The sequence below is a fragment of the Oryctolagus cuniculus genome, chromosome 15 (assembly GCF_964237555.1).
Source record: "Oryctolagus cuniculus chromosome 15, mOryCun1.1, whole genome shotgun sequence".
NCBI lineage: Eukaryota > Metazoa > Chordata > Mammalia > Lagomorpha > Leporidae > Oryctolagus > Oryctolagus cuniculus.
This window is the reverse complement of record NC_091446.1, coordinates 354,890-414,425: the sequence shown is the minus strand read 5'-3', so window position 1 is coordinate 414,425 and position 59,536 is coordinate 354,890. Positions and strand designations below refer to the sequence as shown.

Below are 59,536 nucleotides of genomic sequence, written 5' to 3'. Positions count from 1 at the left end.
GCCAGAAATTTTCTGGGACGGCTTGCAAAGCTTGGGGAGACGCCTGCCAATGCCCAGGTGCCAGTGGGGACCAGCAGTTGGTGCAGAGAGGACCTGTGGGCAGGAGCTTCTGTGCCCGGAAGTCCGGCCGCACCAGCCCCTGGCACAGGCTGCGTCAGACACAGGCTTCACCACGCACCTCCGCTGATGACACCCCAGCTCCAGGTCCTCGCCCCTGGGGGTGCTGGGGCGGGGCGAGAGCTCCCGCTTGGGCTCCTGACTCCGTCTTTCTGGAACCAGCCCCACTTGGAAAGCGGCTCCTGCCCTCCGAGGAATTCCAGGGGGTGGGAGCTGCGTCAGGAGCCAGGTCGGAGACCCACAGGCCCGCTTCTCACCGTGCCACGCCAACCTGCCACACAGAGGGGCTCCCGGGCGCAGGCTCCTGGTGCCAGAACCCAAGATCTACAGCACGCCGGCAGGTGTCCAGGAGCCAGCACTGCGCGTGCCTGCAGGGCCGGGGCTGTGCGCGCGTGTGCTCAATGTGATGCGAGTGTGCATACACGTGGCCGGGGAGCAAGGGACAACATCTCTTACCCGCGACCTCACTGCCACTGCGCAGGGCCAGGCCCGGGACTCAGCAGGGAAGGAGGGGGCTGGAGGGAGGGGGCGGGACCAAGACCACACAGCTAAGTGCGGAGTCCAGGGAAGGGGGTACTGTGGGGGGGGGAGGGGTGGCGGGACCAAGGCCGCGCGGCCCTGGCGCTGTCGGGAGGGTAGCTGGACCCTGGAGAGGAGGCGGCCCGAGGAGGGAGCGACCCTGGCGCGGGGAGCGGGTGGGTCCCTGCAGCTGCCCAGGGCCACGTGAGGGCGGTGTGCCGCCGCCGGCAAGGCCAGGCTTCCCCGCGCCCCGGCGCCCGCACCCGCCCACCGCAGGCCGCGCCTCCCGCGTGTCCCCAGCGCCTCCCTGACCGCCGCTTTCTGTGCCCCGTCGCCCCCACCTCCTCCTCGGCCGTCAGGAAGCCCCGCAGGACCCCCGCTGCCCCAGCCCAGGCCTGGGCGCCTCCGTGTGTGGAGGCAGGACGCCAGAGTGTGGGGGCACTGTGGGGAATACTGAGAAGCTTATTATGTTTCTAGAATTTAGATTTTGCTGGGCGTCCTGTGTATTTGTTTAGTAAAGCTGCAGCCCTTATCCGACGCTGCGCACCCCTCCTCCCTCTGCCGCGGCTCCCTTTGCTTCTCGCGTGGGGGTGAAGCCTCCGTCTGCGATGCCGGCAGCCCGTATGGCCTCTGGTTTGATTCCCGGCCGCTCCACTTGCAATCCAGTTCCCTGCTAATGCACTAGAGAAGCAGCGAGGATGGCCCATGCTTGGGACCCTGACACCCACGTGGGGGACCCGGATGGAGCTCCTGGCTCCTGGCTTTGGCCTGGCCCAGCCCTGGCTGCTGTAGACAACTGGGGAGTGAACCAGCATGGAAGATATCTCTGTCTCTGTAACTCTGCCTTTGAAATAAATCTCGACAAGAAATGGGGGTCCCCGTGCCTGTTTTGCCGCCTGTCCTCCTGTCCGCACCCCCGCTCAAGGGTGACTGTGGCATGCCTGTGTGTCCCTGGGACCAGGGCTGCCCACCCCGCACTGCAGAGCCTGGGGCAGAGGAGTCTGGAGCCGCCCTGCTTGTGTGGCTGCGGAATGGCTGCCGAGCTCTGCCCACTGCAGGCCAGGAGCGCTGTCCCCTGGCCGCACTGCAGCCGTGCCGCAGACCACCTGCAGACTCCGGCAGATGTGTGCTGGGGGCAGGGCGTAACTCACTCGGCGGATGACAGATGTGGTTGACAGATGGCAGGCTGAGGGGTGGGATAATGTGATAGACAAGTGATAGGGTTGACTGATCGATGGCACACAGATAACTAGCTAGGTAGCTCACAGGTACTGTGATAGGGAGGTGTAGATGTGACTGATAGATGACGGGCACGAAAGAGTGATAGCAGATGGATAGATAAGTGACAGGCGTGGCGGATGATGGACTCTGAATCTCCTTCCCAGGCGAGGTCCGGTCCCTGTGGGCCTAAAGGTAAACGGGCAAGTGCTAGGTGAGCAGGATTAAGAGGCACACGCGTTGTACGTGCTGGTTGTGCGTGGAGACCTCCAGTAAAGGAAGTGGTGGGCGGCCTGTGGGCTGGGCTGGAGGCTGCTGTGCTGAGGCAGTGGGGGGGGGGGGGCTTGCCACTGCAGACCCCCTGCTGAGGGCCCTGTGCACAGGGAGGCCTTAGCTCCTCTTTCAGATACAGCGGGGGAACCTGGGAGCTGAGCGTTGTAGGTGGGGTGGGGTCTTGCCCCGACCCCGGCCATCTGTGGCCGTCAGATTCTGCAGGGCAGGGCTGAAGGCTCCTGCAGCTCTCGGCTTCTCTCCACAGGTGATGGATCCACTTCTATTTCTAGAACCTTCCTTCCCACCCCAGCCCCCCAGCTGGCCTGGGCCTGCACGCACGGCGGCTCTCGGGGTCCCTCTGTCAGGCTGGCTTGCCAGGTGCCTCCTGCGTCAACGTCTTTCCACACGTTGTTATTTTCTTTGATTCTGCTTATTTTGATTTTTTCTGGCATGTCAATGATGCGACACAGTAGGGCTTACCAGGCTGTGACTGTGTCCCCTAAGAGTCCCCTGAATCCAACAAAACACATGGGGGCTGCTTCTGGGCTCCGGGTGAGGGGGGTAGAGTGGGCTCCCCACCCATGGACACAGTCCTTGAGCAGCTGGGTCCCCGTTTTTGCCAAGTCTGTGCACGCGGGGCCTGTGCACACATGGTCTGTGTACGCAGGGTCTGTGCACACGGGGTCTGTGCACACAGGATCTGTGCACACATGGTCTGTGTACGCAGGGTCTGTGCACGCGGGGCCTGTGCACCCCTGGTCTGTGCACACGGGGTCTGTGCACGCGGGACCTGTGCACACATGGTCTGTGCACACGGGGTCTGTGCACGCAGGGCCTGTGCACACATGGTCTGTGCACACATGGTCTGTGCACACGGGGTCTGTGCACACATGGTCTGTGCACACGGGGTCTGTGCACATGGGGCCTGTGCACACATGGTCTGTGCACACGGGGTCTGTGCACATGGGGTCTGTGCACACGGGGCCTGTGCACACACACATGGTCTGTTTACACGGGGTCTGTGCATACATGGTCTGTTTACACGGGGTCTATGCACACGGGGTCTGTGCATGCAGAGCCTGTGCACACATGATCTGTGCACACGGGGTCTGTGCACACATGATCTGTGCACTCGGGGTCTGTGCACACATGGTCTGTGCACACATGGTCTGTGCACACGGGGTCTGTGCACGCGGGGTCTATGCACGCGGGGTCTGTGCACACATGATCTGTGCACACATGGTCTGTGCACACGGGGTCTATGCTCATGTGGTGGTGGATGCAGCTCTCACCTGCTGGGCCGTCCACATGCTGCACCCCCCCCATGACTGCAGCTACCGTCGGCGTCTGTGTGGACGCTGGATCATCTGGTCCTGTTAGAGAAATGGAATACACAAAACCAAAAGCGTTTCTCCACGGGACTGCGTCCAGAGTGTCGATGTGGAGACGATCAATGCGGTATTTATCTTATTTTCTAAGTTTATTTATTTCAAAGAGAGAATCTTCCATCCTCTGGCTCACTCCCCAGATGCCCAGAGCAGTCAAGGTTGAGCCAGGCCAAAGCCAGGATCTGGCGCTCCACCCGGGTCTCCCACGTGCGTGGCAGGGCCCAGGCGCTCCACCCGGGTCTCCCATGTGGGTGGCAGGGCTCAGGAGCTCCACCCGGGTCTCCCACGTGCGTGGCAGGGCCCAGGCGCTCCACCCGGGTCTCCCACGTGCGTGGCAGGGCCCAGGCGCTCCACCTGGGTCTCCCATGTGGGTGGCAGGGCCCAGGAGCTCCACCCGGGTCTCCCACGTGCGTGGCAGGGCCCAGGCGCTCCACCTGGGTCTCCCATGTGGGTGGCAGGGCCCAGGCGCTCCACCCGGGTCTCCCATGTGCGTGGCAGGGCCCAGGCGCTCCACCCGGGTCTCCCATGTGGGTGGCAGGGTCCAAGCACATGAGCTGCCACCTGCTGCCTCCCAGGCCATTCTCAGGGAACTGGACCAGAAGTGCGGCCAGGGCTCTGGTGTGGGATGTGGGCTCCCTGAGGGCGACTCGGCTGCTGCCTGGCGCCCAGCCCTGGGTGTGCGCTCGGCGGCTCTCTCTCGGGTGCTTCCGTTTGCTTCTGCTTCTAGGGTTTGTGCCTGGGCGTTGATGTGCTCGGTTGTCCTTCAGTTTCTTCTCAAACAGGACACAGAATCTTGTACTCTTTTCCCTGTGCTCTTGAGCTGGTTTCGTAACCTTGTAACCACGTGCCCCACAAGGATCTGCAAGAACCTAGGAAAGGGGGCTTTTCCTGCTCTCCGACGTTTAGAACATGTGTGTGTATGTATCATGTGTGCAAGCACATGGGTAGTCTGCCTATGATGCAGTCACACGCATGTGCATGGCAGGCATGCAAGTACATGGATGTTACATGGCACAGACATTTGTGTGTGCATGTGAGCACATGCATGGTATATGCATATAATCGTGTGTGCATTTAAGCACACGTGTGCTGTGTGCAGTGTGTAGTCATGAGTGTGTGCATGGGTGTGAGCACACATGTGCATGTGCACAAGCTTGTGTGTGTGTGCGAGCACATTGCGTGTGCGTGTGCATGTTGCGTGTGCGCGTGTATGCAGGCTCCCAAGCAAGCACGTTACTGTGGTGTAAGAGACCCAACAAGGCAGGAAGTGGGCTCCCAGGGACTCTGCTGTCCCCGGCCATGTGGGCGCCTCCTGCAGCCGGGGGAGGAGAGGACTCCCGCAGCTGGGAAACGGTGAGACAGACTCGGCGAGACCCCGGCTGCCGCCCCCTCCCCCGAGTCTGTGCCTCCACACCGCTCCCCTTGCCAGGGGCTGAAGTGAGCCGTCACGTGGTGGGGGACGAACTCCGTCCCTTCTCTTCCTGGTCTATCTTTTGCCACTTTAATTCACAGCTCCCCAGGACAAGAACGCAAGAAGGTAGAAGGCAAGGTTTCCCCCTGACACGGGCGAGGCTGTGAGGCCCTGGACAGCGGCAGGCGCCCTCCCAGGGAAGCCCTGGACAGCGGCCCCCTGGACAGCAGCAGGTCCCTCCCAGGGAAGCCCTGGACAGCGGCCACCTGGACAGCAGCAGGTCCCTCCCAGGGAAGTGACCCCCTGCACGGTGGCATGTACCCCCCGGGGAAGCCCCTGGCCAGGGCAGGCCCCTCCCCGGGTCGTCACCTGCCGCAGGTGCTGACTGCATGGGCTCCTTGGCAGATGCTTCATTCCCTCTGCGTCGGGCGGTTTTCCCATGGCTGTTTCTTGCTTTGTGCTTTTCCCTTTTATTCTTGTTTTTCTTTTCTTTTTCTTTCTCTCTCTCTCTCTTTATTTTTTTTATTTTTTATTTATTTATTTATTTATTTTGGACAGGCAGAGTTAGTGAGAATGAGAGAGACAGAGAGAAAGGTCTTCCTTCCGTTGGTTCACCCCCCACATGGCTGCTATGGCCAGCGGGCTGCACTGATCTGAAGCCAGGAGCCAGGTGCTTCCTCCTGGTCTCCCATGCAGGTGCAGGGCCCAAGCACTTGGGCCATCCTCCACTGCCTTCCCGGGACACAGCAGAGAGCTAGATTGGAAGAGGAGCAGCCGAGACAGAATCCGGTGCCCCAACTGGGACTAGAACCCGGTGTGCCGGAGCCGCAGGTGGAGGATTAGCCAAGTGAGCCGCAGCACCGGCCTATTCTTGTTTTTTCTGAAGGTTTCTCTATTGTTTCCCTTTTTCTAAGAAAAGCCGGGTTTTGGATTTATTGATCCTACTTATTGATCCTATCATTAGCTGTTTTCCAAATAATTAATCTCTTCTCTAACCCCCGTTAGGGTTCTGCGCGTCGTCCTGTTGTGTTTCCCAGCTTGGAGTCGGAGGGTTAGTGGTTTTCGTGACTGATGAGCCCGGAGCTGCGTTTTCATCTGAGTGCTCTTTCAGCTGTCGTTGATCATTTTTGAGACGTAAAAGCAGAATTCTCGGGGCCGGCGCTGTGGAGCAGTGGGTTAAAGCCCTGGCCTGAAGCGCCGGCATCCCACATGGGTGCCGGTTCTAGTTCTGGCTGCTCCACTTCCGATCCAGCTCTCTGCTGTGGCCCGGGAAAGCAGTAGAAGATGCCCAAGTCCTTGGGCCCTGCCCCTTCGTGGGAGACCTGGAAGAAGCTCCTGGCTCCTGGCTTCGGATCAGCGCAGGTCCAGCCATTGTGGGCAACTGGGGAGTGAACCAGTGGATGGAAGACCTCTCTCTCTCTCTCTCTCTCTGCCTCTCCTCTCTCTGTGTAACTCTGACTTTCAAATAAATAAATAAATCTTTTTTTAAAAAACAACGGAATTCTCAAGTTGTGAAAACATCTGTTTTTAAATTTTTATTTATTTTCATTTTTATTTGAAAGGCACAGAGAGAGAGAGAGAATGGTCTTCTGGTTCAGCCCCCAGATGGTCAAAACATCCAGGGCTGAGCTAGATCAAAGCCAGGAGCCAGGAGCTTCCTCCGAGTCTCCCACGTGGGTGCAGGACCCATGCACTTGGCCCATCCTCCGCTGCTTTCCCAGGTGCATTAGCAGAGAGCTGAATGAGAAGCGGAGCAGCCAGGACTCGAACTGGGGTCCTGGGCATCAGCACTGCAGGCCGCTTTAACCTGAGGGCTCTGCCCTGCTCACTGCTTCTTGCCTGGGTTCCATGGTGTCCAGGGAGGAGGCCACGGCCTCTGCGCTCTCAGCTTTGCTGCTGGTCTTCATTGCAGTGAAGGCGCAGGTCTGCCTTTGATGAGTTCTAAGAAATCACACGGGGGTCACTCACGGCCCTGCCCAGCCACCCCCACCCAGAGCACCTGGCGGCACAGGTGGGCTCCCTGCAGCATTGGAGCCACAGGGCTCGGGGCAGGGCGAGGCGCCTGGGAGGCCAGGGCGTGGGGCGGGGCGTGGGCACGGGGCTCCCCCAGCCGGCTGCTCGCTGTGACCTCCGTGGACCGCGCCGTCTGTCCACTCTCTGTCTGCTTCCCTGCAAATTGAGCTGAGTGGAGTGGGCAGGCGCAGCCCAGGGCTCTGTGTGTGGGCATCAGGCTGCCCAGGCCATCCCCAGCGGACGGCGCATGTCGCCAGGAGCAGCTCCCTGTGAGCCCCTCAGCTGGGAACCGGGGCGGGGCTCAGGGTGGCTGCACACCCAGGGGGAGAGCCCTGGTCGCCAGGTCCCGTGGACGCTGGCCAGCTCCGCTGCCCACCCCGGGCTGCTGCCCCCCGACACGGACACGGCAGCCCTGCTTTGCTCCGGACAGCAGGAGCTGTGTAACCGTGCCCAGGGATGAACCTGCAGACGCTGCAAGCACCCCAAATCCCAGACACGGGGGCCTTTTCGCTCTTTCCTTCGTCCACCCCGAGTGTGCAGGTGGGGGTGCAGGGTAGGGGCGGGGCCAGGAGGAGGCTGTCCCCCAGCTCAGGCCTGGAGGACCCTGACAGTGCCAGGGACTTTCCAGTGGGGCGGAGTGGAGAAAGGAGGGGTGTGGCTGAGGGGCGGAGCTCCTGGTGAGTGACAGACGCACCAAGGAAGCGAGCCCTGTGGGCGTTTCTTCCTCTTTCTTTTTTTTTTTAAGATTTCTTTATTTGGGGCTGGTGCTGTGGCACTCAGGCTAACCCTCCACCTGCAGCGCCAGCATTCTATAAGGGCACCGGTTCGAGTCCCAGCTGCTTCACTTCTAATCCAAGTCTCAGCTAATGCTCCTGGGAAAGCAGTGGAAGATGGCCCAAGAAATGGGGCCCCTGCACCTCGTGGGAGACCTGGAAGAAGCTCCTGGTTCCTGGCTTCAGATCAGCCCAGCTCCAGCTGTTGGGGCCATTTGGGGATTGAACCAGTGGATGGAAGACTTCTCTCTCCACCTCTCTCTCTCTGTAACTCTGCCTCTCAAATAAGTAAATAACACCAAACAAACAAACAAACACGCTGGCCTGAAGCTCCAGCATCCCATATGGGCACTGGTTCAAGTCCTGGCTGCTCCACTTCCAATCCAGCTCTCTGCTATGGCCTGGGAAAGCAGTAGAAGATGCCCAAGTCCTGGGGCCCCTGCCCCTCCGTGGGAGTCCTGGAAGAAGCTCCTGGATTCTGGCTTCAGATCAGCGCAGCTCTGGCTGTTGTGGCCACTTGGGGAGTGAACCATCGGATAGAAGACCTCTCTCTCTCTCTCTCTCTCTCTCTCTCTGCCTCTCCTCTCTGTGTAACTCTGACTTTCAAATAAATAAATAAATCTTTTTAAAAAAAGATTTATTTGTTTGAAAGGGGGGGGCACGAACATATGTGCACCAACTGTGATCCCCGTGTGTGTGTGTGTGTGTGTGTGTGTGTGTGTGTGTTTGGGAACTGAGGCCGTCTAGTGGGCTGGGGTCTCAGCCCCTCAGGCGCAGGTAGAATGTCCTTCAGAGCACGCTGCCCGCTGTGGCTGGAAAGCTGTCTCCAGACCGGCGGCTTCTCCCCCACCGTAGCTTCTTGTGCAGCATGTGTGCCTTGCGGCTTTGTCACACCCCCAGGGTGGTCTCAACCTTTCACCCAGAGCTGGCAGGGGAGGGGCTGAGCCCCTAAGGAGATGGGCAGTCCCCAGGAGACCCCCGCTATCTATGAGCCCCAAGCCAGTCGACATAGGAATGTGAACCCCTGTCCAGTGGGCACCCCCACAGGATGACCTGGTGAGCAGACAGTAACGCCTTCAAACCCTGGCGCTTCCGCAAAGCCAGCGTCCGCTCGGGCACTCCGCCTGGGCTCCTCTCCGACCAGGCGCTTTTCTGTCAGTAAAAGTTTCTGCCTCTTTGCAAACTGTTCCCCATCTTTTTATTTCTATACTAGACTGAGGAAAGGAACCCACAGGACCCGCTCCAGCACCGGCCCTCCCCTCGACGCCCAGCAGCAGCGGGCAAGTCTGCAGCACGCTGTAGCTCCATGGTGGGGGCACCCGTCCACACCGGCCTGCTTGGGGCTGGTTCTCGGCTCAGGCTCCTGACTCCGGCGCCCTGGTCGTGCAGAGCCCGGGAGGCAGCAGCGCTGGCTCAGGAAGCTGGGCTTGGGCCACCTGCGTGGTGGACGGAGCTCCCAGGTTCCAACCGCACCCTGACTCCCCCTGTTCTGGGCATTTGAGGAGGGAGTTGGAGGAAGGAGCTCTGTGTGTCTCTGTCTCTCTCTGCCTAAGAGAAAACAGGGCATTTTATTCTGTTTTTCTTTGAGAAAAGAATCCGCATGAGCTCAAGCATTCTGCAGAAATGAGGCTGGACTTCTCGCCAGAGCCACCCAGGCCTGGACACGGGAGACAGCGGGGTCTCCAGGGCCAGGCTGGGGACCACCCAGGGGAAGCATGCTGAGTCCGTGGCTGGGACGGCCACATGGCCTGGGATGTGGGAACCCACGGGCTAGGACCCCACCTTGTTCTTATACCAAACAAACCTATAAAAAGCAACAAGCTAAGCTGAAAAACAAAATGAGAAGTAGAAGTAGAAGAAAGCGGAGGACTGTGGACCCTTCTGGGGGGCAGTAAATGGAGCCCCTGAAAGAGAGCTTGGGAGAGGCGACTGTGTGCCCCCTTCCTCTCCACGGCAGGGAAAGGAGAACAGGCCACTCCCTACTGACCCCTGCAGACCAGGAGGGGGAGGGCTCCGGGATGGCAAAGAGGGGCACAGTCCAGGCAGGTGGCTGGGGAGGGGATGTGCTTGCAGGGAGGGGACAGTAGGGAGCGGACGTAGCCCCGGGGAGGGGACAGCAGGGAGGAGATGTGGTCCCGGGGAGGGGACAGCAGGGAGGAGATGTGGTCCCGGGGAGGGGACAGCAGGGAGGAGATGTGGTCCCGGGGAGGGGACAGCAGGGAGGAGATGTGGTCCCGGGGAGGGGACAGCAGGGAGGAGATGTGGTCCCGGGGAGGGGACAGCAGGGAGGAGATGTGGTCCCGGGGAGGGGACAGCAGGGAGGAGATGCGCTGGGGTTCTGCTCTATGTGACAGAGACCTCGTGTCCCCTTCCCGCTGCCCGGAAAGAGGCCCTCCCCATGGCCATGGTCGCCAGAGGCCCCGGGGAGGTGTCCTCCCAGGGCATGGCCCTTCCCTGAACAAACCCTGCCGGCTGGAGCCACACCTCCCAGGGACATCTACGAGTGGACACTGAGCTCTGCTGTGCACCCAGGTCAGAGGGGACGGAGACAAGCGCTGGCTGCAGGACTTGGAAAGACAGGGGAGGAGCCCCCCCAGTACCTGATGCTTCTGCTGAGGTCGGCTTCAATTACCTGTGCACAGGTGTCCAGTGAAGACAACCGGGAATGCCAAAGTCTTGGGGCCGTGCACCTGCCCCTGGGCTGCCCTGGACTGCCCTGGCCCTGGGAGGCCGTCTGAGGACACTGGGCTGTGTGAGGGAGTCGGATTCTCCATGTGCGTCTTCCCACCTGCCCAGGGGCACAGCAGGTGCACAGCCAGGCACCCACACGGGCGGCAGAACGGATGTTGGCACTCGCCGGCACCACCCATCCAGAAGGGTCTCTGTCCGGCCGGTGGGAGGTGCCCCAGAGCATAAACCGTTCTCTCCATGAAGTGAAAGTGCACGGATTTTGGCCCCAGCCCAGCTCCCCAGTGGCCTCGTAGCTGGGGGAGTCTTCTACGATTTGCTGAAATATTCCGCGTATGAAAAATTAAGCACAAGTAATTTGCTTTGTGTTCATTATTTATCAAGCTGACCTCTTCCAAGAAGATGATAACAGGCGGGACCAGCGCCCCTGGGCTGGAGCTGGACGTTGACCTTGATTGACCTTGTGCCCGCAGTGGAAGCCGGTGAAGGCGCTCAGGTTCAGGCTGACTGCCCCCATCCTGAGAGCCTCGTGGCCGCCAGCAGTGTGCAGGGCTGCGATAGCCGGGGTGGGGCGTCCACGCCCTGGACAAGGGGCCTCGAGACTGGGGTCTCGCAGCTTTGCCTGGGGAGCCCTGGCCCCCGGGAGCCCAAGGCTGCCTCCCTGTGGCAGCCGCTGAGGAGTAGCTCAGGCTCCCGCCCTGTGCCTCTGGGGGCTCGAGCCCCTCCCTTGGCTCTCAAGGGCACTGGAAATCCACCCAGGGCTTTCACCCATCACGTCACAGACATCGGGAGTGGGCAGCCAGCCCCTCAGCTCTGCTCAGCACCCCTCACCTCCAGTGAGCACCCCCACCTCCACTCACTCCCCCCACCTCCACTCACTCCCCCACCCCCACTCAGCTCCCCCCACCTCCACTCACTCCCCCCACCCCCACTCAGCTCCCCCCACCTCCACTCAGCTCCCCCCACCTCCACTCACTCCCCCCACCTCCACTCACTCCCCCCACCCCCACTCAGCTCCCCCCACCTCCACTCACTCCCCCCACCCCCACTCAGCTCCCCCCACCCCCACTCAGCTCCCCCCACCCCCACTCAGCTCCCCCCACCTCCACTCACTCCCCCCACCCCCACTCAGCTCCCCCCACCTCCACTCACTCCCCCACCTCCATTCACTCCCCCCACCCCCACTCAGCTCCCCCCACCTCCACTCACTCCCCCCACCCCCACTCAGCTCCCCCCACCTCCACACACTCCCCCCACCCCATTCATCTCCCCCATCTCCCCCTACCTCCACTCACTCCCCCATCTCCCCCCACTGCTGCTCCCCCCACCCCATTCATCTCTCCCATCTCCCCCTACCTCCACTCACTCCCCCCACCTCCACTCACTCCCCCATCTCCCCCCACTGCTGCCTCCCCCACTATCACTCCGCTGTCTCCCCACTCCACTGTGCAAGGACAGACGTGGAGGGTGACGAAGCCTTGGTCGTGACGTCACAGGGACAGGAGGTGTCCTCAGGGCCAGGTGCGGGGTCTGTTGCAGCTTAGAGCAGATCAGGGAGCACCTGCTGGTCTCAGCTACTCCCCCACCTAGAACACGGGCGATTTTTTAGCAAGAGTGTAAACGCTGTTCCACGTTTGCAATGGAGGATGTTCTCTGCCCCACACCAAGGAGCAGCAGGGGCCTGGCGTGGCCCCACCCCCAGGAGCCAGGCACATGCATGTGCACATGCAGCTGCCTCAGATGCTGGCATCTCACGCCATGGCCACCACTGTGAGGCTGAACCCCAGCACCCGGGAGAGAGGCCTCCAAGAGGGGTGGGCACAGATGTGGCAGAGGGGGCCGGGATGGGGGTGTTACACACAGCCTGAGGCCTCGGTCCACACTGGATGAGCCCTGGAGCCACCCACGGGCCGGGACAGGTGGTTCCCACCGCAGACCCCGTGAGTGTCCCTGCACACTTCTGGTCAGCCGCGGCAGGCGACCACCCCAGAGGTCAGAAGCCCGGCTGTGGCCCTGTCACCGCTGGGGCCCCTCCTTCCTCTGGCGGCACAGTGAGGGGTTGGGGCAGCTCGGGGCCACAGGAGGAGTGTTGAGGCCAGACTTGGGCATGCCATGTCTGTGTAGCCCTAGAGGTCCCTCCCCAGACAAGCCCCACCCCCAGCTGGAACATTCTGGTTAAAAATAAAACGTGCTGGGCTGCAGATCCGCAGGACGCGTGCGGCGCCGCTCTCCGTGGGCAGCGTTTTCTGAGGGCGCCTGGCGCTGCGAGGCCATCAAAGGCAGAGCAGGTAACGAGCTCTGTTCTTCCCGCCTTGGAAGCCGAGCGCTCAGAGCCACGCGCAGGCTCGGCGGTGCCTGCTGGCAGGCCACGTGGGCAGCCGGCCGGCTCCAGCCGAGGCTTTGAGGTCTGACCCCCGGCCGCCTGCTGGGCAGAGAGCGCGCGAGGAGAGCCCGGCTGAGCCGCCGAGGGCGTGGTCGGCAGCCCAGGCGGCCGTTTTAATTGATGGTGGCTGAGAGCAGGCCCGCGGCTCACGCCGGCCCCGGTGTCCTGGTGGATGTGAGGCCGAAGCACAGCGGCTCCCGCGCTGAAGTCACCACTCGTTAAATGTCCGTGGGCTTGCTCCCCGCCGTGGTCAGTGAGCAGCGGAGCGAGGCTCACTGGAACTGGGCAGGGCTCGGGACGGCTGCAGAAGATGCCGGAAGGTTCTGCTGCCGCCGGGCGACCACCCCGCCTGGACCACAGGCTGCCCACGGGGTCACCACGAGAACAGGGCCGGGGCCACCTCCTCCGAGGCTGCCATGAGTCAGGTGCCTGCCCCCCTGCCGGCTTACCCTGTCTCCTGCCTGTGGGGGCCCAGACCTGGGCCAGGGTCTCCCTGGGCCTGTCCTGCCTCTGCCTCCCCAGCTCAGGGACCTGCTCAGGGATGCAGGTGACAGGGGCGTCCTGAGGGGGCGACCACCGGGCTCCAGAGCGGAGACACTGGGTGGGTGTGGTTCACCTGGCACCGGCCCAGCCTCGCAGGGCAGAGGAAGGGTGGCCCCTGGTGTGGGCCTGGGAGGGGCACCCCTGCTCCTCTTCCTCCCTGTGGGACCCTGAGGAGGAAGGGGGAGCTGCTGTGAGGAGGGGCAGGGGCTCTCAGGGACCTGGGGAGAAACACCTGTGGGAGGTGGGACCTCGGGCGGGGCGACAGGACCCTCCCTTGGGGGGAGGGGCATGCCCAGCTCCTCGGACCAGCTCCTGCCTCGACGTCCAGCCACAGGCTGCAGGCGCAGCCCTGGGGGCTGGGAGTGGCAAGTGCCCCGCGTCCCCACCACCCCCCAGAGCCCAGCTCTGTGGAGGCAGGACTTCGGGGCAGCCCCTGCAGGGCTCAGAGGGAAAGGGTCCGGGGACTCTGGCGGGGGTGGCGGGAAGTCCACCCAGGCCCGGCTCCCACGTCGCACGGATGTCCCAGCCCTGGTGTCCCGGGAGCAGGTGCTCTGGGCGGAGGCGGCTGCAGAGGGCTTGGGGAGGGGCTCGCGGGGGCTTGGGGGGAGCCCCGGGAAGAGCTGTGGAGGCTCTGTCAGGGCAGCGCGAGCCCCGCCTCTCCCTCTGCGTCTGGGCTCCCCCTGCAATCTGGCCCCACCTTCCATACCCAGCGCCCTGCGTGGACAAGAGCCTCCAAGGGCCTGAGCAGAAACAAACCCCTCCCTGGTAAGTGAGGGAAGCTGTGCCTGTGCAGGTGACTCCGTGTGCGGGAGACTGCGTGTGCGGGAGACTCCGTGTGTGGGAGACTGTGGGTGCGGGAGACTCTGTGTGTGGGAGACTCCGTGTGCAGGAGACTGTGTGTGCGGGAGACTGTGTGTGAGGGAGACTGTGTGTGCGGGAGACTGTGTGTGCGGGAGACTGTGTGTGCAGGTGACTCCGTGTGCGGGAGACTGTGTGTGCGGGAGACTGTGTGTGCAGGTGACTCCGTGTGCGGGAGATTCCGTGTGTGGGAGACTGCATGTGTGGGAGACTCCGTGTGTGGGAGACTGTGTGTGCGGGAGACTGTGTGTGCGGGAGACTCCGTGTGTGGGAGACTGTGTGTGCGGGAGACTGTGTGTGCGGGAGACTGTGTGTGCAGGTGACTCCGTGTGCGGGAGACTCCGTGTGTGGGAGACTGCATGTGTGGGAGACTCCGTGTGTGGGAGACTGTGTGTGAGGGAGACTCCGTGTGTGGGAGACTGTGTGTGAGGGAGACTGCGTGTGTGGGAGACTGTGTGTGGGAGACTGTGTGTGAGGGAGACTGCGTGTGTGGGAGACTGCGTGTGCGGGAGACTGTGTGTGAGGGAGACTGTGTGTGCGGGAGACTGTGTGTGCGGCAGACTCCATGTGCAGGAGACTGTGTGTGCGAGAGACTCCATGTGTGGGAGACTGTGTGTGCGGGAGACTGTGTGTGCAGGAGACTGCGTGTGCGGGAGACTCCACGTGCAGGAGACTGTGTGTGCGGGAGACTCCATGTGTGGGAGACTGTGTGTGCGGGAGACTGTGTGTGCAGGTGACTCCACGTGCAGGAGACTGTGTGTGCAGGAGACTCCATGTGTGGGAGACTGTGTGTGAGGGAGACTGTGTGTGCAGGTGACTCCACGTGCAGGAGACTGTGTGTGCGGGAGACTGTGTGTGCAGGAGACTGCGTGTGCGGGAGACTCCGTGTGCAGCAAACTGCGTGTGTGGGAGACTCCGTGTGTGGGCAACTGTGTGTGAGTGGCTCCCGCCCGCCCCCCCAGGTGCGACCCCCGTCGCAGGGACCTCCCCCCAGCAGTATTTTTCAGGGGCTGCACTGTGGGGCAGCAGTTAAGCCACCGCAGTGCCGGGATCCCACGTGGACACCGGTTCTGGTCCCGGCTGCTCCACTTCCAATCCGGCTCCCTGCTGATTGCCTGGGAAAGCAGCAGAGGATGGGCCAAGCGCTTGGGCCCCTGCACCTCATGGGAGACCCAGACGGAGCTCCAGACTCCCGGCTTCAGCCTGGCCCAGCCCCAGCCTTTGCAACTGTCTGGGGAGTGAACCAGCAGGTAGAAAATCTCTCTCTGTCTCTCCGCCCCCCCTTTCTCTGTAACTCTGCCTTTCAAAAGTAAATCTTTAGAAAAAAGAAAGAAGTATCTCCTGCCATAAGGTAATGTTTACTTGACGCTCTCTTTCTCAAGGAGTGGGATGACAAATATGACAAATATCCTTTGGTTGTTGATTTCAAGTAAATTCATTTTCTTTCTTTTAAAACCAAGCACACCTGGGATCTAGTCTGCAGATCCGGTTTCTTCCGGTGCCCTCGGCGGCCAGATGTGACGTGTTCTGCACAGCACAGAGCACGCACGTTGTTCTTTAAGCCGTTACTGTTAAAGTGGCACATGGTGGGATGGGGTCATCAAGTCTGCAGAGCAACCCAGGGTTTGGCGGCATCACAGGGCCTGGTCCTCACCTGGGTCCTGGGCGAGGCCCCGCCCACCTGCCCAACCACCCTCACCTGGGTCCTGGGCGAGGCCTGCCCACCTGCCCAACCACCCTCACCCGGGGCTTGGGTGTGGCCCCCACCCGCCCACCTGCCAGCCACCCTCACCTGGGGCCTGGCAAGGCCCCACCCGCCCGCCCACCTGCCAATCGCCCTCACTGGGTTTTTTTTAGCTCAAGTGAGGTGGTGTTTGGAAACGAGATTCCCACACCAGATGCTCAGGGCTCGGCCGCCATCAACGAATGCCCTGAAATGAGGGCACTCAGTGAACCCCGAAGTGTGCGTGGAAGATGCGCCAGGAGCCGTTCAGATGCCCATTTTCAAAGAACAGGCGTGTTGGGGTTTGTGGGGGGACGTGGCCGGGGACCAGGGCCCCGTCGCCACGCTTGCCCACCGAGCATTCCGAGCCGGGCTGTGAATTTTTAGTCGACGAGTCCCAAGTAAGCACAGCTCCCAAGTAGTTCGGGAAAACCTTTTAAGGCGAACCTCTCACGGCTGCCAATATATAACATTTTAAGTGACATTTAACGTAAAGGACAACGTGACAGTATGGAACTCAATGTGCGCGTCCCACGCCAAAACTGGGAAGCCAGGAGGGAGAGCTGGAAGCGGCTCCGGCTGAGAGGCAGCGTCTTCCTTCCCCCGGAGAAGCCCCAGCCCTCGGCCCCAGTGATTCGCTGTAAGTGGAGGGGCGTGGCCAAGCACCCAGTGGGGAGGGGCGGTCAGTGGGGTCCGCCCTCACAGCTGGCCCAGTGGCCTCCCAGGGCTGTGGGGGCCCTCTTGGTCCAGTGCTCGGGCTCGCCGGGAACCAAACATCCTCACCCAGCTCTCAGAGCAACCATCTCCGTGGGAGGACGGCTGCCCAGTGACGAGAGCCGGAACGGGAGCCCCAAAGGGGGGTCCCAGCAGGGGCCTGCCTTGATCCTGGAGAAGCAGCTGCAAGCAGGACCAGCAGCGGACAGCCTGGCCAGGAGACGAACCCTCCCTAAGCAGACGCGCTGGATGGACGTCCTGAGCCAGCCCTGGGACGGGACTCACATGTCCTTCACCCACAGGACGTGCAGGGGGCCAGGGCGGGCGTCTGCCCAGTCTGGGCCCCACCGAGACACAGCTGCCTTTGAGGTGGGGGTGGCAAGTGGTGAACCCCGTGGGTTGAGCCGTGGGTCTGGTCCGTCCACAGGGAATGCCCCTCCCCAAGCTCCAGCTGCTCTCCCAGTACCAGCACCCAGGAGGGTAAGGACAGCAGACCACTTGTGTGGATGCAAATGTTTATCGTATTAACCCTAAAGACAGCAAAAGAGGAATGAGACGCCACGAGAGAGCGAGGCAGAGACACAGCTCTCGGAAACTCAGTCCTGGAAGGGACTTGTCCACTGCCCATGCCCACTGCCCACACCCACTGCCCATGCCCACCCCGCCCACTGCCCACCCTGCCTACACCCACCTTGCCCACTGCCACACCCACCCTGCCCACTGCCCACACCCACCCTGCCCACTGCCCACACCCACCTTGCCCACTGCCCACGCCCGTCCTGCCCACTGCCCACACCCGTCCTGCCCACTGCCCACCCTGCCCACAGCCATCCTGCCCACTGCCCATGCCCACTGCCCATGCCCACCCCGCCCACTGCCCACCCTGCCCACACCCGTCCTGCCCACTGCCCACACCCTTCCTGCCCACTGCCCACCCTGCCCACTGCCCATGCCCGTCCTGCCCACTGCCCACACCCACTGCCCATGCCCACCCCGCCCACTGCCCACCCTGCCCACACCCGTCCTGCCCACTGCCCACACCCGTCCTGCCCACACCCGTCCTGCCCACTGCCCATGCCCGTCCTGCCCACTGCCCACGCCCACTGCCCATGCCCACCCCGCCCACTGCCCACCCTGCCCACACCCATCCTGCCCACTGCCCACGCCCGTCCTGCCCACCCTGCCCACACCCACCTTGCCCACTGCCCACACCTGTCCTGCCCACTGCCCACCCTGCCCACACCCGTCCTGCCCACTGCCCACACCCTTCCTGCCCACTGCCCACACCCGTCCTGCCCACTGCCCACCCTGCCCACTGCCCACGCCCGTCCTGCCCACTGCCCACGCCCACCCTGAGCTGTGCTGCTCACCTGGGGCCGGTGTCTCCCGTGTACTCCTGTGTGCACACGGCTGTACCCTCCCCCGCCCTCCTGCAGGTGAGCAGACTGGAGCTACAGCCTGGAGCCTGACCTCCCCTGGGAAGAGTGGGGCTCGGCTGCCCACAGTTCAGGCATGGTGAGTGGCTGCTGGGTGTGGGTCTGGAGGGAGATGGTGGCCACTGGGGCGCCCTCGGAGGACGGCTGTTTGGACAGAATCTATTTTTATTTTGAGTTCAAGTTCAGCGGAGCTCTGTCTCTCTGCTTCCCGGCTCACTGCGTGATCATGCCCCAACACCCGCGTGGCTGCCCCCACACCCCCGTAGCTGCTCCCACACCCCCGTAGCTGCTCCCACACCCACTGTAGCTGCCCCCACACCCGCGTAGCTGCCCCCATACCCCCCGTAGCTGCCCCCACACCCCCGTAGCTGCTCCCACACCCACTGTAGCTGCCCCCACACCCGCGTAGCTGCCCCCATACCCCCCGTAGCTGCTCCCACACCCACTGTAGCTGCCCCCACACCCGCGTAGCTGCCCCCATACCCCCCGTAGCTGCTCCCACACCCGCGTAGCTGCCCCCATACCCCCCGTAGCTGCCCCCATACCCCCCATAGCTGCCCCAACACCCATGTAGCTGCCCCCACACCCCGCGTAGCTGCCCCCACACCCCCCGTAGCTGCCCCCACACCCCCATAGCTGCCCCCACACCCACGTAGCTGCCCCCACACCTGCTGTAGCCACCCCCCACCCACTGTCGTTGCCCCCACACCCACTGTCATTGCCCCCACAGACAGCCGAGGCTGCGGATCCTGCACTGGGGCCTCCAGATGGGAGCTGAGAGGCACCTTGGCCTTCCAGAAGCTTCTCTCGGGACTTCAGTTTGAGTAGCAGAGCATGCAGTTACAGGCCTATGCCGATGGGGTCCCGGGGCCCCGAGTCCAGCGAGTGTGTCCTCCTGAGGGGCAGGAAGCCGGGGGCTCGTTCGGCCCAAAGGAGGGGGCAGTGTGGCCAGGAAGGCAGAGACAGGGACCCTGAGACTCCACGAGGGACATCGGGGCTCCAGCCCTGTGCCTGTAACGCTCCCCATGTGTGGCCCTTGGGCGCCCTCAGTTTTTCAGCCGCAGCAGAGGGGAGATCCTGGCCAGCCCCAGGCTCTGAGATTCTGCAGCTGACAACCTCTGCGGCCCCCACCCCAGGCCCCACCAGGTCCACCCAGGTTAAGCCTCCAATGCCAGTGCACGCCGCCTTCTCCCATGGGATCCAGCCTAGGGCCGGACCGTCTTGTCCAGTGTCTCCACCTACGGCCACGGGCACCTGGGGAAGCAGCTCTGGGACGTGGGTATTTTTGGGTGGCCCCTCAGGTCACTTCCTGGGCAGCCAACCTGGACCTTTAGCTGCGGTCGGACATCGCCGGTGCCGGTGCCGGTCCTGGAGCATCTGGGGGCCTCGGGAGACGGGAGCAGGGCCTGTGGGAGGATCCGCGCCCGGCACCGTTCCCACTCTGGTCCTCTGTCAGCCGAACGTGTCCTCTGGTTCTCGCTTCCTCCCACCCTCACGATGCACGCAGGAGGCGCCCTGCCAGCTGGTTTTCACGTCGCTGGGAGGCAGGTGCGCGCACACGCGTGGGTGGGGAGGTGCATTTCTTAACGAGCTCCCGGCCTGCGGTCCTGTGGTGGACCAAGTGCATGCTGGCCCCGTCGGCCCGACTCACCCTTGGCTTCTGCGCTGGAAACACAAGTCCCCTGGGGGAGGGCTGGGGTGACTCCTCCGAGACAGGAGGTGGGAGAGCCACACACACCCACCGGCCCCACCTCGGCCCTCCCCCGGGGGCCCAGGCTGGCCACCGCAGGTCGCAAGACTAGGGCACTCCCCCCTCCCCAGGGACTGCAGGCCACCACATTCAGGGGACCCCGACTCAGGGCTCCACCCACACCCTGGAAGCAGCCCCGGCTTCCTCTGGGTCCTGTGATGTCCCCTGCTGTCTCTCGGCAGCAGCCTTGCAGAGCGGGGCCCTGCAGGGGGAGGGGCTCCCCTGCTGCCCCCAGCAGCAGCTGTCAGGACCTCGCCCGTCTGTGGTCTTCATCCCTAGAGTGACAGTTTGCAGGGTTGGGGGGTGCAATAATCCTGAATGTGCGTGGTCTGGGTGCAGCTCCGCGTGGACGGACGGGAGCAGCCCTCCCTCACCTGGTCCTAGGTGGAGGGCAGGGATGGGTGTTGCTGCCCGTGCCCAGGCCCACAGGTCCCCCCAGCCCCGCCACCTGCTCTGCCAGGGCTGCTGCCCCCACACCTCCCCCTCCTCCCCAATCCCTGCCCCCAACGCTGAATGTGACCCTGGGAGCAACAGGGTGCCAGCCCCCTGGGGACCTGATGTCCAGCCTCAGCTGTTGACCTGCCTCCTACAGGGGGCTGAAGGGCTGAGGTCCAGGTGCAAGGAGCTTGAGTTGGACACTGGTGCTGGAGCGCTGTGGATACACTGTGGATACGCTGCCGAGTGCCTCCTGGGACTGTGTGAGCCACGCCCAGTCGGGGGTTACACAGACCGTGGCTGGGGTCCCAGGCCAGGAAGTGCGGGGGTGGGGGCTCCCTGTGGCTGGGGCTGCCACTCCCAGCCTGGATGGGAATGGTTTGGAGCCACCTTTGCTGAGTGGCATGCAGCTGCCCATCCAGCGTGGACCCCAGAACCCTACATGCTGGAGCGAGGGCTATAGCAGCCTGGTGCTTCTGGGCCACCCCCACGCTGACCCACCGGGCTCAGTGGCCACCCCGACACACGAGGACCTGGCTCCTGCTGTGCCCTGGGAAGAGCCCCGGCCCCTGCGTGTAGGGCAGGGAAGCTGAGGCCAGGGTCCCAGTGCCATCCACAGCTGTCCTGGTCCTTGTCCTGCCCTTGGTCTCAGGGTCATTAGGAATTCTCTGCATGGCTGCAGGCTGCATCTAAACAAGTTCTAGTGTCTTGTGATCCCTCGGGCTGGGGCTGGAGAAGCTGAGCAGGGAGCCCAGGGGCCTGGGGACATGGATGCTCCAGTGCCTACACCTGGGGCAGCTGCAGGCTTGAGACTGGCCAGAGTGGACAGTGACAGGGTGCAGGACCCTGGGCCAAGGCTCCCAGAGCCAGAGGCTCCCCAGCATCCCTTCCATGCCCCTGGCCTGAGGGAGCCTCGCCCTGGAGGCCTGAACCATGACACCACCCAGTCTCAGGGAGACTTCTCCCCAGAGCAGCACTTCAGGAGGGGGTGGTGTGGCCAGCTGGGCAGCCCGCCGGGACTTGTCCCACTGTTGTGCCGGCTCTGGAGGTTTCTGGGCCTGGGCGTGACCCGGGGTTAGCCCTCCCTGCTCTGTGCGGGTCCCTGGGAGAGACGTCTGAGGTCTCGCAGAGCCCTAAAGGGACAGGGATGAGGACAGAGGACGCACATTCGGGAAGCAACACCCAAGAGAAACATGGGAAACCCCCTGGGCGCGACTTTGCCCCTGGGCGCCGTCAGCTCCGTCGGCTCCATGGATTCCGGCCTGCAGTCCCTCCACCTTCCTCTGCCTGAGATCCTGGGGCCTGGGCACACTCAGCGCCTGCCAGGCTGTGCGCTGTCCAGCTCTGCCTGCTGCGGGGCTGGGAATCCTGCGTGCTGAGCCACGGCCCCTGCTGGACACCCCGTCTTGGGTACCCCCTGCCTGGACATCTCTCCCAGGATCAGTGGAGGAGGCCTGGACCCCCCCGTGAGTATGGAGAGGGCCCCACCTGGCACCACCCGGCCCCCACTCACAGCACTGCTCCAGTGCCTGGCACAGGGCCACCGTGGGGAGGAGCTGTAGGCCCTGTGGCTGCACCAGGGTGAGAGGTGAGGGCGAGCAGAAATCACAGGCCACCCAGAGACCGCTGCCAGGAGGGCCGGCCACACAGGACCTGCGCGGGGCATCCACAGGCAGAGCTGCTTCTCCCTTCTGGGTGTGGTGCAGGCGGGAGGGGACCGAGGTAGGAGGCGAGTCCAGGATGCCCCGCCCGGTGAAGGGAGAGTCAGCTCCTGCCCCGAGCCCAGGCTGGGGGCGGGGGTCGCCCCGACCCTGAACCCAGGAAAGCGGCCTCTACTGGACAGGGCATCCGGCAAAGCTGAAGCCACGGCCCCTCCCTCGCGCTGACCACAGCCTCCCCCTCCTGGACTGGTTGGAATCCTGGTGTGACATGCTCAGGGTGCTCCTCTCAGCTGAGGATGGCTGCCCAGTGCTGACCACGCAGGGACCACGAAGGAAGCTGCCCAGGCCAACCCGTGTGAGGGACGTCATCTGGGGGCTGGGACCCGAGCCCGTCCTCACACCCTCCATCTGGCCATGGGCAGCTCCCGGCAGGCCCCTGCACACATCCTTCGAAGGAGTCAGGGCCCGAGTTCCCCGAGGCTCGGCTTCTGCCGTATTCTCTTTCCGTGGACGCCCAAGCTTCCAGGTGCATCCGTGAATCCAGGACCAGTGAGGACAAGGGGGACCTCACCATGGGGCCACCACCCACACCACAGCCACCTGGGTTTTAATTTTCCCAAGAAACTTCTCCTCTGCTCCTGACAAAGACGAACTCACCAGGTGGCCACAATGGCTGGGGCTGGACCAAGCTGAAGCCAGGAGCCAAGAGCTTCACCCGGGTCTCCCACGTGGGTGCAGGGGCCCACGCACTGGGGTCATCCTCCGCTGCCTTCCCAGGCTACAGCAGGGAGCTGGATGAGAATTGTAGCAGCCGGGACCCCACCCAATGCCCACGCTGGGTGTCAGCGTCACAGGCAGCAGCTTTGCCTCAGTGACAGACGTTCCTAACCAGCCCCCCAAAGCGGCACCCCAAAGACAGCCGCAGGAGATCTGGGAGCTCACGGGGCCATCGGGACCCAGAACCTGCAGTCTGAGAACAGAAACAGGCGGGAACCAAAGCAGGGACTTGAAGGGCAGACCTCGCTCTGTCCCCAGAAAGCTGCTCTCCAGGGTCTGTTAACCGAGCAACAGGAGAGCAGCTCCCTGGACACCCAGAGGTGGCAGCTGATTGGCCATCGGGGAGTCCAGTGGTCAGGAAGATGGCGGCGCTGGCTCTGAGCAGGAGCCCAGCCCAGGACGGAGGGAGCTGCTGTCCTGCACTGCACCCAGCTGCTTCCTCGCTGTCTCCCCCACAGGCTGCACCAGCAGGAAAATTGTTGCACACAAGCCTGGCTGTCAAGTATTTGGAGTTCCGTGTTTTGAAATTAGTGAGAGTTTAGCTGTGCAGATATCGGAAACACACAGAAGGGTGGGCTTGGGGGAGAGGACCGGAAGTTAGCAGGACCCAGCCCCGCCCCAGCCCCTGCCCACAGCCGAGGCTGGTGCTGCAGTCCTGCTGGGTCCCGGGGCTGGGGCGGACTCTGCCTCCTGTCTGCACAGCCTGAGCTTCACAACATGGTCCCCAAGAAGGCGCCCTCACCCCGGGCCCCACCCTCACAGCCTCCGTGGCTCCTCGGTGCCTGTCGCCCCCAGCCCGGGGCTGCCACCTGCTCTCCCTGGCTCACAGGTAGCGTCCAGCACGGCTGCTGTCCCCACCGTCCTCTCTGCTGGTCATACGTGCTTTCGCCTCACTTCCTGATTTTTTTTTGACAGGAAGAGTTAGACAGTGAGAGAGAGAGAGAGAGACAGAGAGAAAGGTCTTCCTTCCATTGGTTCACCCACCAAATGGCCGCTACGGCTGGCACTGCGCCGGTCCAAAGCTAGAAGCCAGGTGGTTCTTCCTGGTCTCCCATGCAGGTGCAGGGCCCAGGGACCTGGGCCATCCTCCACTGCCTTCCCGGGCCACAGCAGAGAGCTGGCCTGGAAGAGGAGCAACCGGGACAGAACCAGTGCCCCAACCAGGACTAGAACTCGGGGTGCTGGCCCTGCAGGTAGAGGATTAGCCAAGTGAGCCACTGCGCCGGCTCTGATTTTCTTATCTGTAGTTGATTTTAGTTGCTTTTCCTGCCCTGCCTTTTTTTTTAAGATTTATTTATTTATATGAAAGGCGGAGTTACAGAGAGGCAGAGAGAGAGAGAGAGGTCTTCTATCTGCTGGTTCACTCCCCAAATGGCCACATACACTGAAGTTGTGCCAATCCAAAGCCAGGAGCTTTTTCTGTGTCTCCCATGTGGGCACATGGGCCCAAGCACCTGGGCCATCTTCCACTGCTTTCCCAGGGCATAGTGGAGAGCTGGATCGGAAGTGGAGCAGCCAGGACTTGAACTGTCGCTTATATGGGATGCCAGCTTACCCACTACGCCACAGCACCAATCCTGCCTGCCCTGCCTTCTAAGGCAAGCAAAGCCACAGTAAGGAATTAATGGAGAAAATATAAAAATCAGAACTACAAAAATTTATTATTGTTTAAACTGATTTTATGGATTTTTATCAACAAATACAAAGTCAATAAAAGTAATATCTGAAAACATGGATGACAGGGATGGTTAGTTTTTACCCCAACACCACCCCTGGCAGCTCCACCCAGGGCACCATGTGTGCCCTCACACACACAGAACACGCTCCCAGTCCTACTTCTGCATACCTGCAGGCTGGCACACACACACACACACTGTGCACACTCACACATCATGGTTTGCCCTCTGCAGCCTGGCACACACGCACACACTTACTTTGCACACTCATACACTGTGGCTTGTCCTCTGCACACCTGCAGGCTGGCACACACATGCACACACTCACCGTGCACACTCATACATCATGGTTTGTCCTGTGTACACCTGCAGGCTGGTACACACACACACTCACAGTGCACACTTGTGCCTCCTTGCTGTCCTCATCCAGCCTGGGGAGGTGGAAGTGACCACAGCCCAGCCTGTCAGCGTTAGGTTGTCCCAAACTCCTGGAAGAGCTGGCTGAGAAATTATTAGAAATTTAAAAATAAGAAGATTATTTTTAGTCTCAAAGACATTTTGGAAGGGGGAGAAATGTTTCAAGATGAAGAATCAGGGAGCCGGCCTGGGGTGTGTCAAGATCGCTGATACAGGAAAATCACTGGCTCGGGAATTGTAATTCTCACAAATAATTATTTTAACAAAATTGCCAGGTGGAACGGCTCACTCTCGACCACAGCTAATTTGGTAAAATGGCGTTGGCCCAATTACCAGCATCCTTGACAGGAGCAGGGCCGGGTCAGAGTGAAGAGGGGCAGGCAGCCGGCACCTGGCTAAGCCGGGCTGCGCCCCCTGGGACGACCCAGGCAGGAGCACATGGAGGACCCGCGGAGACGCCGTGAGGCAGGAGGTGCAGCCAGGAGGCTCGGTGCACACAAAAGCCCACAGGGTGGGCAAGGGCCTCGGGGACCCGGCAGCACCACCGGTGGCCTCAGCACTGGATGGGCAGCACCAGGGACAGCTCCTGGGTGCCAGGCCCCTCCCCACCCCCCAGCTTCCCAGGCGGGACCCTCCCTTGCCGCAGGAAGGAGGGTGAGGGTGGAAGGGTGGGCAGTGCTGTCCCCAAGAGTGGCCCCGAGGGAGCAGTGTGGGCCAGGACCCGGCTCTCCCTGTGTGTACTTCCCTGTGCTCACAGCCCGAGGACGGAGGGCTCCCAGCCCCCTGGAGCCAACCCACTCCTGGGAGGCCCAGGTCCCGAGAGATCCTGGCTCCTGTCCCCTGTGGCTGGATGCTTTCATGAAAATCAGGTCGCGTGGTTAATCATTCGGAGCCTGGAACGGCCCCTACAACGGCAAACGCCTGACGCCTCGGCTGTGTCTGTGCCAGTCTTTACCCCACGTTTGGGACCAAGACCCGCGATCGGGAAGCAGTGCAGCCTTGGGCGGGGAAGTCAGAGCTGACGTTTGCAGACACGCCAGGGCCGTGGCCACTGTGCACAGGGAGCCTTCTACAGGCTGTCGGCGCTGGCGTTGAGGCTGTGCCGTCCAGGCTGTGCACCGTCCTGGGGGGCTGTTCACATGGCCCACATGGTGGTGACAATGGACACAGCATGTCCCCTGCCTTCCCCCGGCACCTGCCAGGGCTCCCTCATCTACAGAGAAGCCGAATTCCACAGGTGTGCACCCCCACCTCGCCCAGCGTAGCTCCTCAGTGCCACAGAGCCTAGGGAGCGTGGCCACCCAGGGACCCCATCTTGCTGTGGGGTGGGAAGGGGCTTTCTGAGCTGCCTCCCCTGTGGCTACCTGTTCAGCCCCTCCCCCACGGGTTCCCTGCACCCCAGGATCCCGGGCGCAGAGGAGGGCCCCCTTGTGCTTTTTTTTCTTTTAAGCGAATGGACGCAGGCTGCCTCCGCCCCTCACTGAGGTCTTTCTGAACTGCGATTCCACTTCCCAGCCCGAGGCAGCATCCTCAACGGATAGTCCAGGTACCCACGGACGGCCTGCAGGTTCTGCACACACGCAGCCCTGGGCGATTGACGGGGTGCTGAGTCCTCTCTCTGAGAAGCAGGGGCTCACCTCCTGCCCCAGCCTGGCCACGCCTTCCCCTCCGCCCCACGCCTGCCCACTCCCAGGGACGCCAGAGGGAAGGAGACCTCCTAAGTTAATCAGGCTCCAGGCGGTTGGGCCAAGACCCTAATATCTGCGACCTTGTCGAAGAGACGGTGCCAGATTCTGTGTAGAATGTTCCAGGAAACTGACCTCTGGGGGCAGAGACTGTGACTGGGGGACCGAGAGCCTCCTGTGTCAGAGACAGGTGCACACTGGGTTAGAGACTTTCACGCAGATCAACCATACCCGTGACACACACACGAGTCACAAGCCTCAGAAGCCGGGTTTCGGAGCTGTGGGGCCTGTGTCCACTGGCCTTGCTGGCGGAGTTAGGGTTTGTGTTGGGACAAAGCTCAAGCCGCCAGGGCCCCACATGCCAGCTCCTTTGGGGAGCTCGTCGACCGGGCTGTCCCGGGAACCCGGTCCTCCCTCTCAGAGGGCGGGGAGACCATGGCCCCGGGCACTGCAGCCCACTGCCTCTTCTCAAACCCTGTGCGTGGACGTTCCCAGTTACCAAAGATGAGAAGAAATCAAGAGAAGAATAAAACTCGGGATGTGAGCAAAGTGTATGGAACTTAAGTCCCAGGGTCCACAGTGCCCGGCTGCACGGGGCTGGGGGGGCCGCTGGCCCCTGGGGCAGGGTGGGGGGTGCCTCCCTCAGCGCTCACTGGGGGGGGCAGCTCTGATGCAGGAAGAAAAGCAGAGAAAAGGCCCAGACCTCGCGAGGCCATCAGGCCCCGCGTCAGCCCGGCTCCCGCTGTGCACAGAGCTCTGGCCTTCCCGGTGCCCTGGGGTGGGGATGGGGGGGACACGACACGGTGTCCACCTTTGAACTGCACACCTGGAGCAGCTGCAGGGCAGGCTGGCGGGTGCTGGGGGTTAGAGCCGGGCGGGGACCCCTGCTCTGCCTGCCCCTCACCCAGCTTTCACACAGGTGTCCCAGGGGCTCCTTGCAGGTGCTGAGTGAGGAACCCGGGAAGCCGGGCCGTGGGTGCCTGCAGGGTCTCCACTCGGCTCCACCAGGGCTCGCTGGGCAGCTGGACAATCTCGGGGGGCCGAGTGCCCCATGAGAGCGACCCTGCCCAGGAGCGGGCTGCAGCGCTGCCTCCTGCTCCGCCTGCCTGGTCCTCCCAGCAGTGCCGGCTGCGGGCTCCTGGGACCCCAGGCGGGGATCTGGGGACTTCGGGGACCCTCCGGAGTAGGCAGCCACGCCAGAGCGCGAGCCCGCGGGGCGCCCCCCGCCGGGCGGCCCCGGTCACGCCGACTGGGCGTGGCCCCTCCGCCGCCAGGGCTGTGGGGAGAACCCAGCGTGCCCGGCCGGGCCCCCTCCCCGGCGGGGAAGCCGGGGGCGAGCCTGCCGGTGCGCTCGGTGCGGCGCCGGGCGCCCGCCCTGCTGACTCACGCCGGGCCTCCGCCCGGCGTGCTCGGATCCGAGAATGTCTTGATACAAAGGCGGAAAAGACTCCTCCGGAATCGGTGTCCTCGCCGTCTTTTCGTCCTTGGAGCCCGCAGCCGGCAGGGCCGCCCCTGGGCGACGCGGCGGGCGCGTTCGCGGGGACCGCTCCCGCGGCCGGGCGCTGCGGTGTGACGGGCGGCCGGCCGCGCGGCTGCGAAGAGCCATTGCTGCCGCAGGGAGCCGGCCACCGCGCCGCCGCCGTCCGCGCCGCCCCCGGTCCCCATGGTGACGGCGCCCGCTTCCCGGCCGTGCCGCGTCCCCGGCTGTCGCCGCGGAAGGCGGGCGCGCCTCGGCTCCGGCCCTGGCAGCCGCCTGCCCGGGGCGCGCTGAGAGCGGGCTCCGCTCGGCCGCCACGCGTCCCCTCCCGGCGCGGGGGCCGTGCCCACCGCGGCGGCCGCCGGCTGCAGCCCTGCAATCTGTTGATCGCCGGCCGGCCAGCGGCCCTCTCGGAAGGGGAGGAAGCTCTGCCCAGCTCAGGGCGCCCGCCGCGTCTCGCCAGCCGTGGGAAGCGCCCTGCCGGGGCCTCTCCAGCCGCTCCTGCCGAAATAGGTGAGAAGTCGGGCTGCGGCGTCCTGGGGCTGAGCCGCGAGCCCGGGCAGCGGTACGTGCCAGGGGGCCGCTGGCCGCAGCGTCCACTCCCCAGGGCTGGGCTTGGGGGCAGAGCGCCAGGCCAGCAGCAGCCATTCCTGCTGCCCAGAGAGCGATTCCGGATAACTTTCAGTTCAGCAGACAGCACCGAGCCACAAGGAAACCCAGCAGCCGCCTGCCGGCGGCCTCTGCAGGGGCAGACGCCAGTCCCCCGGGCCGGTCCCAGCGGTGGGGAAGGTTCCACCCACCGGGCCTGGCCCTGCCCCAGGGAGGTGAACTCAAGGTGCATTTGGGTCTCTGTGGGGCTCTGGGCGGCCTGAGGCGGCTGACAGGTCTGCCTGGGATGGACAGCAAGGACGGTCCTCAGACTCGCTCAGGCGGCTCCCCCAGGACGCCAGCGTCTGGCCCCGAGGCACCTGAGCCCAGGTGGTCACTCAGCTCCTCCACCTGCCCCGGCTGCAGCCCTGAGTTGGCAACTCCAACAGGCTGGCAGCCGAGAAGGGCCAAGGGCGGGGGTGGGGCCTGCTGGCTGGGAATGGAGGCAGTGGGCCTGGGAGGACCCTGGCCCGGTGTTCTGACCACGCACTGTCTTTGCAGATGGGTGAGCCTCGAGACCCCCACTCGCCCCGTCACGGTCACCCCGAGGTCCCTCCCCCGGGAGTGGGAGCCCAGGGCCACCGTGTGGGACTTTGACCTTCCGGACGGCCATGGAGGCTGGCGGGGAGCAAGGCGCCACGTAACCACCCAGCTGGCGACCCCACCTCCACGGTGCCACTCTTCAGTGACTCCCAGTGCTCATGGTGAGTACTCGGCCCTGCCAGCCCCGGCCAAGCACACGGCACCACCACCCATTCCTGGAGGCACAGGCGGGAAAGCTGCGGGTGGCTACTCAATGAAGGGCCGTGGTGCTCGCGCTCAGTCCTGGGGGGTGAAGGGCAGAGGTGCTTGTGCTCAGTCCTGGGGGGTGAAGGGGCCGTGGTGCTCACGCTCAGTCCTGGGGGGTGAAGGGCAGTGGTGCTTGTGCTCAGTCCTTGGGGTGGTGAAGGGGCCGTGGTGCTCACGCTCAGTCCTGGGGGGTGAAGGGCAGTGGTGCTTGTGCTCAGTCCTGGGGGTGGTGAAGGGGCAGAGGTGCTTGTGCTCAGTCCTGAGGGTTGTGAAAAGGCAGAGGTGCTTGTGCTCAGTCCTGGGGGGTGAAGGGGCCGTGGTGCTCACACTCAGTCCTAGGAGGTGAAGGGGCCGTGGTGCTTGTGCTCCATCCGGGGGGGTGAAGGGGCCGTGGTGCTTGTGCTCAGTCCTGGGGGGTGAAGGGCAGAGGTGCTTGTGCTCAATCCTGGGAGGTGAAGGGGCCGTGGTGCTCACGCTCAGTCCTGGGGGGTGAAGGGCAGTGGTGCTTGTGCTCAGTCCTGAGGGTGGTGAAAGGGCAGAGGTGCTTGTGCTCAGTCCTGGGGGGTGAAAGGGCATAGGTGCTTGTGCTCAGTCCTGAGGGTGGTGAAAGGGCAGAGGTGCTTGTGCTCAGCCCTGGGGGTGGTGAAAGGGCAGAGGTGCTTGTGCTCAGTCCTGGGATGTGTGTGAAGGGGCCGTGGTGCTTGTGCTCAGTCCTGAGGGTGGTGAAGGGGCAGAGGTGCTTGTGCTCAGTCCTGGGGGTGGTGAAAGGGCAGAGGTGCTTGTGCTCAGTCCTGAGGGTGGTGAAAGGGCAGAGGTGCTTGTGCTCAGTCCTGAGGGTGGTGAAAGGGCAGAGGTGCTTGTGATCAGTCCTGAGGGTGGTGAAGGGGCAGAGGTGCTTGTGCTCAGTCCTGGGGGGTGAAGGGGCAGAGGTGCTTGTGCTCAGTCCTGAGGGTGGTGAAAGGGCAGAGGTGCTTGTGCTCAGTCCTGAGGGTGGTGAAAGGGCAGAGGTGCTTGTGCTCAGTCCTGGGGGGTGAAAGGGCAGAGGTACCTGTGCTCAGTCCTGAGGGTGGTGAAAGGGCAGAGGTGCTCGTGCTCAGTCCTGAGGGGTGAAGGGGCAGAGGTGCCTGTGCTCAGTCCTAGAGGGTGAAGGGGCTGTGGTGCTCACGCTCAGTCCTGAGGAGGGTTGTTTGTGGCTGGGGGCAGGTGGCCCGCAGGGTCTGGCAGGCCCGGGGCTTGGGCTGCCCGCCTGGCTCCTCCTGCGCTATGTGGCTTGTGTGGGTCATACTGATTAGCTGCCGCCACTCGGCAGTGTCGAACCACCTCATCAGCAGGGGTGACACCCGTGCCCTGCGGAAGCCATGTCTGGGCTGGCAGCCCCCTTCCACCACAAAGCTGGGGGCCCGGGGAGGGGCCGTGCAGAAGGGGAGGGGGCGCCGGTACTGCAGGACCCTGGGGCCTGACCTGGAGGCGCCTGTGAGCATTTGCCGCGGCGGCTGCCGCCTGGGCCCTGAATAATGCAGCGTGTGTGCTCGGCGGGCACAGCTGACAGGCGGCCGAGGGCCGGCGCGTGCAGGGAATGCCGATGGCCGGAGGACAGCGGGGCCCAGGCCGGGCACGGGCGCCTGCCCCACAAGGAGCGCTCTGTCTGAGTCACCGACTCATTTTCTTCTTGTTCAATTCAAAACATCCAAATAAGCGAGATGCGTTTTGCCAAATCCATCACCGCGCAGCGCTGCTCACGGCCGGAGGCTGGGGGAGGCAGGCCCACCTCCTCCAGGCACTGTTCAAGGCGACGCAGCCGCCCGGCCCGGTCCTGGGATCAGCGACTGTGGCCCGGCAGAGGCCCTCCCAGCACGGCAGGGGCCCCGCCCAGCACCTCAGAGGCCCCGCCCAGCACCTCAGAGGCCCCGCCCAGCACCGGCAGCGGCCTCAGCGTGACAGCGCTTGTGGCTTTTCAGGCTCAAATCTGGGAAGTTCGCAAAACAGAAAGTGTCAGAGGCGAGTGAGAGGTGGGTGCGGCCCCCACCCTGCGGGACCCGGCAGGTGGGACCCAGCTGCCCCGTCCCCAGTCGGGACCTCCCCTCGGAGCCTGGGCCCGGGGCCCCTCTGTGCAAACCCTGCCCTGCGGCCACCAGGCGCTGCCTGTCTGCGCCCTGTCTCGGGGGCCCTGGGATGGGCTCCCTGGTCCTCGCCGCACGGGAAACGCCGCCCATCACAGCCGCGTGCCTGCCGCAGAGGCCAGACCTCAGACCTGGTTACGATTCCGTTCTGCACACATCATGTGCCACACTGAATTTCTGAGGGGCGCGGGGCTGCTGTGGACTCACTCTCCCGAGTCGCAGGTTCTGTGCGAGCTCTCCTCTGTGGGAGTCGGGAGTGTGGGGTGTAGACCCTGGGACAGGTTGGGGAGCCATGGCCAGGTGGCGGTGGTCCCGGCGCTGCCCACCCAGCCACTGCCTCCCTGTGCAGCCCCTGCCAGGGGCTGCCGTCGCCAGTGCCTGTGCAAACAAGGGGGCAGCTTGGGCCTCGGGACACTGGATTCAGAGCTCCCGGTCCCCACGGCCCATCCCGCTGGCCACACCCCCACCGCCTCGCAGGGAACAACTTCCTCAGGGCCGTTAAGAACCAGCTGAAGCCGGCTTCCCTGTGCCTGCGCTGGGTGCTGTGAGGATGGGAGCCAGGTGGCACCTGTGACTGCCGCTGCTGCAGGGACCCAGGAAGGCTTTGGACGCCGGATGAAGCTGGAGCCCTGGGCACTCTCCCTCTCCGCCCTGCAGGGGCCCAGAGTTCCATTCCCTGGCGGCATTCACATCTTTCAGTTTCCTGCAGAATAGCCAAGAATACTGGGGGCCGGCGTTATGGAGTAGCAGGTAAAGCTGCCGCCTGCAGTGCCGGCATCCCTTATGAGTGCTGGTTCGAGTCGCAGCTGCTCCACTTCCAATCCAGCTCTCTGCTATGGCCTGGGAAAGCAGTAGAAGATGGCCCAAGTGCTTGGGCTGCTGCACCTGCATGGGAGACCTAGAGGAAGCTCCTGACTTCAGGCTTTTGATCGATGCAACTCTGGCCAATGTGGCCATCTGGAGAGTGAACCATCGGATGGAAGACCTCTCTCTCTCTCTCTCTCTCTCTCTCTCTCTCTGCCTCTCCCTCTTGCTCTGTGTAAGTCTTTCAAGTAAAATAAATAAATCTTTAAAAAAAAAATACTAAGGGTACCAAATGTTTGTTATCCCTGAAAGTATCCAAGTGTTTCTGTTCCCAAGATTTTCTGTGTTTTTTAAGATTTATTTATTTATTTGAAAGGCGTAGTCACAGAGAGAGGGGAGAGAGGGAGATCTGTCCTCTGCCTCCCTCCTCAGATGCTGCGATGGCCGGGGATGGGCCAGGCCAGAGCCGGGAGCCGGGAGCTTCTCCAAGGTCTCCCACGTGGTGCAGGGGCCCAAGCACCTGAGCCGTCTTGCACGGCTTCCCCAGGCCACAGCAGAGCGGGTGGGCAGTGGAGCTGCCGGGCCCCAGCAGGCGCCCATCTGGGTGCGGAGCTGGGTGGGCAGTGCAGCGGCCGGGCCCCAGCTGGCACCCGCCTGGGTGTGGTGCTGGGTGGGCAGTGCAGCGGCCGGACCCCAGCAGGCGCCCACCTGGGTGCAGAGCCGGGTGGGCAGTGGAGCTGCCGGGCCCCAGCGGGCACCTGCCTGGGGTGTGGTGCTGGGTGGGCAGTGGAGCAGCTGGACCCCAGCGGGCGCCCGCCTGGGTGTGGAGCTGCAGGAGCCGCCCCTGCGAGTTTCTGCTTCCAGGACTCCCAGGCGCTTCGCTCCCCTGCGGACGGAGCCAGGGTTTCTGTCCCAACCCCAGATTCTGGATGTTTCTGTTCCTGGGACCCAGGGTCATGTGACAGGGCAGTGTGGGGTCCTGGTGTAGACAGGGCAGTGTGGGGTCCTGGTGTGGACAGGGCAGTGTGGGGTCCTGGGTGTGGACGGGGCAGTGTGGGGTCCTGGTGTGGACCGGGCACTGTGGGGTCTGTGGGGTGGCAGTGTAGCTGTTGCAATATGACCCCTCTTCCCGTCTCTCCTGTGGTGCTGAGCTGGGGCGCCCTCGCCCTCTCGCAGTGTTCAGTGCTGTCTGGTCGCACAGTGCTGCGTGGTGTTCAGTGCCGTCTGGTCGCACAGGTGCTGCGTGGTGGCTCAGTCTCGGTGTGGCTGAGCAGGGCTGGTCTCTTGGAGAACTTGGGGCAGCCTCTGCAGCGCTGAACTGAGTTCTGATCAGGTCGCCAGAAGTGTCCTCCCCACATTCTTCAGGGTCCAGCTCCTGGGGAGCCGGGGAGGCCCAGCCTGGGCAACCCCCGCCTGCAGTGGAAGATCCAAGCCACTTGTCCTGTTGGGGTCCCGGTGACCACTTCCTGTTCCCACGTGAGTGCCCACGGGCAGGGTCAGCTCTAGAAGTCAGGAGCAGGCCTGAACCAGAAGCGGGGCAGGGACAGTCCCAGCTGTGGCTGTCCCGCGGGGTGAGCTGGGCGGCTCTGAGCTCCCCTTGCAGCCCTCGCCAGGGTCCGGTGCCGGGGCGGGGGGGGGGGGGGGGCGGGAAGGAGCCCGAGCCCGCCCCGCCCCTCTGGCAGGTGCACAGAGAGGCCCCTTCGCCAGACATCCCCCGACTGCCCGAGCTCGCCTCGGCTCCTTGCCCCTCACTCAGCTCACCGTCTACGTTTTATACTGGAAGCTTCTGGAACCCAGCGTCACGCCCAGACGAGGAGTTTGTCATCCCGCCGACCAGTCTAGAAGGAAAACTCCTGTGACGCTGCTCAAACCGTTTCTCCCCAGATCTCTTCAGAATTTTACAAGCTCGCATTCCTCTCCAAAGAGCAAACAACAAATCCTACAAACCAGCGCCCAGCTAGGATGACTTCTGTGCTGAGCAGATCAGTTCCTCGTCGTGCCCCAGCTCTGCCTTTCCTGGAGAACGCTGTCAAGAAATGTTGACAGGCGCTAAGATGCAGTTGTCGTTAAAAAGGCAGACCAGGGAGTACATGAGATGCTGGTGAAATCGATGTTCGTTGGCCCAGAACCAGGAGGAAGAACCAAGAAGAAGAACCAGAGAAACCAGGAAGAGCTGGGAAGAACCAGGAAAAACTGGGCAGAACCGGGCGGAAGACCAGCGGGAGTGCAGGCCGGGCCTGGGGGCGGCTCCTGGGCAGGCAGGACGCCCCCTGCAGGCGGCCCTCAGCGTGGAGCGGTCATTCTCCAAGGGGTCAGCTCAGAGCAGACGCAGCTCCCTCCTTTGTTAACACCCGCCTGCTGGATTCGCGAAAAAATTCGCGGAAAAGGAAAAATCCAATCAAATCGGGAGAAACCTAAGAGGCAGACGTGGCTCGCGAAAGGGGCAAATGCGAACCAGGCCGATACAAGTTCCCCACACCCGAGGGCTCCGCAAGGCCAGCCCTGGGAGATGGGAGGGCTGGGCAGGGGCGGGAGCTGTTCCCTGTGGCCTCCCGTGACAGCCGCACCCCCTCACTGAGAGCCCCCTGCTTCCCCGGGGCTCGCACCTGTTGCCTTTGTCTCATTGCCGACTTTGCCCGTCAGCCGTCACCTCTGGAGACGGCCAGGGGCCCTGGGACGACTCCAACGTGGAGAAGGAAACACTTGGAGTGCTTGCTTCCCGAATGACGCCCCGAACTCCGCTGGAAGGCGCCGGGGGTCCTGGCCAACCCGACGGGGGGACGCTGGGCCTGCTGATGGTTTGTCCTTGCGCAGGTGACGCCCTGACCCTGGCCCTTCCTCCTCTGCGCCCGCCTCCCAGAGGAGCAGCCCCGCCCCGAGGCACCCACCGCCGGCCACGGGCTGTGGAGCTGTCCGGGTCGCATTTCCAGAAGCTGCCTTGCGTCTCTCTCTGGGGCTGCTCCCGGTTCACAGTTTGGGTTCCCCAGAGAGGTTGGAGAGTATGGACAAAAGCCTGAGGCAGGCGAGACTCCCATGGGAGCCCTCGGCCACTGCCACCACCCCCAGCAAGCCGGACTCTATGTGGCGGGGAGGGTCTTCAGGCTCCCCCTGTGTTCACTGCGGCACGGCCACTCCAGGGACAGCAGCAGACCTGCAAGCCCCCTGAGGGGCAGACCCAGCCGCAGGCTCCCCACCGAGGCCCTGGGCCCAATGGAGCCAGAGAAGCGGACACAGGACGGCCCACCCTTGGTGGCCCTCGCCTAGCCAGCACAAGTGGCCCAGTGGCATCTCAGTGGAGGCTGGGTCCTTTTCAGATCCAGCACTAATGGAGGAAAAGCGGCCGATGCCCACAAAAGCAACCACGTAGACAAGACTCGGGGACACTGCCAGGCCCGGTGCAGCCTCGGCCCCCCACCCCCAGCAGCAGGGGCCCCAGTGGACACCTTGGCGCCAAGGTCCGGCTAGAAAACTCGCTCTTCCCGGCCTCTGTCATCGTGTGCCTTTGTCAGGAAGCTGCTGCCGTGACAAACGGCACAGCGGGCCTGGCACTCACCAGGGCCACCAGGCCCCTCCCACCATCACTCAGTGGCAGATGCTCGGGACGTCAGGACCCAGATAGAGCTGGGACCAGCACTGGCCCATCCCCCGCAGGGAAGCGCACGACGCCGCGGGCAGGGGCCCTCAGCTGCAGGCCCTGGCTCCTCGGGGCATCTGCGCAGATGGTGGAGCTGAGCCGAGGTGCCCGTCTTCCCGCTGGGGCTCAGCACCTGCCCGGAGCACACGGCCCAGCCGTGGTCGCCCAGCCTCACTCACACCTGACACCCATCTCTCCTGTGCTCGCGGGCCACGGCGCCCGCCCAGCAGGGGCCTCTCAGCCCGCACACTTGTGGCTGGGGCTTCCGGGGGTGAGGGTGACAGCCAAGGTAGGGCTTCCTTCCTCGGCCAAGGCAGAGACGGGCCGAGCGTGGGTGGCCTCCCTAGGCCAGGAGGGGTGGACAGGAGCCCGGTGCCCGTGGAGGGCGCTCGCTCGCACCTGAGCCCCTGGCCCCAGGAGGCCTCTCTGGCATCTTCGGCCCCGAGCTCATGCCCTCACAGGGTGCTGGCACGTGTCCGAGCGAGCGCCATCCTGCGCTGTCCGCCGGACGCTCCCCGCACTGTCCACACCCAGCGTGTCAGGATGCAGGGATGCAGGGTGGCGGCCACAGCAAACCCCACCCCGCTCATAGACAGCTCCAAACCGGGGACACTCCTCGCCTGGCAGGGAGAGGGCTGTTTTCCATTTTTTTGAAAGACACTGAGAGACAAAGAGGTCTCCCCTCCACCAGCTAGCACCCCAAGCACCCACAATGGCAGCTGGGCCTGGAGGGACCCAAGACTGAGCTAGCCTGCCGTCTCCCAGGTGTGAGCAGAGCCGCACTGGAACCCAGGCCCTGGGCAGACGCCCGGCCCCGCCCACGGTGGCCTCTCTGCCCCTGGGGAATGCGCCTGTCTCTGACCCTGACTCTGACCCTTTGGCCACGATGCAGTGGAGTTGGTGACTTCCGGAAACGGGGGTGAGGCCCTGGGCTCCCAGCAGCCATTTCTCCACCAGGGAGAGCCCGTGCAGCGCAGACTGCTGGAGCTGGAGACAGCTGGAGACAGCCCACAGGCGTGAGGTTCCCAGAGCTGGGCGGGGTGCTGCCTCCGCAAGGCCCTGAGGGCCACCAGACCCTGCCCTGCAGGCGCCGGGCACCAGGGAAAGATGCCCTCGACCAGACAGACCAGGGCGTGGGGAGGACCAAGCCCTCAGGGGGCCGCGGCTCCTGGAGCAGGGTCTCTCTCCGTCTGCAGCCCTGGACGCGTCTGTTTCTCCAAGACCCTAAAGCCACAAGCACCTTGAGCTGTCTCAGGGCCTGCCCGCGCGCACACACCGGTGACGGGGTCTCTGCTTCTCTGCAGGATTTGAAGGCTGTGCTGTCCCTGCCCCAGTACCCAGGGGAGTTCCTGCACCCCGTGGTGTACGCGTGCACCGCGGTCATGCTGTTGTGCCTCTGCGCCTCCGTCCTCACCTACATCCTGCACCAGAGGTGAGGCTGCCAGGGGCCCGCTCCGCCCCCCGCCCCCACACGCTGCGTCCCCCCTGCCCCCACACGCTGCTCGGCCTCCTGCCTCTGAGCTTGTCTCTCGGCCCCCTCTGGGGAGCAGGGGTGACCCCAGGGCGCCGGTCCCTGCAGTGCTCCGCGTCCAGCCTAGGGCAGCACCTCGGCCTCGGCCGCCGTCGCGGGTGGAAGTTCAGGGATGTTTGAGGCCATGGCTGCCGTCACCGTGCAATTCATAAGCAAAGCGATCTGTCCTGCTCATGGCCAGGCAGGCGGAGCCTTAGCCGTGCCCACGGCCACAGGCCCTGCCCTCATCCTGGGCACAGCCCTGCCGTCCCCCGTCAGACACCTGCTCTGGGATGCGAGGCCAGGTCCTGGAGCCGGGGCCCCGCCGGCTTGGCCAGGATCCCCTGACGCTTCCAGCAGGGTTGGGGCGTTTGCGGTGGTCACCCCTGGCCCGTCGAGGGCTGCGGTGCCCACTGTGGACGGAGCAGGCTTCAGACACCAGGGCTCATTTGCCGGGCCTCCCCGAAACGCCAGCTCCTAACGAAGCCCCGTTCCCACAGTGAGATCCGGATCAGCCGGAGAGCCCGGCACGCACTGCTGAACTTCTGCTTCCACACGGCCCTGACCTTCACCGTGTTCGCTGGCGGCATCAACCGCACCAAGCACCCGGTCCTGTGCCAGGCGGTGAGTGCCGCAGGGCCCCAGGGCCGGGGAGGGGCTCGCTGCCGGCTCGCCCAGGCACCTCGGTCGTGGCACAGCTTCCAGCGGCGGCTCTGTGCCTCCCGCGTACGTTGCTATGAAACTGCCGTTTCTCCGTGGGCTGGCTTGCTCTGGGGCCCACAGTGACGGCGGCCAGCAGGAACCTCCTGCCCAAGGACAGTGCCCTTCCCAGGAGCACCTGGCCTCTCCTGGGGCAGGTGGGGCAGGAGCCAACCCCAGCCTCGGCGCCGGGACGAGGCTCTCGGTCAGCAGGTAGCCCAAGTCACGCAGGTGCTCCCTGGCGGGGGGCACTCAGAGGAACCTGCTCAGTCCCAGGGGAGCGGCCTTGGAACCCCCGTGGCGAAGCACACGCCTTCCTCCCGTGCTGCGCTGACTGGTGTTCAAAGGGAGCGTGCAAACCACCGCTGGGCTCCGGCAGCAGTCACTGTGGAAACCCTGCCCCCACAGCCGAGCCCAGCCCGAGCCCCAGTGGAGCAGGCCCAGCGGGGGGCACCCTGTGAGCCACAGGGCCACTTGCCTAGGTCACCTGTGGCTCCTGTCACTTCAGAGACAGCTGCTGTCAGCCTGGCGTCCCCAGGTGCTCGCACGGCTGTCTCTGCTCCCTCTCTCCTGTAAACCAGCTGCATTCGTGGTTGGCTGCGAAGTGACTTCCACGCAGCCCCTGGGACCTGAACGCTGGAGCTGCGTCCGGGGGCCTGGGACGTGAGACTCCCCACGCTCACCTGCCCAGGCCCTGAGCTCCGCCAGCTGCTCAGGGCAGGCCCTGTCCCTTCCTACCACTTGTCTGATTTGAGGCTGGGGGTCGGCAGCCTGAGAAGCCCCCTCGTCTGTGGCTGCACACGCCAGCAACCCTGGGCCCAGTGCTTGGCTGAAGGCTGAAGGGGGCCCAGGGCAGTCACACCTGCACCTCGCCCATCACCGCCCTGGCTGCCCTGGAAAGTCCGGGGAGTCCTGTCCCACCCCCGCCCCCGGAGAAGCTGGCCCAGCACGCTGCAGGCTGGGCCCCGGGGTCCCCAAGATCAGACAGCTGGACTTCCAGGGGGCCCCTGGGGGCTGGCCAGCGAGGGGATGCCAAGGCAGGGCAGTGGCAGGTCTGGTGGGAGGGCCCCTGGCGCCCGGCTGGAAGACAAGGGCCTCTGGGTGCTGGGAAGAGAAATGATGGCCTCGTCCGGTGCCGGCCTGACCCCCGACTACATTTCCAGAAGGCAGCAAGACCCCTACTCCATGGCAGACAGCATCATGGCCTGCAAGGTGCCAGGCTGAGCGGCAGGGCTGGGAACAGCTACAAACAAGCCCCAGGGCACAGGGCTGCATCAGGAGGTCCCAGCTGCAGGAGGCCGAGCAGGGGCAGGGCGAGAAGCGGCTGCAGCTCCACAGACATCGCCAAGGCCCTCGCGGCAACCCTGTCCCTGCCATCCCCAGCCCTGGCTCTCACTCAGGGCCCTGCTGGTCCATGCTGGCAACCTCACGCAGCACGCCCAGTCTCTGGGCTCCACCCACTGCCTGCTGGAGAGGACAGGGAGGGGGCAAGTCCGAGTGCTGGAGGCCAGACCTGCCCGCACCTGTGGGCAGCCACGCCCACCTCCTGCCTGAGCTCGCTCTGAGGGCCAGCCTAGCTGTCCAGCATCCTCCTCCCTCACCAGGGCCACCACCCAGGGCCAGCCGGAAGCAGGCTGCAGAGAGGCGGTTGTTACGGCAACACAGAGTGACGTCATTAACAGACACGAGGTGCCGACGGTGCCACAGTGACTGCATCGGCGCTGGATCCGGGTGCACATGCAGCGTCCCCACGGCCCCCTGAAATTTCTCCTGAAATCCCCAGCTCACAGCCTGGGCCAGGCTCAGCCCAGGAGGCCATGAGCACAGCCGCTCCCCCTCCCTCCCTCCTTTCCCCCTCCCCCTCAGCCAGGGTCATCCTCAGGATAGGCCCCATGGTTCTGTTTACACACAAGGATGACAGCCACTCTGCCACTTCCTAAGGGCTGGCCTGCCCCGCCCCGCCCCCTCGGAGGCTGAGGTCCCGCCTCAGCACCCAGAGCCTCCAACTCGAGTGGTTGGGGAGGCAGAACAGCCAGGCTTAAGGTGTCTTCCACGGCAGCCACGCCCAGGGCTCATCTGGAGCCCTCCCCAGAGCCCTGGGAGCTTTCTAACAACACACACGCATGCGCACACGCACACACGCACATGCGTGCGAAGGTCTCTCACCACTGCAGAGTTCGCTGTGGCGCAGCAGCTGAGTCCGGGCTTGATCCGCGGCCACACCAATGCTGTGTTAGCTCTGCTCAGGCTCTGAACTCCTCAGTGGTCGTGGTCTCCCCAGTCACAGCGCCATCTCCCTGTCACCTGGAAGTGTCAGGCTGTGGCTCCAAAGGCAACCCTGAGCATGGACTCTTGGTGGTGACAGCTCCAGAATGCTGGCTGCTTGCAAGACCGCAGCGTCTGTCTCCATAGCAACCAGGAACTCTGCCCCCACGACATTCCTATCCCACGTGCAGGGCCACAGACAGCAGCATATGGGGTGGCCACCTGCTGTGCAAATGCACCCCCCTTCGCTGGTGGACTCCTGTGTGGGGCCTGAGCCCCCAGCCCTGTTGCAGGAGGCGCAGGTGCTGCAGGGGACCAGGCTCAGGTGGCCCCAACGTCCTTGCAGCCCATGTGTCTCCCTGAGGCTCCAGGACCCCGAGGGGTTCCTTGCCAGCCTCAGTTCCGGTCTCCTGGAGACACAAAGGGGCTGTGGACTAACACCGTCCCCTTCCAGGTGGGCATCGCGCTGCACTATTCCACGCTGTCCAGCTCGCTGTGGATCCTAGTGACCGCGAGGGACATCTACAAGCAGGTGAACAAGAAGGCCCCACCGTGCCCCGGCGCAGACCGGCCGGACGCCCAGCAGCCCCTGCTCAGGTACCAAGCGCTCCTGTGCACGGCAGCCCCTGACGCACTCCCCCCACACTCCCGGCACATCCCCATACACCCTTGCTGCGTCCCCACTGCACCCCGCCTTACCCTGCTGCATCCCAACATAGCCCACCGCACCCCCGACGCAGCCAGTGGTCTTGGCAAACACCCCGGGGCAGCTCAAATGTGGGGCTGCTGTGTGATGGGGTGGAGGGTGGGGCTGGAGGAGGGCTCCTGGTGGAACGGGGTCGCACGGGGCTGGCCGGGGCTGGACAGGGCTGGACGGAGCTCTGGGGTCGTAGCTCCTCTCGGTGACACAGAGGCCTCGGCTCCTGCACTCATCTGTAGGTGACAGGAGATGGGGGCAGGTGGACTGGGAGGGGCCCCCGCTGGCTGGTTGCCCTCGGGTTGAAGGCATTCACCGTGGCCATGGTAGGAATGAGGTTGTGTGGGGGATGGGGGTGGGGCAGGGGGACACTCCCAGGGAGGAACCTCAGCAGGGAGCTCCCCCAGCAGGGGGAGACGCCAGGGGGCGGGGCCTGACTGGGGGAGCAGAAATTCCTCACTTCACCCAGGAAACGGGGCTCCCAGGAGCAGCGCGCGAGCGTCTGGGCCTGTAGCTGACGCCTGCAGCCACCTGCTGAGCGTCCCCACAGGGACCCCCGCAGCGCCGTCCTGGCCACACGAGCCCAGCACCGCCCTGGCCCTGGGCTCCCGGGGGTGGCGGGAGACGGTTTGCGTGGTGGAGGGAGGCGATTGCCGCCTCCCCGGCTGTCACTGGCTCTGCGTTTGGAGGCGGCCTCGCGGCGGCCGGTATATCTCATGCCATGGGAAGCTGGGGCACGGCTGCACCTCTCCGGGAATGAGGCCGATCCCCACCCGGGACTTCTGGCCCCAGGCCGACTCACTGCCCCTCAGCAGCCGGCCTGGGGCCTCTGCTGCTCACCGGGACCCAGGAGGCAGCGTTTCATTATCTTGCCACTCCTGCCAGGTCCCCTGGGTCTGGAAATCACTTTCAAAATGCATTTCCTCTCCTGTAATTGATTGAAGAGTGAGGCGGAAGCCGGAAGCCGAGGAGTCTCCTGTTTCTCTCTCCCCTGTCTTCCAAGCGAGCTCCGAGAAGGGCAGCCAGGGGCCCGGGGCCGGGCAGGAGCAGCTCCCAGCAGGCAGTGGCCTCGCTGACCAGCGGGCCCTGCTCTGAGGGGACCGGTGGTGCCGCAGCTCCAGCCACACCCCTGAGCTCCATCTCCCCGGCTTCCCCACCCCCAGGGCTGCCCAGGGCTCAGCGTGCAGATTTCAGCAGGTGCGCGGCCTCCGGACGGGCGGCCGGGGATCAGCTTCCAGCTCGTGGGGGCCCTGCGCCCCGTGCCGCTCCCTCTGGAAACTGCACGAGGCCTGCAACTTCCAGGCTATCTCGGTGAACAAGCAGAAGGAAGCTTCTCCGGCTCTGCCCGCGGGGCACCCTCCACACCCTGGCGCCACCACCCGGCCCACCTCCTCCACAATCTCTTCCCATCCGCCCTGCAGGGGGCGCCCCTGAGCCTGAATCCCTGCCCGCATTTCCAGAGCTCATATCTGTGCAGTGACATCAGCAGAGATTTGGTTCCTGGGCTCAAAGAACGGCACGGAGCACAGAGCCTGACAGATCCAACAGAACCCTGCACACGGGACTCACCCCCCAGACAGGTCCCCAACACCCCCAGACGGAACTCACTCCCCGACGGAACTCAGACCATGGACAGGACCCCAACACCCCCAGACAGAACTCACCCCCCAGACGGGACCCCAACACCCCCAGATGGAACTCACCCCCCAGACGGGACCCCAACACCCCCAGATGGAACTCACCCCCCAGACGGGACCCCAACACCCCCAGATGGAACTCAGAACATTGGTGGAACCCCTACACCCTCAAATGGGACTCACCCCACAGACAGAACCCCAATACCCCAGATGGAACTCAGACCACAGATGGGACCCCTACACCCCCAGGCAAGACTCACCCCATAGCGGGGCTCACCCTACAGATGGAACCCTAACACCCCCAGACAGGACTCACTCCACAGACAGACCACAGGCACTGCTGGCTGCACCCGCGGTCACGCCGGGCCATCGCCAGCCCCTGGGGCAGCTGCCAGTCTCAGGCCCCAGAAGCTCAGTGCCCCTCTCTGGTCCGCGAGGCTGTGTCCCTGGCCCAGCCCTGGTGTGCAGTGGTAAACATGGCGTCCGAGCAGTGGGGTACCGACGCCTGTGCACTCAGGGGATCCCCCAGGGCTGCCCGTGCTCTGAGGAAGCCTCACTTCCCCGAAGGCCACCCTGGGCACGGCCGGCCCTCCCCACACTCACCTCTGCTTGGCTTTGGGGAAATCAAGCCCACTTCAGAGAGAGGTGGAGGAAAATGCAGCTGCCTAAAGTTTGGCCTCACAGCGATGGACCGCTGCAGACCTGCGTGAGTGCCAGCTTAACCTGGGCGGTGCTCTCTCCACGAGAGAACCTGGTAGGCAGAGGGGCTGGCACTGCAGGAGCCCTCTGTGGGGCTGGAGTCCAGGAGTGGAGAGGACTCCACGGAGGCCCGGCCCAGGCCGGCTGCGGGTGTCTGAACCTGGAGCCCTCGCTGGCGCGCTGTGGTTTGTGGTTTGTGGTTGCTGGTTGCTGTGGCAACACCGATCCGGGCGCTCCTGATCGCAGGTCCCCATGTGTGTGGGACTTCTGTGTAGGAAGTCGGGGACCTGCGCGCCCAGTCTCCTGCGGGCTCCTCCCTGCCAAGGCTGTGCAGCCTGGTGCCTGGCAGTGAGCTGTGGGCTGGGATGCGCACCTGGCCGTGGCTCTGAGCTTTCCCTCCTGCTCACACCGCGCCGTTTCTCTACATCAGCAGCTGCTCAGGTCCCTGCCGGCTGAAGGGCCACCCTCAGGCCGTCCTCCGGACACCTCTGGAGGCTCCATCCTCAGGCGCCAGCCCGGCCCTGCCAGCAACCCCACCGGGAGATGGCTTCATTGCTCTCCCCAGACTGACTGCTGTCCCACAGCCAGGTTCTGGTCAACTCTGCTGTGCACAGCATGGACATTCTGCCAGGACTAGTGACTGCCAGGAAAGGTGCCAGGCACCATGCACTGGCGTCCCCGACATGGGGGACACTGTGGTGCACACAGCGGGTGGGGGACCGCAGGAAAGGCAGAGCTGACACCAGGGAAGCTCTCCGAGGTGTCCCAGAGGTGCGTGCGTAGCCCCAGACTGTCTCCCAGGGGATGCACACAGAACTTGTCACAGCCACGTGGGCTGACAGCCACAAAGATCACATGCGGCATGCCTGGTTTGAGTATCTGATCTATGGATGGTTTGGGTACTGCACTTGTAGATGATCTGAGTATTTTTTTTCTGTAGAGGTTTTGAGTATTGTCTGGGGAGGTGTGAGCACTGGGTCAGGGGAGGTGTGAGCACTGGGTCTGGGGAGGTGTGAGCACTGGGTCAGGGGAGGTGTGAGCACTGGGTCTGGGGAGGTGTGAGCACTGGGTCAGGGGAGGTGTGAGCACTGGGTCAGGGGAGGTGTGAGCAGTGGGTCAGGGGAGGTGTGAGCACTGGGTCTGGGGAGGTGTGAGCACTGGGTCAGGGGAGGTGTGAGCACTGGGTTGGGGAGGTGTGAGCACTGGGTCAGAGGAGGTGTGAGCACTGGGTCAGGGGAGGTGTGAGCACTGGGTCAGGGGAGGTGTGAGCACTGGGTCAGGGGAGTTTTGAGCACTGGGTTGGGGAGGTGTGAGCACTGGGTCAGAGGAGGTGTGAGCACTGGGTCAGGGGAGGTGTGAGCACTGGGTCTGGGGAGGTGTGAGCACTGGGTCAGGGGAGGTGTGAGCACTGGGTCAGGGGAGGTGTGAGCACTGGGTCTGGGGAGGTGTGAGCACTGGGTCAGGGGAGGTGTGAGCACTGGGTCAGAGGAGGCGTGAGCACTGGGTCAGGGGAGGTGTGAGCACTGGGTCTGGGGAGGTGTGAGCACTGGGTCAGGGGAGGTGTGAGCACTGGGTCAGGGGAGGTGTGAGCACTGGGTCTGGGGAGGTGTGAGCACTGGGTCAGGGGAGGTGTGAGCACTGGGTCTGGGGAGGTGTGAGCACTGGGTCAGGGGAGGTGTGAGCACTGGGTCAGGGGAGGTGTGAGCACTGGGTCTGGGGAGGTGTGAGCACTGGGTCAGGGGAGGTGTGAGCACTGGGTCTGGGGAGGTGTGAGCACTGGGTCAGGGGAGGTGTGAGCACTGGGTCGGGGAGGTGTGAGCACTGGGTCAGGGGAGGTGTGAGCACTGGGTCTGGGGAGGTGTGAGCACTGGGTCTGGGGAGGTTTGGGCTTCGCCCTTGCAGCAGTGTTTGTCTTCCAGTCCACAAGCACAGACTCCTTTCTGTTTTCTTGGTCTTCTCTATCTTCTTGCAGCCGTATTTCAGTCTTTCAGTCACACGTCTTCCCATCTTTGATGAATTCTTTTACTCTTTTTGATGTCATTAGAAAGGTATTTTCTGAGTTTTCTTTTTCAGATTGTTAATTGTTTTTGGATATAGATACAGCTGTGTGTGTTGGTCTCTTGATCCTGTGTATAGCAGTACCCTGTGTGTGTTAAGCTCACGTTCTGTGTGTGTTCTCATATCCTAAGTGTGTTCATCTCGTGTTCTCTCTGTGTGTTAATCTCGTGTCCAGTGTGTGTGTTAATCTCATGTCCTGTGCATTAATCTCATGTCCTGTGTGTCGGTCTCCTGTCCTGTGTGTGTTGGTCTCATGTCCTGTGTGTGTTGGTCTCATGTCCTCTGTATGTTAATCTTCTGTACTGTGTGTGTTGGTCTCCTGTCCTGTGTGTTGGTCTCATGTCCTGTATGTGTTTGGTCTCCTGTGTGCATTGGTCTCATGTTCTGTGTGTGTTTGTCTCGTGTTCTGTGTGTATTATTCTCATGTTCTGTGTGTTGGTCTCATGTCCTCTGTGTGTCAGTCTCATGTCCTCTGTGTGTTGGGCTCATATCTTGTGTGTGTTGGCCTCATGTCCTGTATGTGTTGGCCACGTGTCCTGTGTGTGTTGGTCTTGTGTCCTGTGTGTGTTGGCCTCGTGTCCTGTGTGTGTTGGTCTCGTGTCCTGTGTGTGTTGGTCTCATGTCCTGTGTGTGTTGGCCTCATGTCCTGTATGTGTTGGTCTCATGTCCTGTATGTGTTGGCCACGTGTCCTGTGTGTGTTGGCCTCATGCCCTGTGTGTGTTGGCCTTGTGTTCTGTGTGTGTTGGTCTTGTGTCCTGTGTATGTTGGCCTCGTGTCCTGTGTGTGTTGGTCTCGTGTCCTGTGTGTGTTGGTCTTGTGTCCTGTGTGTGTTGGCCTCATGTCCTGTGTGTGTTGGTCTCGTGTCCTGTGTGTGTTGCCTTCGTGTCCTGTGTGTGTTGGCCTCATGTCCTGCGTGTGTCGGTCTCTTGTTCTGCGTGTGTCGGTCTCGTGTCCTGTGTGTGTTGGTCTCGTGTTCTGTGTGTGTTGGTCTCATGTCTTGTGTGTGTTGGCCTCATGTCCTGTATGTGTTGGTCTCATGTCCTGTATGTGTTGGCCGCGTGTCCTGTGTGTTGGTCTCGTGTCCTGTGTGTGTTGGCCTCGTGTCCTGTGTGTGTTGGCCTCGTGTCCTGTGTGTGTTGGCCTCGTGTCCTGTGTGTGTTGGTCTCTTGTTCTGCGTGTGTCGGTCTCGTGTCCTGTGTGTGTTGGTCTCGTGTTCTGTGTGTGTTGGTCTCATGTCTTGTGTGTGTTGGCCTCATGTCCTGTATGTGTTGGTCTCATGTCCTGTATGTGTTGGCCGCGTGTCCTGTGTGTTGGTCTCGTGTCCTGTGTGTGTTGGCCTCATGTCCTGTGTGTGTTGGCCTCGTGTCCTGTGTGTGTTGGCCTCGTGTCCTGTGTGTGTTGGCCTCGTGTTCTGTGTGTGTTGGCCTTGTGTCTTGTGTGTGTTGGTTTCATGTCCTGTGTGTGTCTCGTGTCCTGTGTGTGTTGGCCTCATGTTCTGTGTGTGTTGGTCTCATGTCCTGTGTGTGTTGGCCTTGTGTCCTGTGTGTGTCTCGTGTCCTGTGTGTGTTGGCCTCGTGTCCTGTGTGTGTTGGCCTTGTGTCCTGTGTGTGTTGGCCTCGTGTTCTGTGTGTCGGTCTCATGTCCGGCAATGCTGCTGATTTCCTCACAAGATTCAGATCTGATCTCTTTCTGTTGGTTTTCCAAAATTTTCTGCCACTTCTGCTTCCTGTGTTTCAGCCTGAACTTTTGCACTTTCTGACCCTCGTGGCTGCAGCACCCAGCGTGGGGTCTCAGCAGCTCCAGGCCCCCCTGCCCCCGTGGCCCCCGTGGCCTCTCCTCTGCAGGATGCAGGGCTACTTCTCCTCTCTGTGGTCCCTTCAGCAAGAGACAAGCTGCTCGCTCTGCAGTTGCAGTTCCCTTCCTTAATGTCCAGTTCGCAGCTGCGCGTCCTCCTCTGAGCTCTGCTTTGGCTGCACCCAACTCCACTGCAGTTTTTCGTTCATCTCCCACCACCGCCTCGTGTTCCCTGAGACTCCCTGCTTGCCCTTGATTGTTGAGAATGGCTTCTTACTCTTCAGTCATTGGGAACGGGGCTGGGGGCTGAGGGGGTGCCCTCCCTGGAATCGCGCTGAGACCGGGTGGGGGCAGGGGAGACCTGGTGGTCGGGGAGGGGAGGCCACGCGTCGTCTCTGTGGAGAGATCGTCTTTCCAAGGATGAGAACATCTTTTCCTTCCTGCCCCGCGCTTGGAAAACTGTGTCTGCCTGCAGCTCTGGGGCTGGTAGGGGACGGGAGTCGGGTGGGGGCCCTGCCTTGCATTGGCCCTGGTCAGACTGCTCGACCCCAGCTTTCCCTGTGTGTCAGGAGTTAAGTGGGGTGTATGGCATGGGGCCCTGTGTCCTGAGGGCCGCGACCTCCTGGGAGTGCCTGGACCTCACCGGGCAGCACCACAGCCTGGCTGGTGCCTCTGGCACTGCTGTACCTGCCAATGGCATTGCTGTGACTCAGGCCTCCTACTCACAAGTCCCCACCTGACCTGTGAGCCCTGGCCACTGGAAGGCCATCTCAGAGCCTCAGTCCAGGCCATGAGTCTCAGCCTGGACGGTCTGGCTCTGTCAGGGAGCAGGGTGGGACTCAGGCAAGCAAGGCACACTGGGAACCGAGGGTGAGAGAAACTCGAGATCAGCCAGAGGCGGTCCCAGAGGGGATAGGCAGCAGCAGACCCAGCACTGCCCCAAACCCTGACGGCCACACCACAGGGCCTGCCTGCTGCAGACACCCCACCTTGGACCCACGGTGACCTCTGCTGATGCTCTGTGCTCCTGCCTTGGTGTCTGCAAGCTGCTTTCAGTATCCACGTCCTGGCCCTGGGATTCGGGATCAGTCTCCACATCCTGGCCCTGGGACTCAGGATCAGTATCCACGTCCTGACCCTGGGACTCGGGATCAGTCTCCTCGTCCCAACCCTGGGACTTGGGATTAGTATCCACATACTGACCCTGGGACTTGGGATCAGTCTCCATGTCCTGACCCTAGGACTCAGGATCAGTCTCCACATCCCGGCCCTGGGACTCAGAGCAGTCTCTGTGTCCTGACCCTGGGACTTGGCAATCTCATAGCCCACTGATGCCTTGCTCGGGGATCCTGGGCTCAGTGTTTCACAGTCAGGAACACAGAGAACACGCCAGAAACTGGCTTCCCCAACACCAGGAGGTGGCACGGCCCAGGGAGTCTGTTCCTCCACTCATCTGGCAGGCAGGGGCCTGCTCAGTGTGGACGCTGGGCACAGGCCAGGCCCTGCCTGGGTCAGTGGTCCCCTGGCTCCCTCAGCTGGGAGCCCATCTTGGGTCATGGGCAGAGTCCCAAGACCCCCATGAGCCTGAGGAGTCAATCCCCCTCCGGCGGCCCTGGGCAAGCCCAGCCCTGTCCTGTGTGGAAGTCACATCTCCGGGTCAGCGCTGGGTGAGCTGCTGCACAGAGGGCTGGGGCCATGCAGCAGAGGCAGGTGCCGAGCGGAGCCGGGAGACCAGGCCCTGGGGAGCCCTGAGACAGCCCCAGGCCTGGGGCCCCCACACCCGGTGGGGGGAGCAGCAAGGTCCCAGAGCTGGTGTGGAGTCGTCAGGAGCAGCTGTCTCCTCTTGCCCAGAGTGGAAGGGCCATGGTGGCAGCCGGTCAGCACGGGCTGACTGGGAGGAGGAGCCCCACACGTCCCCAGCGCCCGAGGGTTCTGGAGCCTGCCCAGCCGTGAACTCAGACGTCGGTGCCACCAGTGAACCGTGACGTTCCGCGGTGACGTCGCTGTGTGCCATTGGTCAGCCGTCCAGGTGCATTTGTGTGTCATGGGCATGGCTGGAGATGGGTGCTGTCCTGCACCTGACCTCTCTGTCCAGGCTCGGAGGTCACCCCAGGCACAGGGGAAAGAGCTGGTTCTCCGCCCACAGGTCAAGGCGCACAGGAGTGAGGGCGGGTCCTGCGCGGCGCTGCCCCTTCCTGTCCTTGGGCAGCTCCACGGGCCCCACCGCGCCTGATCGCATCAGTGCTCTGCGACCCCCGGGCCGGCCTCAGGTCCACACCAGGACTCCCCTGGGCACTAGGGGTGTGCTCGACACCAGGGCGGCTTGGTCTGGGGGTCCCAAAGAGGCCAGGCACTCCGAGTCGCTGACCTCGTCTGCCGCCTCCTCTATTGAGCCTTTCTGCCCCAAGTCCACCCCCGGCAGTGGCCCAGGCGGGCACCCAGTCCTGGGGGCTCCGTGTTAAGGGAAATGGCCAAGGGTGCTGAGTCAGGAGCTGGGCCCTGGATCTGGTCAGGGAACAGTCGTCCAGCCTGGACACCTGGCCTGAGGGCCACTAGCTGGGGACGTCCCGAGTGCAGCTGCGGTGGCCCCGCAGGAAGCAGTGTGCAGCCCGGGAGGAAACGCGACGAGGATCAGCGGGAACCGGGGAGGGCGGGGCCCGGACGTCCCCAGAGCAGACATGCGTGCCAGGGGACGGGTCACAGCTGGAGCCCACAGCCTGGCCAGAGTCCACGGCTGGAGGCCACACTCGGTGGCCGCAGTGGGCACTCAGCACATGTGAGGCAGCGTTTGAGGGCGCCCAGCTCCTGGGCCACGTCAGGAAGGGAGTGGCCTTGCCCCCTCCACCCTCCCGTCCCTCTGCCCTCCAGAGACCTCGGGGGCCCTAACACTGTGGGTCACTCTCGGGGGGCTGACCCCTTTTCCCTAGAGCCCAGGCTGCCACCCAGACCAAAGGCTCCAGGCTGAATAAGGCTTCCAGGTCAAAGGTTACGCTTCACAGCCCCCCCATACTGGTGGGGCCTGGCTGACAGGACCCCAAAGCCCCCTGGCCCCAGCCCCCGCACCTCCTAGACCCCACAGGGCCCCCTGGCCTGGCCTCCTCTGTCCCCTCACTGGCCTCCCTCCATCCAAGTGTGGGAGCCTCCCCACACCTCCCTGGACACCAACCCCAGCCCTCTGCCCACCGTCACCCTCAGAGCCCAAGCAGGACGTTGTCCCAGGGGAACACAGGGCTGGGGACCCTCAGGCCTCGGACAGCACTGGGAGGTGGCTGAGCTCCGGGCCTCGCTTCTGCTTCCTCCTGGGTCCATGGGGAGCACAGGCCGTGGAAGAGCCAGGGTGGGGGATACACGGCAAGACCATCGCCTGGCCCCGGGCTGAACCCACCGCGTCACCGAGGGGACGCAGCCCCCCAGGGCAGCTCCAAGGGGGCCACTCCCGCCTCCCACGAAAGGCCGCCTCCATGCAGTCCCCAGGGCTCAGCCTGGCCCTGGCCTCCACCTGCCACCCCTGGTGTTTCCACAGCCGGGCAGTGGGCAGGCAGAGGCAGACATGGGGGTGAGGGGCGAGGCCGTTGGGGCTGCTGGTCCCAGCTGAGATCAGGAAAGGCCCACAGTCGGAGCCTCGTGCTGGAGGGCGCAGTGGACGGAGGGAGACTGTCCAGGGGCCTCAGGGCCAGCACCAGGAGCCCCCGCACGCCGCCCTGGTCCCCGGGACCACAGAGACCACGCGTGTCTCACGACACGCAAACCTCCTCCTGCATGCCTTGGGATCCGGTCAACCCCGACCTGGAGGAAGCGGCAGGGCTCACTGGAAGCCACTTGGCCTCCCGCATCCTGATGTGGGCGTGGATGGGGCGGGGCTGACACAGAAGACCCCTCCCCTGACTGGAATCAAGCGGACACCCTGCTGAGGATGGACGGAGGTCCACTCAGGACACGGCCACTGGGCCGGACAGGGGCGCACAGACATCGACGTGCACAGGTGGCCTCCAGCAGCAGCGGCCAGAACAGCACGGCCAGGCTGGGCCAGAAGGCGCCTGCACCGGCTCCCAGCGCCCTCTTGTGGCGGAGCCGGGCCCTGCGTGACAGGAGGAGCGGCCCAGTGGCTGTGTCCCTGTCCCTGTCCCTGTCCCTGTAGTCACAGAAGTCCCAGTGTGGGCTTGGGGCTGGAGCTGTGCTGAGGAGGGGGCCGTCGGCCTGGCCGTGGCTGCTGCACCCCCTTCCTGGCTGACTCAGCAACCGTGGAAATACACGGATCCTGAGTGAGACCCACCCTGGGGTCTTCCTTCCAGGCTGCCTGGGGGCAGAGCCCAGCGGAGGAAGGGTGCCTGGCATTGGAATGAGCACACGGGGTCCACAGGTGATCGAGGGCCTGGAGCAGGGGCACCGCAGACCCCAGAGCTTTCTGTGCCACCAGAGCAGGGCCCACGTGCGATGTTCCCGGTCAGGCCGGCTCTCTTGGCCTTGTAGCTGGAGCAAGCTCTGGCCTGGGCAGCACAGTCGGGATCCTGGTCCCTAAGTGCACACCTGGGTTTTCCCGGAGTCATGTGTCCTGCATGCTGGGCTGGGGTCACAGGGGGCTCGTTCCTCTCTACCTGCAGAGCACGCAGGGCTCTGTGCGGGGTCCCGCTGGCCCCACCACTCTGAGTGGAGCAGTTCATGAGCCTCCCGGCCCTGGGCGGCTCCAGTCCCCAAGAAGCAACACACAGACCCGGCTCAGCCCGCCACAGCTGAATTCCTCCCTGCGTGTTCACGCAGAGCAGCTGGGCCATGCGGGTGCGTGTGGACGGGGAGCAGTGGAACTGTGTGCACGGGGGGCAGTGGGGCCGTGTGCACGGGGAGCAGTGCATGGCTGTGGGCTAGCCTGCACTCCCCTGGGAGGCTGTGGGCTAGCCTGCACTCCCCTGGGAGGCTGTGGTTGTCAGCACCACGTCGGCTTTTCCCTCCGTCTTTAGACAGTGCAGTGTTCGAGCGGAGTGAACAGCCCTGTGTTCTCACTCCCAGCGCACACACCAGGTACCTGCTGTGACCGACGCCATGAGCCTCATCCACAGCGCTGACATCTTCTGTCCCGGGGACGCCTGCTCATGCGTGTCGCGTGTGCCGTGCACATGTGTGTAGCAGCCTTGCTGTCTCCCTACACTCACTTCCTGGCCTGTCACTGCTTCTCAGATCCCACACTTCCAGGGCACCAGCACTGCCAGGAGCATGCTGACTTCATCTGCTGGCTGCGACAGCTGACCCTGGCCTTTGCCCGCCCGTGGGACAGCTGACCCTGGCCTTTGCCCACCCATGGGACAGCTGACCCTGGCCTTTGCCCGCCCGTGGGACAGCTGACCCTGGCCTTTGCCCACCCGTGGGACACACTGACCCTGGCCTTTGCCTGCCCGTGGGACACACTGACCCTGGTCTTTGCCCGCCCATGGGACACACTGACCCTGGCCTTTGCCCACCCATGGGACACACTGACCCTGGCCTTTGCCCGCCCGTGGGGCAGCTGACCCTGGCCTTTGCCTGCCCGTGGGACACACTGACCCTGGCCTTTGCCCGCCCGTGGGACAGCTGACCGTGGCCTTTGCCCGCCCGTGGGACAGCTGACCCTGGCCTTTGCCCGCCCGTGGGACACACTGACCCTGGCCTTTGCCCGCCCATGGGACAGCTGACCGTGGCCTTTGCCCGCCCGTGGGGCAGCTGACCCTGGCCTTTGCCCAGTGGGCTGTCCACCTGCGCCCAGTGCATGCTGAGGGAGTCGGCGCCATCCCCGTCTGCTGGGATTTGTGTGACGAGTGTGTGGTGGATTTTGCCGGATGCTCCCACGCGTGTCTCCATGTTCAGTGCCGCTGGTGTCTTCTGTGAACACCAAGCAGCTTCGTGTTCTGGAAGAGTCCGGCCTGAGTGCGCCGCTCCCTGCTCCCCGGCCGACTCCAGGTTTCACGCGCTGCCGTGTGGGCGGCAGCCTTGGTCGCGGGAGCGGCAGGTCCGCCCCCCGGAGCCGCGCCAGCCTCTCAGCGCACCTGCCAGCTCCGTATTTTTAGCAGCTGAACTCGGGCTTCGGTGGTGGTGACTTGTGTGTTTTCGAGGAGCTGAGCCAGTCCGCGTGGTTTCTGAATCTGTCGACCCCGTGCTGTCACGCACATGTCACCTGCCTGTGGAACGCGCCTGCCGGGCGGCAGTGGCAGCTGCTCCCGGGCGTGGCGACTCGGCGTCTGCCTGGGTCCCCGCCGTCTGGACAGGACGCGGTAGTTGTGTTGATTTTTTCAGGAATCGGCTTTGGGTTTTGGTGATTTCGGTGGGTGGGGTTTCCCGTATTTGCTCCCGGCGTCTTGGACCCTGGCCTTGTGCAGGCTTTGGTTCTTCTGCGGTGGTGGACGCAGGTCTCGCTGCCTCGCGGTGAGAGCCCGAGGCCGATCTCGCCGGGCCTGGCTCAGCTGCAGCCCACAGTGCTCTCACGTCCACGTTCTCATCCGTCCGGTTCAAAAGGTTTCCTGAATTCCCTGAAGTATTTACAAGGATTTATTAAACTGAGAACAGTTTGTGGTTTTCCTGGAAGCCATTTTCTCATTGGCTTCTCTGTGGTCAGCGAGTGCACCCTGTGTGGTCCGGGGCCTCCCGCGTGCAGACGCTGCTGGAGCAGAGGAGTGGCTGTCCCGGGGGGCAAGGGCCACACAGGAGGACGCAGACCCCGTGGTCGTGGATGTGGCAGAGGACATGGCCCCCGTGGCTGGCGTCGGCATTCGTGTCCTCTGCTTGGTGGCCTACTTTTTGTGCCGTTGTCCCTCAGTTTTGCTGGGAGACCAGCTGTGGCTTTGGCGCTGTTTCTCCTTTGGTTTTCTCACTCTGTGTCCCGTATGTTGAACCCTTTCCTAAGCACACACATTTGCTGCGTGCACCCCACAGCAGGTGACGCCCCGGCTCCCCGGCTCCCCGGCTCCGGATCTGACGTCGCCTCCTGGTGGAGAGGCCTGGGGTGGCCCTGAGAGCCTCGGCCATGGCGTGGGAACGGCAGCTCCGTCACAATTTAATCAGAGTTTTGGGATTTTTTTTTCTTGCCCAACAATGTTTTATTTATTTTGGGTTAACATATTTTTAACTCACATTATAGCCAGAGGCTTGGCGCTCCACTAAATTGAGAGTTCATCAAATAAAAAGCTGAGCCGGAAAACAGACGGGGGCTTTGTAAGGACGGACAGGAGACGCGCACTGTGCCATGGAGTAGACCGGTGGCCCTGCAGCCATCTGTTTCAGGCTTTTTCCTCTGTTTTTATTCTTCCATTCTTCCATTCTTCCTCTGCCTCTTCATTTTGAATTACTTTTTTTTTTTTTTTTTTTTTTTTTTTGACAGGCAGAGTGGACAGTGAGAGAGAGAGAGAGAGAGAGAGAGAAAGGTCTTCCTTTTGCCATTGGTTCACCCTCCAATGGCCGGCGCGCTGATCCGATGGCAGGAGCCAGGTGCCTCTCCTGGTCTCCCATGGGGTGCAGGGCCCAAGTACTTGGGCCATCCTCCACTGCACTCCCGGGCCACAGCAGAGAGCTGGCCTGGAAGAGGGGCAACTGGGACAGAATCCGGCGCCCCGACCGGGACTAGAACCTGGGGTGCCGGCACCGCAAGGCGGAGGATTAGCCTAGTGAGCCATGGCGCCGGCCATTGAATTACTTTCATATGCATTAAAAATTCATTTTAATTTATAACTAATTTCTTGTGGTTGCTTTGGGACCACACCCACGGCCTCCTCACTCCAGCTCGGGGGTGGCCTGCTAGTGGGGGCCGAGGCCAAGAGTGAGGGGCTGGGCCGGGCACAGCGGCGAAGCTGCCGCCAGCGTCGCAGGTATCGCACCCAGGGCGGCTTGAGTCCCGGCTGTCGTGGGCATTTGGGGAGTAAACCAGTGGACGGAAGACTCTGTGTGTGTGTGTGTGTGTGTGTGTGTGTCCTTCTCTTATGCTCTGCCTTTCAAATAAATTTTTTTCAATTAATGAAAAATGGACTTAAAATATGTCTACTTAGGTGCAAAAAATTCTGAAATCCATGCACATAGAAATCTTCAGAAAGTTGATGGAAAATGCATATGATGAAAAAATGTGGATTTCAGTACATTTCTGCACCAAAGTAAATTGACCCTTTAATTCCATTTTCCCTGAACTTTCTGAAGCGCCCCCTCTGTCACCCTCACGTGCACTGAGACTCCTCAGGAAATGTGAAGATTCTTTAAAAATTATTTATTTTTTATTTATTTGAAAGAACAACAAAGCGGGTGCAGAGGGAGAGGAAGAGAGAGAGTCTTACACCTGCTGGCTCACTCCCCAAGTGGCTGTGACAGTCGGGGCTGAGTCAGGAGCTGCCTCCAGGTCTCCCACGCGGGTGCAGGGGCCCAACACCTGGGCTGTCTTCCACTGCCTTCCCAGGCCATCAGCAGCCGGGACTGGAACTGGGGCTTGGCTGTGGGATGCCGGCACTGCAGGTGGCGTCTTTGTGGCCGCACCACTGCGCCGGGCGTGGCAGTCCTGTGCTCACCGCCACATGAGGAAGCAGCCATTCCCTCCTCCTCACGGACACCCCCCCCGCGGGGAAGGCAGCGTTCCTGAAGCTCCGCCCCTTTCTGATCACATGGCCTCCACATCGCCCCAATCCTAGAGAGCAGCTCCTTTTCCCCCAGGGCTGGTCATGGGCCTCACGGCCCAAGGGGGTGCCCCGCGCTGCCCATCTGAAACTGGCCCCTCGGTGGCCCCATCAGCAGGCAGCCCAGGTGGTGGCGCATGAGGGCCCCCATGCCCAGGGACAGGCACTGCACCCGGCCCTCGGATACCGCAGACACCAACTCCGCGGGATGGACACTTGAGGCCCTGCAGAAGCCAGCGCCAGCCGGTTCCCAGCGTGGACACTCCGGTCACTGGGGCTGATGGACCGGAACAGCAGAGGCCTCCAGGCAGCCACCCTCCGGCTCGGCCACCAGCTGCCAGGGGAGGGGCGTCCTGGCGGTGACCCTGCTGGGAGTGTCAGTGCCCAGGGCTCAAGCGCCCCGCCCACAGGGTCCCCACGGGTTTCTGTTGTGGGGTTGGCTCTGTGCCGTGGGCCGTGGGCCTGGAGCCCAGAGGGAGGCGGGAAGCAGCTCCCGCGCGCCCCAGGCAGTGAGCGTCTTTTGCTCCCTGACAGGTTCTACCTCCTCAGTGGGGGGGTCCCTTTCATCATCTGCGGGGTCACAGCCGCCACCAACATTGGGAACTACGGGACGGAGGACGGGGACGCAGCCTAGTGAGTAACGAGGGCAACAGCGAGGGTGGTGGGGAGGGCGGCCCCGCACAGGCTCCTCCCCCGCTGTGCCCAGACCCCCCCCAGCTGCTGGGCCCGGCTGGAATCCTCTGCCCTCAGCCAGGCAGGACGCTGGGCTCAAGCCGGTCTGCACAGGAGTCCCCACCCTGGGCGTGCAGGGCCCCGCCCCCAAGCCTGGGATTCTTTGCACAGGGAAGGGCTGCAAGACCACCGACCCTACCCCCGCCCGCCCCAGCCCCGGCAGGTCCTCAGAGGGGCCTCCCTCCCAGATGAGCGCGCAGGCCGGGCCCCTTCCTGCGGCTTCTGTCCTCTGGCCCTGTTGGGCATTCCCTGAGCTCAGCGCAGACCCGGCGCCCAGTGCAGACGCGCGGGGGCGCGGGGGCGGCGGCCCCTCGGTGTGGCCCCGCTGACTGGTGACCGTTTCTCCCCGCAGCTGCTGGATGGCCTGGACACCCAGCCTGGGCGCGTTCTACGGGCCGGCCGCCTGCATCACGCTGCTCACCTGCGTGTACTTCCTGGGCACCTACGTGCAGCTGCGGCGCCACCCGGAGCGCAGGTACGAGCTCCGCGAGCGCACGGAGGAACGGCAGCGCCTGGCGGCGCCCGAGTGCGGCCTGGGCCACGGGGCACCCACGACGCCGCCCGCCTGCGAGGCCCCCGCGCCCTCGCAGCTGCAGAATGAGCACTCGTTCCGGGCCCAGCTGCGGGCCGCCGCCTTCACGCTGCTCCTGTTCGATGCCACGTGGGCCTTCGGGGCGCTGGCCGTGTCCCAGGGCCCTTTCCTGGACATGGTCTTCAGCTGCCTGTACGGCGCCTGCTGCGTGACGCTGGGGCTCTTCGTGCTCATCCACCACTGCGCCAAGCGCGAGGACGTGTGGCGCTGCTGGTGGTCGTGCCGCCCCGCGCGCGGCGCGCTCCGCAAGGGCCCTGCGCTCGACGCCAACGGGGACGCGCTCGGGCCCGCCGCCTGCCTGCAGGACTCGCCGCACCCCGGCCAGCCCCGGGCCTTCGGCCACTGCAAGATGACCAACCTGCAGACCGCCCAGGCCCACGCCCGCTGCCTGTCGCCCGCCACCCCCTGCTGCGCCAAGACGCACTGCGCGCCGGCGGAGGAGGAGCCGGGGTTGTGCGAGGACGCCGCCTGTGCGCACGGCCCGCACCTGCACCGGTGCCTGCCGGCCAGCGCCGAACCTCTCTACTTCGGCGGGCGCGAGTACGCCTACCACCTCCCATCCAGCCTGGACGGCAGCCCCCGCAGCTCCCGCACAGACAGCGCCCCCAGCTCGCTGGACGGCCCCGTGGGGGCGCACGCGCTGGCCTGCTGCGACCAGAGCGACCCCTTCGCCAGCGTCGGCGAGCCGGCCGGCGGCGAGACCAGCCCCGGGCTCTATGGCTGCGCTCTGCGGCCTGGCCGGGAGGCGGCCCTCGGCCCCGCCCAGCTCGAGCTGCTGCGCAGGACGCAGTCCCTGCCCTTCGGCGGCCCCGGCCAGAACGGGCCGCTCCAGGGCGACGCTTGCGCGGCGCTGCCGTTTGGCACCGACGGTACTGGCAACATCCGGACAGGGCCCTGGAGGAACGAGACCACCGTGTAGGGGCGGGGGCGGCGGGGCCCGTGGGGTCGCTGAGCTTCTCAGAAGCTGTCCACGCCACCCCCTTCCAGAGAGACCCCGGTGAGTGGGCTCCAAGCCCCGCCAGTCCCACTGCATCCGCCCGCAGGGTGCCCAGAGGTGTTTGCGTGGGCAGCCGCCAAGGCCGCGGTGCAGGGCAGCCCAGAGCCAGTGACGGCAGTGAGGAAGCCACCCTAGGACCCCAGCGTGGCCAAGGCCGCGGGGCCCCCGTAGGGCCCAGCTCTGCCCTCTCCTCATGTTGTGTGTGTGTGTGTGTCCTGTTCTGCTCCAGGGGCGGCGCAGCGGTCCGGAGGCCACAGCCGCCTCCCTCGCTGCAGCTAGGTGCACCCACAGCGCCCCGGGCCCACTGTCAGCGCTGTCCCAGGCACAGCCCCGGCCATGTGGCCCTGAGACCACGGGGATGCTGTGGGGCCAGGCAGCGATCTGGAAGGACCTCCAGGGCAGGGGCCGCTGGGCCGTGGGCAGCTGGACAGAGACGTTCCCTGGATGGGGCCTGACCTGTGCCCCTCTGTGCGCTGCGGGAAGCCCAGGAGCCTCCTGCGACAGCCGAGGCCTGGGGTCAGACTGGCACAGCCCCTCCTCCACATGCTCAGTCTGCCACCTGCTCACAGGTACATGTGCACAACACACGTGCCTCGTACACACAGCACCCCGAGCTCCAGGTCGTACTCTGCAGAGCCCTGTCCATGCCCATGTCTGTGTCCCCGTCGGCCGGGGTCTCCCCGTGTGCTCTGCCCACCGGGAGGGCCGTGGGGCTCCCCCTGGCTGCAAGGGCAGAGTTGCCCGGGCCAGGCCCAGCGTCAGGACAAGCAGCCCTGCTTCCGCCAGTGACCTGGTAACTCACCTCCTTCCGCCCGCCGTGAGCTCCTCGTGTCCTCCTGATAGTCGGCCAGGCCTCGGCCCCTGCCTCCCCGCCCTGCAGCTTCTGTGGCTGCACAGACCAGGCCCTGAGCCACGCTGAGCCCACACTGTAGACACAGAGCCCTCCCAGTGAAAATACAGGATTTTGCACTGTTTGCCCGCGTGCCACTGGTCAGTAGCATCCCACACACGCCTGTTTCTCACCTTGACCGAGGGGCTTCCCAGCCCTGGGTCTCTGCCCTGGGCCTGGGGCAGGACCGGGAGCCCCATCACGCCGCCCCTTCCAGACTGCCCACGCCTTTCAGAACAGACAAGCACCTCGTCATACAACCCACGTGGTCAACACTGCCTGGCCAGCCCACGGCTGCATGTGCCGTCGCCTCGTGGGCCACCAGCACCATGTCATGGTGTGGCCCGTTTGCACGCCACACCATGGTCGCCCCAAGGCCCCAGCACAGAGCCCACACCCACAGGCAGAAGGCAGGGGAGCT

At 63.7% G+C, this 59,536-nt stretch overlaps 1 protein-coding gene and 1 long non-coding RNA gene across 4 annotated transcripts; one reads left to right on the top strand and one right to left on the bottom strand.

The window, feature by feature from the left end:
• Nucleotides 1-27,735: 27,735 nt before the first annotated feature.
• On the top strand, nt 27,736-59,200 carry ADGRA1 (adhesion G protein-coupled receptor A1). Of its 3 annotated transcripts, XM_051839418.2 has the most exons (8): nt 27,736-28,448; nt 29,085-29,287; nt 33,662-33,772; nt 37,235-37,362; nt 37,941-38,064; nt 40,859-41,001; nt 56,440-56,538; nt 56,990-59,200. In XM_051839418.2, the coding sequence occupies exons 2-8, from the start codon at nt 29,285-29,287 to the stop codon at nt 58,146-58,148; spliced, it is 1,767 nt and encodes a 588-aa protein (XP_051695378.1). In that variant the 5' UTR covers nt 27,736-28,448; nt 29,085-29,284; the 3' UTR covers nt 58,149-59,200. The 3 variants fall into 3 exon arrangements, with proteins under 3 accessions (XP_051695378.1, XP_051695379.1, XP_051695380.1); XM_051839419.2 differs by lacking the exon at nt 33,662-33,772 and having other exon boundaries at nt 27,737-28,448; XM_051839420.2 differs by lacking the exons at nt 27,736-28,448; nt 29,085-29,287; nt 33,662-33,772; nt 37,235-37,362; nt 37,941-38,064 and adding an exon at nt 40,512-40,706.
• On the bottom strand, nt 32,598-40,429 carry LOC127488826 (uncharacterized). Its single transcript, XR_007916693.2, has 3 exons — nt 40,306-40,429; nt 34,058-34,322; nt 32,598-33,709 (listed from the first exon to the last, which is right to left on the bottom strand). It is a non-coding gene; the product is annotated as an uncharacterized lncRNA (long non-coding RNA).
• Nucleotides 59,201-59,536: the final 336 nt, after the last annotated feature.

Excerpts from the sequence above, each read along its gene's own strand:
- ADGRA1 (XM_051839418.2), top strand. Across the intron at positions 41,002-56,439 it reads GCCCAGCAGCCCCTGCTCAG|GTTCTACCTCCTCAGTGGGG; the intron begins GTACCAAGCGCT and ends GCTCCCTGACAG. Across the intron at positions 56,539-56,989 it reads GAGGACGGGGACGCAGCCTA|CTGCTGGATGGCCTGGACAC; the intron begins GTGAGTAACGAG and ends TTCTCCCCGCAG.